This window comes from Dermacentor silvarum, chromosome 5 (assembly GCF_013339745.2).
Source record: "Dermacentor silvarum isolate Dsil-2018 chromosome 5, BIME_Dsil_1.4, whole genome shotgun sequence".
Lineage (NCBI taxonomy): Eukaryota > Metazoa > Arthropoda > Arachnida > Ixodida > Ixodidae > Dermacentor > Dermacentor silvarum.
Window position 1 is genome coordinate 132,898,558 of NC_051158.1, and position 64,280 is coordinate 132,962,837.

The following is a 64,280-nucleotide window of genomic DNA, read 5'->3' on the forward strand; positions in this document are numbered from 1 at the left end:
CTACCGACTTTATTCAATACACACACACACACACAAGCACGCGCGCCCCCGCAGAAAACTCACAAAACACGTACGCGCGCGAGCGCGCACGCACATACATAGCACTCACAAAACACGCACGCACGAACGAACGCACGCGCAAGCACATAGAGACCCACATACAAGCACGCGCGCACAAGCAAAACGCTCTCAAAGGAGCAACGCGCGCGCGCACGCACACATGCAAAGCACTCACACAACAGGCACACGCGCACATACAAAGCGCTCACAAAACACGCACGAACGCACGCACGCGCAAGCAAATAAAGACCCGCATACAAGCACGCGCGCGCGCGCGCACTCGAAAATACAAAACACTCAAAAAACATGCACGAACGCACGTACACAGCGCTCAGAAAAAACGCACGGACGCACGCACGCACACGTAAAGCGCTTACAAAACACGTACGCGCGCGCGAACACACACCACCCATACACACACACATTAACGGAGAGAGAAAGATAGCCCAAAACACACTGAAGAAGGCGTCCGGCAAGCAGCAGCAGTCCGCGGTGTTACGGTTGACGTATGACAGCCCGTTCAAAGGGATTAACGGAGGATGTCTCCCCATCGGCTTTCTTGTCGCGGGCGGGACGCAGTAGTTGCTGATCCGGTTGTGCGCAGGTGCGGAGAGGAGACCAAGTCCGCATTCTACGAAACGTTCTTCCGGAGCATCTGGAACCCAGTAGTGTCTGATCCCTTTGTGTACAGGTGCGGGGACTGGGACACCCGAGTGGCTGATCCCTTTGTGTGCATGTGCGTAGGGGGGGGCGAATAGGCCCGCCTTCCACGAATAACGTCTTCAGGAGCCTCGGGATGCCGCCAGCGGAGGCAAGCCCGGGAAACGTCGCCTAGGCGAGAGGGGGCAGCCCATCTTCCGCGAATGACGTTAATCGGGAGGCTCGGGTTGCCACCAGCGGAGACAAGCCCGGGAAACGTCACCTAGGCGAGAGGGAGCTGCTGCCGCATCCCCCCTGACTGGACTTGCCTGTCACGTGACTTGAGCGAAATCCCGCCTCATTGTTAGAGGGCCTATTTAAGCGGCCCCGCCATGTATTTTTTCTCATTCATTCATTCTCTTCTTTGCAATCCTTCAACATGAAATAAACCGTGCAAGTTTCGCACTTAAAATCGTCTCGCCCTGCCTGGTCGCCATGATCTACCGGACGCCTACAGCCTGCCGGCAGCGCTACGCTACCTAGAAGGGATGCCGGTCGAGGTTGTAGTAACCGGCGCCCCAACAACTAGCGGATCGCGGTAGGATGGAACCGGACATCAACGCGAGCCTCAACAACTGATTGGCAGCGATGGGATGCGCTACCCCGGAGGCCCCAACTTTGGATAATATCTAAGAGAGCGTCTCTTCTTGGTCCTGGTGACAACTTCGGAAGGAAGGTGTCAGGATTCATGACTGCATATGGTGAGTGCGCGGCTTTTCTTCACTGAGATATCACTAGGCTTCACGTATTTTTGGGAAAGTACAGAGCAGTGATTTTTCTTTAACCGTTGACGGAAGTTTGGAGTACGTCGAGGTTGTTATAGAGTGAAGAGTTAGCAGCACTAAGGACAGCCATGAACCTGAAGGCACTAAAAAAGCCGGAATTGTTAAACTTGGCCAGAGAGTTGGGCCTCCAAATTGCCGAATCGAAGAGAAAGCCGGAGATCATTGAGGCGATCGAAGCAGTCGGGGCAGACGACGATGAACTTGAGGAATGTTTGGAAAGCATTAAGCATAAGGAGGAAGAACGCAAGCGACTAGAGGCTAAAGAGCGAAAACGGGAAGAACACGAGAGCAAACAGGAACGAAAACGGGAAGATCACAGAATTCGGATAGAAGAAATTCGACAGAAAATCCAGTCTCTTAGAGGGCAACAGGTACGATCTAGGCTGGGCGTATTCAAAGTCGGCGAAAACTTAAAAGGTTTTCTTGCCCTTTTCGAGAAGGCATGCGCGGAGGTGCAGCTTGACCGTGAAAATTGGTCCTTCGAACTGCAGAACGTGTTTCCCTTTAACGTGTCCTGCGTCTTGTCTCGCCTTTCTGACGACGAGTACCGGAATTACGATACAGCTAAGAGAGCTTTATTCCGGCAGCTCGGCATTCCTGTTGAGAGCAATCGGAAAGATCAAGGGGACGAACAAAGCGTTCCTACTCTTGAGGTAACTGAGCGACAACCCACGGTTAAGGTCGCGTCAGGGAATGGAGAGCACGCGGAGTGCGACGTGGCAGAACCCTCAGAGGTAAAGCACGTAAAGAGCGAGGCCGTCGCCTGTCTACAAACAGGGGCGATTCCGGAAATCGTTCCTTGCGAGGACGAGGCTCGTTCCAGCTGCCATGAGAAGATTAACGAGGCACTGGAGACCTGCATCGTGCCCCTGTATATGGGCGAAAGGCCGGAGTCGTCAAAGGTAGACCTAGATAGCGGGGCGGCCGAGCAAAGTACGGAAGCGGCGATTCGAGATCCCACCGGTACAGTTGGGGAGGGCCTGGCTAAGGAAATAGTTTTCAATGATAGCGCAGGTAAATTGGCCCGACAGTACAGGGAACCGGATATTGCTATGGACTCAAGCTTCGGAGAGAGCGCATTTGAGGCTTCCACCAAAACTGAGTCAGCGGCCATCCCGGAGAGCGCTCCTTGCGGGGACGAGGCTTGTTCCAGCAACCCCAATGGGGTCAATGTGGAGCTGGATACGGACCTCGTGCCTCGGAACTTGAGCGGCTCTCGGGTACGGCCGAATGCAAAGCGCGAAGATGTCGCAGAACCAGAGCCAGTGCCGAGTCCAAAGAGCGTTTCTTGCGGAGACGTTCCGGAATCGTCAAACGTAGAGCAGAATGCCATGGCGGCCGAGCAGAACGGGAACCCAACGCTCGGGTGTTTCAAGTGCATAACAGAAGACCGCATGGCAGAACAAGAAAACGTTATCAGACAGGGCCGTCAGAAAAAGAGAGCCAAGTATTCGGCGCATCGAAAACTTGAAAAAGTCGCCACACCGCAGCCCGTAAGACAATGCACCAGGCCATCGCGCCGAACGGGAAAGGATTTTTTGGGGCGGCTTAGGAAACGGAAGCGTCACCAAAGGCTAATTGCGACAGCAAAGGGTGCGTTTCCGCGAGTAAAGGTGCGGCTGAAATGTTCAGGTTTCAAACTGGTTAAGTATGCGTGTACGAACCCAGCCAGTCAAACAGGCACCGAGGAGGAATGCGTCACGAAGCGAGAACAAAGGGAGAAGGGCTATTCTTCCCGCGTTTATGGCCTCCCCTTCGGGGACGAGAGGGCAAGCTGCGAGGACACAGAGTGGCAGGTGTCACAGAGGGCTGTGTATGTCTGGCGCCCTTTGTCGTCCTCGGCGAAGCGCTAGGGCTTTCGGACTGCGACCCCATCGAGGGCGCATTAGGAACTAGTCAATTTGCCACACCGATCAGTAACTTGTTAGTATGTAAACGTAAAGCAAATTTTTTCTTTTATTTGTTTAAGAAGTCTTGCTTTTAAAGTTATAAGTTAAGTGTTAGGCTCCGATTTCCTGTGTCGAACAAGCCAGCTAACACGAAGGAAAGCGTGAATCAGGTTGCAAAGGTGGTGGCTCTTGACCGCGCTGATTTTGAATTTAAGCATTGAGATTTGGGGCTTGCGAAGGCAAACCTTAGTTTTGTAATTTAATGCTTACAGTATAGGGCTGGTAGCAATCTGGCTGGTAGCAATGACCGAAAGAGCAACTTTGTCCCTTTGACCTTTTTCGATCGCAGTCACGGGTTCCGTGGTTTTCGAAAGTGCGCCTGTGTTTTCTTGTCCATTGAAGACTTGTGAATCACGTGCCACGAAGGCGAATTCACAGTTTGTAAAGGCGGAGTTAGAAGACGCGGAACACGTTACCGGGAGATGGTCCCGATTCTTTCTATTCATACCGGGTGACATGATTGACAGCGGTCGTAGAGAGTAATTTCGAGAGGGAGGCGTAATTTCGGGAGAGAGCCTGTGTGTGAGGTGGTCGAAAGCTAGCGGCACGCGAAGATGCTTATGACATATGAAAGAACTTATGAAGTGCTAAAGTGGGCTACTCATAAGCTTCGCCGCTATTTGGCTGATACGCATTTTAACTGACTGCCATTGTGACAGCTGCGAAGTCTATCTTAGGTGGTCGCTTACTGCGACGGTGTCGCTCAGTCAAGCATAATTTCAGTTCTCCCATTCAACGGGGTAGAGGAATGAACACGCGGATGTCATCAGCTGAGGCTTTTTGAGTTTATTGGCAGAGCTTGGCCTCGATATTCGCTATAAGAAGGGCAAACTTAAAGGCGGTGCCGAAGGTCTGAGTCGTTGCCCCTAGAGTAGCGAAAACCTCATGCTCACTCTGGTTTCAGCGTGATTTCGACGTTAGTATTTTGTTTTTCTTGTACGTTTTTTTTCCCGCGTAGTTGTAGTTGATCGTTAGCGGATTTAGTAATCACGTCATAACGCTTTCGGGAAATGGCTGTTTTTAGTGTTCAAGGGGGAGGACGCTCGAAGGAATGGGAAAGCAGTAGCAGTTTTCTTTTTTTGTAAAGCCTGGTGTGTCTTGGGGGAGAGTGGCCTTGTGCTCGTTTGTTTGTGGTTGTGGGTCCGGCACTGTTCTGGAGTGATTGCGAGCCCAAACAGGAGACGAAAAGTTGCGAGACCTGTTTGCAAGCCCTGTTTCACCGGTCCGGACCAGGGAGAGAAGGCCTACAAGAGCGCCCCGAGAACTGATGAACGACTCCAGGTAATCTGCAAGCTACGAACCAAGGGTTCGTCACCACGGAGGGAAATTCTGCTGCTGAAACGCCGATCCCTCGCCCAGTGGCTGCTGGCCCCTACGCGTCGGGATCTTCTTCCCCCGCCGGAGATGCTGTTACGGTTGACGTATGACAGCCCGTTCAAAGGGATTAACGGAGGATGTCTCCCCATCGGCTTTCTTGTCGCGGGCGGGACGCAGTAGTTGCTGATCCCGTTGTGTGCAGGTGCGGAGAGGAGACCAAGCCCGCATTCTACGAAACGTTCTTGCGGAGCATCTGGAACCCAGTAGTGTCTGATCCCTTTGTGTACAGGTGCGGGGACTGGGACACCCGAGTGGCTGATCCCTTTGTGTGCATGTGCGTAGGGGGGGCGAATAGGCCCGCCTTCCACGAATAACGTCTTCAGGAGCCTCGGGTTGCCGCCAGCGGAGGCAAGCCCGGGAAACGTCGCCTAGGGGAGAGGGGGCAGCCCATCTTCCGCGAATGACGTTCTTCGGGAGGCTCGGGTTGCCACCAGCGGAGACAAGCCTGGGAAACGTCACCTAGGCGAGAGGGAGCTGCTCCCGCACCCCCCCTGACTGGACTTGCCTGTCACGTGACTTGAGCGAAATCCCGCCTCATTGTTAGAGGGCCTATTTAACCGGCCCCGCCATGTATTTTTTCTCATTCATACATTCTCTTCTTTGCAATCCTTCAACATGAAATAAACCGTGCAAGTTTCGCACTTAAAATCGTCTCGCCCTGCCTGGTCGCCATGATCTACCGGACGCCTACAGCCTGCCGGCAGCGCTACGCTACCTAGAAGAGATGCCGGTCGAGGTTGTAGTAACCGGCGCACCAACAACTGGCGGATCGCGGTAGGATGGAACCGGACATCAACGCGAGCCCCAACAGCGGGCGCGCGAGGGAGAGCCAATATTGCGCCGGTACTTTCGAAAGGCGAAGCCAGTCGTAACATCTTTTTCTACTCGACACAAAACGAACGACCATGTTATAAGCCGCGCTGAACTCGCAAGAACACCACATTTCCGATAGTTCAAGCGCTCAGAAACAAAACGGCGATTATGCAGGCGCACCACGCCCGACGTGGCCACAGAAACGTTAGTCACACGGGGGCAATCGAGGTAGCCATCTTGCCGTAGTACTGCGTGCAACTGCTTTTGCGCTTACATTAGTGAAATATGCTATCGGATCACAGTTAGATACTTCTACAGCCAACAATAACACGTAATAAAAAAAAGAAACACCAAATGAACGGACACTTGCCTGAAACTTTCCATACTGACAGTAGTATACCGACCGCCGACAGCGGGCACGTTGCAACTGCTCGTATCCGCCTCCGTGGATCCATCTTCCAGCGCGTGCCAAGGCTTTGAGTTGAGGTGGGGCACGATTAATACACAACGCACGGACCACGTCTCTGATTAGACCGCACATAAAACCAATCACACGTTTAAAATTATTCTCCAGAGCGCGAGACGCGGACACAGACAAAAAAGAGACAACGCATCTTTTGTAGCAAGAGTCAATGAGGTGACGTAGCAGCTTCCGCCTTCCCACCCTGCCGCGCGCCGGGTTGTCTAGGCAACGGTAAAGCGTCGTAGCGTCACTTCCGGTCGCTTTTCAGTCGGGAGGGCGTAGCCGCGTAAATCGCGCTGCGCCGAACTCAGTCGAACTATAAAAATTATCTGCCGTTGCCCCTTTATTCTCACAGCTTTGCTTGTTGGCGTGGCCGCGTGCTTGCTGCCACTTCGTTGTGGTCTCCTGCTGTACCGGTGAGCTGTCGAGCGTTGCGTTTCGTGTTACGTTTCGTGTCGAGCGTTGCGTTTTTTTTTTTTGTTTTTGTTTACGATGTCTGGGCTGCATGACTTTGAGTGCATCGCAGAAATCTTGACCGTGAGTGAGCCGATCAGCGCGCTTCTACAGGTACGATCAAAATACCAGCTGCGTCCGATCAAGGAGACCATGCCAGGTCACAGCATAAAGTTTCAGCGAGATCGTGGCTCGATAAGAGCGCTACATTGTTGGTCGTGCCACGTGTGAGGCGCAAGCATTCACATCACTCGTGGCGTCTGCCAAAGGAGCGACAGTTGTGCTCTTCCGCAGTACATGTTTCGGTTTTCCATATTTCCATAGTCTGGAATTCATTACACTGAAGCAATTAGCGGCATCAGTTCTTGGCATTCAAAGAACCATTTATGAACTATATCAATGACGATCCTGGATCCAGGTGTTAAAATGTTTAATGTGCAGCCTAACTTCGTAGTCCCCTTTAGCACACCTATAATGTAAAGTGTAAAATTGCTGTTACAGTTGAGCCTTATCTGAGGTGAGTATATGGTTATGAAAACAGACACCAGAACCATGAGAATTTTCCTGTGTGCATTGGCATGGGAGATAATGACGATATGGTTAGAGTGAATGCAATAGCCACTTGGGCTTGCATTTCTTAGGTCTAGTTACAATCACTATCACAAAGTGTATGTTAATTGCAAACACCTACTGCACTTCCGTCAAGCAACTGGTAGCAGGATTCTCACACATAACTTCTACACTGCAAACAGTTTAGAATGTATACATAAGTAGGAACAGCTGATGGTTCGGTGTGGTAATTAACATGATGAAACAGCACTGAAGACAAACACAAAAGAAGAAACAGATAATGCAGTGACTATAAACTAAAGTTTATGTGAAATGTGTGTGCCATTTCATCAGGTTACCACACGAACTTTCCAGTTGTCATTAGTTTTGCAGATCTTAAGCTGTTTGCAGTGCTAAAGATGAAACCACACAAACAAACAACAATAAAAGGGCATTTAGAAGCCTAGTTGTTGCATATGAAACTTGATTTAAGAACCTCCCCCCCCAAAAAAAAAAGCAGACATGGCACGAAAGAAAGGGTAGACAAGGGACAAGCGTTATGAGGGTTCAGAGTTGTGATTACATATGTGTCAGATGGTGCAACATTCAGGAAAAAGGCCTTCTGATATATAATTGCCATAGAAGTTTACATTGCCTTTCTGTATGGATAACACCGAAAATACTACTCGATCCTACCAGCAGTGGCCACAATTGTAACGGGAAGCCGACCAATCGGAGACGCCGGCACCACCCTCTTCATCCGGTAATCTATTTTCCCTGCACTCAAGCGAAGAAAGGTGACCACCTATAAACGAGGAAAGCGTTTGATTTGGCTATTCAATCAACGCTACGGATCACACCGCCCGATGCTTGCGTCGGCGGTTACGCAAATTTGATGTCAGGAGATTGCAATAAAAACACATTGGCATAGTGCTACGCTATAGGGCGCCAGTAGAGCATAAACTGATTATTTTACAAAAATTCGATGGTGGTATTGAGCTGCACAGACTGAAAAAGAAAGGAAATCTGGTAGAATTAATGTTGACGTGACAGCGATTAGCATTTCAGCAATGTATAGACACTGCGTAACGCAACCGCTGAAACACGTCACGCATTAGGCGAGTATGAAGAAGAAATGCTCCTTCACGCTTGCCAATGGGCACGGTGCGCCATCTAGCGCCACCGCAGCAAACTACCCACGTGGTGTCTATCTAAATTCAGACAAATTTTTTGAATATCTATGACGCCAGTTGAACTGCCCTTGTGAAAATGAACAGTGAGTTTCTGATTACGACGTTATTCATTCCTAATATGTCATCAGACCGGCATCAGAAATGCATCGTCTGATGTTGTTTAGCAGCACAAGTACATCAGAGACTCAAATGGCAATGCATCTTAAAATTTCTGATGAGAGGAGTGCACAGCTTTTTTTTGGTATTGCTAATGTCGTACACATGACATAAAAATGTGTATGACGCCAACTCGTAATTTTTTTCTTTTTCTTCTTTTTTTATGTTTTACAGTGAAGCTGCCCATGGTTAGGATCTAGAAAAAAAAAATGTCTCCGAGATGTTGACAAAAGCAAGTGGGCCGATCCTGGTGATTGTGCAGAAAGGGTCCAAGCGCAATGGCACATGCGCATGTCATGTGGGCAGATCCTGGCGACAGTGCAGAAAGGGTCCAAGCTCAATGGCGCATACCCCTGTGGGCTCGGGGAGCTGAAACGTGCCCTTGAACTACCCTTGTCACACGTGGGACCCAGAGAGACAACACAATGCGCCGGAACGATGAATGCTGTTGCCCAAACGCTAGTCTATGACGATGCGTGTCGAAACGTCAGTGATAAAACGCAATAGTCTTACCAACCAGTAGCTGTGTCTCATTCTCTCGTGACATAGCCATTTCCTTAACGACGTTATCAGATGCCCCTTGGGCTCGGTATGGTTAAGGACCGTGTTGCTCACTCCGAAGAGGAAGAGCGCGCCTTCGACGAGCGACGGCGCACTAAACAGCGCGAATGGATGCGAAAGCGACAAGAAGCCGATACGCGCAGCGGCCCATCGTGCTGTGGCCATTGATACAAGGTGATGTGAATCTAGTCACCTAAACACGCTTTCAGTCGCACATACGGAATACCGTGCGCGGCTATGTAACGAAGTTATGTGTTGTGTTTTGCCAAACATTTAACATAACCACCAAATTAGATCAATTTTAAATATAATGAAACAAAACCAATAGCTTCGCTGGTCTTCCATCTTCACATAGTGGAAGGGCTCTGAATTTTGTTTTTTTGCCTGGCGGGGGGGGGGGGTGCGTGGAGGGGCTACTTGAACAGATAAGCCCTGATTTCTATCCTTTCTATCAGCCCTCATTTCTATCATTCTGTCATTTCGAGCACACTTTACAGGCAAATCGCAGTCGTATATAGTTTGCAAACATGTGGATTCAAAACCAATTCAGGGGTTTATGCGACAACCATAATCGAGGCACACTGCAGAGATCGTCTCGACAATTTCTGAGCCTAGAGTTCATGTTAACAACAGCAGGAAGTTATCTAAAACGAAGTGATGGCGCAGGTAGTCAAAATCATTCAAATCACGCCACGACGAAGGTTTTGAAAGAATAACATCACCTGATCACGAAGTCCACGCTTTTTCTGACTGCAGACGGCAGAAGCGATTCAAAATTGAAAATAAGTCATAGAATGTTTTTTCTACGATAAACTAGAGCGTAAAATATACAAATGTTCGGTGGTTTGTTTCCTCTCCCGACGACTATACGTAGTTGGGCGCAACACGGCGAAAAACATGAGTTTACTGGTTGATATTGTAGTCATCGCGGAGGCCGTAATAACCTTAGAAGTATGCAGGTGGCGCTGTTGTTTTTCCTCCGTCTTCAACGTGCTTTGTACAGCTGCTACGATGCGTTTGCTGGCTCGTGTGTTTTTGTGTTTGCTGTAATGAAATGGGACGTAGTTAGCAAGCACAAAAGTGCCAGAAGATACCTTGTGTCTCGCTGCAAACTCGCCGTATGCGTGGCGCGCCAGGCAAATGTGGACCAACGAATTTCATGCCGTAGCCTTTGTCTCTGGTTGTTGTGGAAAGTTGGGTGGACGTCGAAAAGACATAATGCGTATTGTTAGCGTGCCTCACCTCGTCCACTACGCAGCGGCATGTATGCTGGGGGTAACGTCGTCGGCGCAGCGTCAGCAAGTTGTAGAGCATCGTACCATTGAAAAGTTAAGCGGTCGTGCTTGCCAACTATACGCGTGTTGTGCGTGCTCCTCGTGTGTGCATAGCGTGCCTTGCGAACGTATGAAATAGAACTTCTACGACTACAGCGAAACCTTTGTTTGTGCATGCTGCGCGTTGTTTGTCAGAATTTAGTTACGCAAGTTTATTGCGTTGATGCGAAATTGAATATCCTGATAAGCGTTTTCTTCCAATGAGAAAGCTTATGTTCGGAAACGTACGTGTTCACGTGTGTGTGAGCTCCCGCTTTTCTGCTGAAGTTGCAGAATAACCACTCATCTGGCTGTTCACCGATTCTTACTGCAATTATGTTTCTTCGCTTATAAACTCTTCGACGTTGTAAAAAATCTCTGCTTACCAGGTTTTCGGTTTCCGAGCAGTTTGAGGAGAAAACGAAAATGTAAGCAGTCACAGCTTGCTACTAGTACACCTTTCTTTTCAACACGAGGGATGTTGCCATAACTTTGACGTAACTAAACATGACAGGGGAAAGTTGTTTAAACTAAGTTATGAAAGCAAACTCTTGTATGTAAACAAACATTTCTTGTATGTGACGCTGCTACTGCTGTGTGCGTGTTCAAACTTTTACTTTGATGAAGGGGTCCCTATTATCATGACGTCGTTCAATAACTCGACCATGTGCTCTGTTGCCACCCTGCACTAGTGAAGACATGTTTTCGTGACTGTTTTTTTTGCGCGCCTTGCATGTGTTGACAATATGACAGTTTTATTGTGCCAATCAATGCTATAATTTAACACAGAACTCATTTTGCTGTGGTGAGACCATGACCCACAGCACCGTCCACATAATGGCAGGGAAATGCAGGGATCCCGGGGCCATGGCTACAGCAGCAAGGCGTGTAATCTGGATGTCATATCAGGTATGTATGAAGTGTACGTGTACCGGCAAGTACGATCTCGGTATGATTAGTGTATAAGCTTATCGACATATTACTCAATTCAGCTTACTAAATAGCCTAAATATTTATGCAACTTTATTCAACTTGCTGCTTATTTGTATTCATAACATTATGCACACATTATCGAGTTCTATATAAAACTAAACCTAACATGTCCTGAAGTTTACCATTTCTTTCTCGCTTCAATCGCTTGGCTGCAAGTTCAATTTTATTTTTGCATTGCACACAGTATATTACACTTCTTATTTTGGTTTTATTGTTTTGAAACTGTCCCTTATGCTTTTATTTCTGTATTTTTTTCTCTGCTTATGCTACACTGCAGTTTTTGTGCATGTTAGAATTCGAACTGCAGTGTGCCAAATGTGTCACAGGTCTACGCGTGCAACCTGCTTACCTTGGTTTAACATTGCTATTTACAATAATTTTCGTCTTGTTCTCAGAATAACCGCCACTGGCAAATACACATATGATGAGCTTGAATTTCTTGAAATGAAATGTGAAGGTGTAGCCTTATGACAGCTGAATTATGGCAGCAATGTCGAAGCTAGCTTGCACCAAATATTGTTTCAGTATGCCAAAGGATATCGATCACTGTACTTGTGCATTTTCTGAGAACCAGCCATGCCAACTAGGTGAAATTTGTATCGTCCTTTTGAGCTTGCCGATCTGTTCATGCAACATTTCAGGACAAAATTTACACCGGGAGAAAAGGGATACCATTACTAATGAGGCGGGCTCACACATGTCTTGTTATTTATGCGGTATGCCTCACTGATTTCACGTGTCAATTTTCCACCGTAGGTGAAAAAGAGGTGACAATCGTAATCTGGCCAGAAGTCCTATTGCTGCAATGCACGGCCAAGACGGATGAGCATAGTGGTCTTTTGAGTGAAATATTGTTGATATCCTAAGCACATATTTAGGCATCGGCAAGTCTGCACAATGTGCATTTGACCACATGTGAAAGGAGTACAATACACTGCCTCTGACACACACTGGAGAAATTTAGTAGTATCTTTAACCAAGCAAGCCTCGCTTGCCTGTTTGCTTTCACAATTCACTTACAGACTGTCGTGTATATCCTGTCTGCTTTATTTTTTTCTGGTTATACAAGTGCATAGCAGTCCACAAGCCAATTGAGAAAGACACCCAGGCAACGGAGGCTTGCTCAGTTCAAGATATCACCAAATTTGTCTTGTATCGGTTAGAGGTTGTGTGGTCTATTCCTTTGATCATGTGCATATTTGGTCAATTCTATACTGACTTGTACAGTTCCCAAAACAGCCAAGCTACTTTCACTCGAAATACTTTCACTCGAAATACCGGATACAGAATCTCCTTCTATAAGTAGCGATGAAGTTAGAAGGGCCTCGAAATACATGACCAGGGGAAAAGCGGCTGGAGAAGATGGAATAACAGTAGATTTAATCAAAGATGGAGGACATATCATGCTTGAAAAGCTTGCGGCCCTTTATACGCAATGCCTCACAACTACAAGTGTACCAGAGAGCTGGAAGAACGCCAACATTATACTTATCCATAAGAAGGAAGACGTTAAAGAATTGAAGAATTACAGACCTATTAGCTTGCTTTCAGTAGTATATAAAATATTCACCAAGATAATTTCCAATAGAATCAGGACAACACTTGACTTCAGCCAACCAAGAGAACAGGCTGGCTTCAGGAAGGGATATTCTACGATGGATCATAGCCATGTCATCAATCAGGTAATCGAGAAATCTGCGGAGTACAATCAACCTCTCTATATGGCTTTCATAGATTATAAAAATGCATTCGATTCAGTAGAGATACCAGCAGTCATAGAGGCATTGCATAATTAAGGAGTACAGGAGGCATACGTCAATATCTTGGCAAACATCTACAAGGATTCCACAGCTACCTTGGTTCTCCACAAGAAAAGTATAAAGTTACCTATCAAGAAAGTGTTCCGGCAAGGAGACACAATCTCTCCAATGCTATTCACTGCATGCTTAGAAGAAGTATTCAAACTCTTAGACTGGGAAGGCTTCGGAGTTAGGATCGACGGCGAATATCTCAGCAACCTTCGGTTTGCAGATGACATTGTCCTATTCAGCAACAATGGAGACGAATTACAACAGATGATTGAAGACCTTAATCGAGAAAGTGTAAGAATTGGGTTGAAGATAAATATGCAGAAGACAAAGGTAATGTTCAATAGCCTGGCAAGGGAACAAGAAATCAGGATCGCCAGTCAGCCTCTAGAGTCTGTAAAGGAGTAAGTTTATCTAGGTCAATTACTCACAGGGGACCCTAATCATGAGAAAGAAATTTACAGAAGAATAAAATTGGGTTGCAGTGCATGCGGCCGGCATTGTCAAATCCTGACTGGGAGCTTACCACTGTCGTTGAAAAGGAAAGTGCACAATCATTGCATTCTACCGGTGATAACATATGGGGCAGAAACTTGGAGGTTAACAAAGAAGCTCTAGAACAAGTTAAGGACCGCACAAAGAGCGATGGAACGAAACATCTTTGGAGTAACGTTAAGAGACAGGAAGAGAGCGGCGTGGATCAGAGAACAAACGGGGATAGCCGGTATTCTAGTTGACATTAGGCGGAAGAAATGGAGCTGGGCAGGCCATGTGATGCGTAGGATGGATAAACGGTGGACCATTAGGGTTACAGAATGGATACCAAGAGAAGGGAAGCGCCGTCGAGGGCGGCAGAAAACCAGGTGAGATGATGAAATTAGGAAATTCGCAGGCGCAAGTTGGAATACTCTAGCGGAAGACAGGGGTAATTGGAGATCGCAGGGAGAGGCCTTCGTTATGCAGTGGACATAGAGATAGGCTGATGATGATGATATTTGGTCTGATGTGTATGGGGAAGGCTAGCCGGTGCCTCAACGTGTGCCTGGCAGAGCACCATAACTCACTCAAGGGACCAGTATGTTCGTCCCACTTGACCATGGATTGACACGACTGGAGCTGCGCGCCGGATTTAGATTGTTCATCTGTTTTGTTCACCTAAGGCAACCAACAAAATGACTGAGGAATAGCGCATAAAAGAATGCGATGTGTCAGCCAGCTCTCATTATGATTGCATGACAAAGAGGAATACTCTCTAAATGACATGGAATAGCAATCACTCCGTGTTTATTTATTCCATTTTTTTGCGCAAGTATTGTTTATCTTGCTTTTATGCATTTGCATTGCAGCTTGTGCCCTCCCTCTGAAAGAATTTTTGTACAATACAAGTGCACATACAGTGTAAATATTTTCTGTAATACTTCCATCAAGATAAAGTTGATAGCTTTTGTGTTCAGTGGTCGGCCTTCTGTGGTTTGATGTCTTGCACTCAGGAGTTAATCATGGACATGCACCAGCTTTCTCAGTCCATTGTAAGTCAATGTTCATAAACTCGAAATATTTTCAGCCGGAACATTGTTACCATTTATGTCACTTCCGGTCATCATCGTAATACTCCTCTGGCTTCTCGTAAAGCATGCTAGTGTATTTCAGCTTTTGAATTCATAGTTTATGTAATGATAGCCTCGTGGCATCGGGCTGAGATGGCATTTAGCCAGAAAGAAAAAGCTATGCAGTTCAAACTCAGCATTTTCCCTTCACAAATTACTTGGCTGCTTGGGCAGTAGTGTGTATGCAAGGAAATTTGGTGCACTTAAGTTATGTTACGTTCATATTTTCATATCAAAATCAATATTCATTTAAAATCCCAAAATAAACAAATATTTGCACTGCTCTTTTGCCTCCCATATTGCACAGCAACTTGCCATTTACAAACAAACAAACTAATGGGCTACCATATGAAACATGTATACTGTAGCATAACACTGGGGCAATGTGATACACGCATTCTTAATATATAGATTTTGATGCATGCTAGGATTTTGCAAACACACGAGTAGGCAACAGCATGGTCCCAAGAAAACATCATGCCAGAATACAGACAGCGCCAGGTGAGCACACCAAACACACGTGAACACACCAAGGATACCACAGCAGGTGCACTAAAGACACCAGACTGGGCTCTCTGTAAACACCAAGTCGGGTACACCAAGCACATCAAACACGGCCTGGTGGACTTTTTGGCTGGGATATATGCCATAATGCAGAAGGCCAACATAGGCAGGACATAGTGGACTTGAAATGCACCAGAACTATGCCGGTAGCCCATGCAAATATTCTATAACGGCTTGCACTTAAATGTCTCGGGGTTGCATTGGGTAGTCCGTACACCAGCGCTCCTATGCTTGTTTCCACGCCAAGTGATCAGATAGTGAGAAGATTTTGCAATTCCCGCTAGCAATCCACAGACACTGCTGCTCTTTGCCGAGTGGAAACCAATACAGCCCAAATAGTTCACAACACGTACACATCAAAGCTGATCCATGTTGCATATTTGTACAGCCAAGAGAAATTTGCGCATACTGTAGCTACTGCTACACCCAATGGCTACAGAGTGGTTCCTCAACGACTAAATGGGAACCGACATCGCATAAACGTTTCGCACAACTAGCTATGTCCAAATCATTCTGTAGCAAGTGATATTGTGCATTCCTGTGGTTCATTGCCATGTTTTGTGAATGTTCTGTCCTTTAACCACGCAGATACACGTGCACTCACTTCAAGACGACGACCCTCTACCTGAAAAACAGCCTCTCCTCAATGACAAGCAGGGAGGTTAAATGGAAGGAAAATACCACATTCGTAACCAGACAGATACTATGTGTTCCTTTCATTTAACCTCCTTCTCTCTTTACAGAAGAGTGGTATATGCTCAATAAACGTTTTTATCAACTTTTTTTTTTCGTTGAGAAATGTCTAATGTGCAGCATATGTGCGGGCCCACTAACATGCTGGATGTTGAATAAAGTGCTGCACCTTCGCTTTATATATGTATATCAAGCACCAAATACATATCAGAACATCGAAACACATCAGAAAACTCACCACACGTGGTGGCTCATTTTCTTTTAGGAATTTTATGAATCCCAGCAATCTAATGTGTAAACTGTTGTGTTATCACCGCCGCTAGAGCGATAGCGGCGGCGCGACTATCGCGATCGCTTGTTATATCAACCCAGTCATGTGGCCACCGGGCTGCATTCCGCGACGAGACTTCATGGAATAAACCACGTTTGGTTGTGCTTACGCCTTTTCCTTCGTCTGCGGTTCCCCCCCCCCCCCCCGAAGAAAACACGACATTGGCGACGAAGATGGGATTCTGACCAATTCTGCGGCAAGCTGACATGACAATGGAAGATCCGGCAGCGACGGGTGCAGTGACGCAAATCGTGGGTCGACTGGGACACATCGAGCCATTTGACGAGTCCGCAAGCGACTGGCCGTCGTACGAGGAACGCTTGTCCTCGTTTCTTCAGGTCAACCGTATCCCCGAGGATGACAAGGTACATGCTTTTTTGAGTCTCATAGGCCCAAAGACGTACAGTCTTCTCAAGTCGTTGACCGCGCCGGAATTGCCGTCAGCTAAAGGCTTCGAGTTTTTAAAGAAACTTCTTGGTGACCATTTGTCACCGAAGCCGTCGGTAATTAGAGAACGCGCAAAATTTCACAGAAGAGTGCAACTTGAGACTGAATCAATCTCGGAATATGTTGCGCAGTTGCGGAAATTGGCACAGACATGCGAATTTGAATCCGCCCTCGATCAGTCACTGCGGGACCGTTTTGTCTGCGGTCTGTGCCGAGAAGATATACAGCATGTGTTATTCACGGAGGACAACAAGCTAACCTTCCAGAAAGCCGTAGAACGAGCGCTAGCCATGGAAGCGGCGAAAAAGAGCGTGGCAGAAGTGCACGCTTCGGAATCAAGCGTATCAGACGTTCACAAAGTCTGAGCAGTTGGGGAAACTGATATGACTCAAGGAAATTGCTACCGCGGCGGGTCTGCGAAGCATGCAAGTAACATGTGCCCGCACATTGCGGCCATCTGTTTCAAATGTAATAAGAAGGGGCACATTCAATGAGTGTGCCAAGCTAACAAGCAGAAAACGACGAAGGGAGCGCGTCGAAACGCGATGAAGGTGTTAAGTCTCGTTGAAGTTTCTGTTAGCTTGAAGGGAATTGTTTCGCCTGGTCTGGAGCCGATTAAAATTTCAATGCACGTACAAGACGTACCCTTGGAAATGGAGCTGGATACTGGGGCTACTGTGTCCGTAATGTCTTTGGATCAGTTTCGTCAAATGTTTCCCTCAATGAAGTTCATGCCCACGACGCTGAAGCTGCGGACGTTCGATGGAGCCATCATCCAGCCTGTCGGAGTTGCTCACGTTGCCATGCAATACGGAGAGCAGAGGGCCCAGCTGCCTTTTTACATCACGAGAGAAAAAGGTCCCCCTCTTCTAGGTCGACAATGGTTGCAAGCCATCCGACTCGACTGGAGCCGTATGTTCCAGCTCAATGCTATTCCCAGGTGGGACGATTCCACATGTTCCAGGCTGCGCACTCTTCTAGACAGGCACCAGAGTTTGTTTCAAGACGAACTGGGGACAATTACAGAAGAAAGAGCGGAATTGTCCCTGAAAGAAGGCAGCGTGCCAAAATTTATGAAAGCAAGAAGTGTGCCATTTGCATTGCAACCGGCAGTCGAGGCTGAGCTTAAGAAGTTGGAAGACATGGGAGTAATTTCACCAGTCGTGACAAGTGACTACGCCACACCGGTTGTGCCAGTAGTAAAGAAGGACGGTGGCATACGACTATGCGGCGATTATAAGACCACCCTAAACCCTTGTCTTGAAACTGACCGGTATCCACTTCCGAGAATCGACGAGTTGTTAACAGCGCTCGCAGGGGGCCAAGAATTTTCTAAGATTGACCAAAATCGAGCCTATCAGCAGGTTGTAATGTCGGAGTCGTCAAGAAAGTACTTGACGCTAAATACTCATAAAGGCCTTTTTTTTTCCGTAAACAGGCTGCCGTTCGGGGTTTGTTCGGCACCTTCCATTTTCCAAAGAATTATGGACACAATGTTGAAAGACCTGAAAGGCGTCACCTGTTATTTGGATGACGTTTCCCGCAGGGGCGTCTGCGTCAGCAGGCGTTTGGTGTGTTGCGACACCACGGACCCGAGCACACGAGGGTTGGCCCCTCCCGCGTCTAACCGTGCGCGGCTTAGCCGTGTCCGGGGAAAAGGGGATCCTGGGGGTTGAGCCAATTCCGGGTGTTTGGACCTTTACGGCCCCCCGGCGGAGGCAACACACCCCTTTGGCCTCGGCTTCACGTAGACGGCACCCCCGGACTGGCCCACCCGGGGGAAATCGGTAGTTGCCTTTTCCTATCCTTCTCTTCAATCTTCGTCTTTCTCTCTCACTTTCAATCTTTCCTGTCTTCTCCTCTCTTCTATTTACTTCCGACTTTCCAGGCAGCGAGGGTTAACCTTGTGTGGTGCAACCAACCTTGGCTGTACATATTTGGTTATAGTAGTGGCGTACAGCTGGCGTTTTGTAGGACCTGTCTTTTCCAGGTCCTGCAGCGTCCCCTCGTTGGGCTCCATGGTGGGTGGCTGGCGTCGCTGCCGAAAAATTCTATACCTATGGCTGAACAATTCCCGCCACTCCCTGATCGCCGTCTGAAAAGAGGGCGCACCGAAGATGTGTTCCAGTTTTTTGGACGCCAAACACCGAATTTCCCCCGATTTCATGTAATTCACTCTGAAAAGTCAGACACATCAGTACGTACAATTTCACCTTTCCTTGTCTCAAAGTCTTTGACTGATATTTTTGGAACAGGCTACAAAGCATCCAGGATGGCAAGCGGGGATCTCCTCTTGGAACTCCGTGATCTAAAACAATACGAGAAACTGCCCAATCTAGTGTCATTTGGAGATGCCCAATTAACAGTAACCCCACACCGTACTATGAATACCACCCGTGGCGTTGTCTCAGATGATGACCTGTTGCAGCTGAGTGAGGCTGAACTCCTTGAGGGTTTCAGTGATCAGAATGTCATCAATGTTAAACGGATTAAAATGAGGCGAGATGGCAAAGAACTCCTGACCAAACACCTGATACTTACTTTCAACTCAAGTGTCCTGCCCGAGTCCATCGAGGCCGGGTACATCAAGCTTCGTGTTAGGCCATACGTGCCAAATCCCCTTCGATGTTTCAAATGCCAGCGGTTCGGCCATAGTTCGCAGAACTGCCGAGGCCGCCAAACCTGTGCGAAATGCAGTGCTCACGAACACTCCTCCGAGTCTTGTGAAGGTTCTCTACATTGTGTTAACTGTGATGGGGAGCACGCCGCATACTCGCGGTCGTGCCCATCTTGGAAAAAAGAAAAGGAAATAGTGACAATTAAGGTAAAAGAAAACATAACTTTCAAAGAGGCACGAAGGCGGGTTACCTACCTGTCTAAAACCAGCTTTGCCGATGTGACGCGTCAGGGGGCAGCGTCGCAGCGGCTTCCGGCTGCTGTCCGGCCCATGCGTAGTGAGCCGGCGGTGAAGCCATCTGCCCCCTCGGCGACTGCAGCTAGCGCTGCTCCGCCACCCCAGCAGAAGGGGCCATCCACCTCTGGGCTGGTGGCCTCCAAGGTCTTGTCTCTCGAGACGAGGCCTTCACTGCGAACAAACCGCTCTCAAGAGCGGGTGTCCAGCGCTCCGCAAGAGCCGATGGACACATTTTCCAGCCAGACGGCGCAGCCAGCGCCAAAGGAGCGGCGAGAATCTCTCGACCGCTCCAAAAAAGAAAAAGCCCGCATCACAGGGCCCGACAAGGGCTCTGTAAGTTAAGTTAGTGTTTTTACACGAGACACACAGCACAAACTTCGTTTGCAACATGGCCACACAGATACTACAGTGGAACGTCAGAGGACTACTTCGTAACCTCGACGACATCACAGAACTCATACATAAATTTAATCCGAAGGTGCTGTGTGTCCAAGAAACACACTTAAAACCTACGCAGTCCAACTTTCTCAAGCAATATGCCATTTTCCGTAAAGATCGTGACAACGCTTCTGCCTTGTCCGGAGGTGTAGCCATAGTTGTAAATAAGTCTGTTGCTTGCCAACAGTTTGCCCTTCACACGCCTCTCGAGGCTGTATCTGTGCGAGCAATTTTATTCAACAAGCTTATAACGATCTGCTCCATTTACATACCACCCAACCATCACCTCACTAAAACGGAATTTTACAGCCTCATCGACCAGCTCCCAGAACCATACATTATCACTGGTGATTTTAATGCTCATCATACCCTTTGGGGAGATTCGCGATGCGACGCGAGAGGTCGACTCATTGAAAACTTCCTTGTTAACTCCGGTGCGTGCCTCTTCAATAAGAAGGAACCAACATATTACAATATCCATCATAGTTCATATTCATCAATAGACCTGTCAATTGGCTCTGCCTCACTTTTCCCTGACTTAGAATGGCATGTAATTAAAAACCCATTCGGAAGTGATCATTTCCCAGTAACCCTAAACTTAGTAACTGAACATGACTCTCTTCCCCATGTCCCTCGCTGGAAACTGGCCTCAGCTGACTGGGAATGCTTTAGGGAATCCACGTACTTATCACGAGATTTTATAAATAATTTTACTATAGATCATGCCGTATCATATTTTACTGCTTTTATCATTGACGCCGCTGAGAAGTTCATCCCTCAAACATGTGGCACTTCATTTAAAAGACGGGTCCCCTGGTGGAATAACGATTGTAGACAGGCACGAAGGAGACAAAATCAAGCTTGGGGCAAACTACGTGAATGTCCTACAGCTGAAAACCTCATAGAATTTAAACATGTTAAATCCCAGGGAAGAAGGACGCGAAGACAGGCTAAGAGGGCAAGCTGGGAAAGGTTTCTCTCGGGTATCAACTCGTATACTCAAGAGGCAAAAGTATGGGACAGGCTAATGAGGCTAAAGGGAAAAGAAATCCATCCGTTGCCGCTAGTGAACGACGAAGCGAACAGCTTGGAAGACCAAGCTGACGCTCTTGGCGAACACTTCGAGCGCGTGTCTAGTTCAAATAATTATTCCGAGGCATTCCTTAAGCACAAACAAATCGCAGAACGCAAGGCTATTGACCGCAAATGCAGACAGAACGAACCCTATAACATGCCTTTTAACATCGCCGAATTGAGAGCCTCCTTGTCTGCATGTCGGAGCTCTGCACCTGGACCCGACAGGATCATGTACGACATGATCAAACACATTCACAGTGATACCCAAATAACGTTACTCGCACTTTTCAATGCTATATGGGCTGCCGGGTACCTACCTACTGCATGGAAAGAATCCCTTGTCGTTCCGATTCTGAAACAAGGTAAAGACCCCAAATTAGTAACAAGTTACCGCCCAATAGCCCTCACAAGTTGTATCTGCAAACTCTTTGAAAAAATGATCAATCGTCGCCTTTTACACTTCCTTGAGTCAAACAAAATACTTGATCCATATCAGTGCGGCTTCAGAGAAGGACGGTCTACAACGGACCATCTCGTGCGCATCGAAGCAAACATTCGTGATGCCTTCATACATAAACAATACTTCCTATCCGTGTTTCTCGATATGGAAAAGGCGTACGATACGACCTGGCGTTACGGAATCCTACGCGATCTGTCGGCAATGGGCATCCGCGGTAATATGTTAATTATTATTGAAAGCTACCTACACAACCGCACATTCCGGGTTAAAATAGGCAATGCACTGTCGCGTCCATTTATACAGGAAACTGGTGTACCCCAAGGAGGTGTGCTCAGCTGCACACTGTTTATCGTGAAGATGAACACGCTTCGCGCCTCACTACCGCCAGCTATTTTTTATTCTGTCTACGTAGACGACATACAAATAGGTTTCAAATCCTGCAACCTCACAGTCTGTGAGAGACAAGTACAACAGGGCTTGAACAAAGTGTCCAAGTGGGCAGACGAAAACGGATTCAAGGTGAACCCCGACAAAAGCTCTTGTGTTCTTTTCACCAGGAAGAAAGGGCTTGTTGCAGATCCCACTATCGAAATGTATGGACAACGAATACCTGTCAACAAAGAGCACAAGTTCCTAGGCATCATACTTGATTGTAAACTTACTTTCATTCCACATATAAAATATCTCAAGGTGAAATGTCTAAAAACAATGAACTTACTAAAAGTTTTATCTCACACATCCTGGGGTAGTGACAGGAAGTGTTTAATGAATCTTTACAAGAGTCTCATTTCATCACGACTGGACTACGGTAGCGCGGTATATCACTCTGCCGCCCCTAGTGCGCTGAAGATGCTGGATCCCGTCCACCATCAAGGTATCCGCCTGGCCACTGGCGCTTTCAGAACAAGTCCCATTGAAAGTTTATACGTCGAATCAAATGAGTGGTCACTCCATCTGCAGAGAACATACACCAGCCTCACATATTTCCTTAAAGTCCGCTCTAATCATCAGCATCCATGTTTTAATACCGTTAACGATATGACGTGTGCTACACTTTTTGGTAATCGTCCGTCTATAAGACAGCCTTTCTCACTGCGTGTCAGGGAGCTTAGCGAAGAAATGGATATCCCACTCCACGAACATCGCTTAATGCCTTCAGCCAAGCTGTTACCACCTTGGGAGTGGCAGGTGGTAGCATGTGATATGTCCTTTGTAGAGGTTACAAAGCACGCTTCAGAGGTTGAAATCCGAATGCATTTCCTAGAATTACAGTCCAAGTACCCGTGCACAGAATTTTACACAGACGCTTCTAAATCACATGCCGGAGTATCCTATGCAGCCGTCGGCCCGTCCTTCTCGGAATCCGGCGTGCTTCACCAAGAAACAAGTATCTTTACGGCTGAGGCCTACGCAATATTGTCAGCTGTAAAGCATATAAAGAAATCAAAACTTCAAAAAACTATTATATTTACAGACTCTCAAAGCGTCGTAAAAGCCTTGAAGTCACCCTGTAAACAGAAAAACCCTATTCTCATTGAGCTCTATTCTGTTCTTTGTAGAGCATACGCAACTAACCAACATGTCATTATATGCTGGGTGCCTGGGCATCGAGGCATCGAGGGCAATGTTCTTGCCGACCAAATGGCCACATCAGTCACAACACCCGCTATTAACCCTACAGCTGCTGTTCCTGCAACAGATTTGAAACCTTTCTTGCGAAAGAAACTGCGAAGCCACTGGCAACGCTTGTGGGACGCCGAAACAAGTAATAAGCTTCATTTGATTAAGCCACAGTTAGGTTACTGGCCCTCCGTAACAAAAACACGACGAACTGATGTCCTATTCTGTCGTCTCAGAATAGGACACACCTACGGCACCCACAATTTTCTATTGAATGGTGATGATCCTCCAACCTGTGGTAGATGTGGCGACAGGCTCACCGTCCTCCACGTCCTCCTGGAGTGTCGGGAAGCCGAAAGAGAAAGAAAGAAACACTTTCCTCTAGCATATCGCTCTTGTGTTCCTCTGCATCCCGCCATGTTTCTTGGTAAAGAACCGCTCTTTAACACCAAAGCAGTCCTCGCATACTTGAAAGATGTTGTGCTACATGTTATTAGCCCAGTAAGTTCGTAGCACATCCTCTCTCAAGAGGATGTTGCTGTGATTGTTTTTTTTATAGCACATGCCTACAAGCTCTTGTATCTCAAGGGCTCTGTTTAGGTACTTGTGCTTCTGGCCAATTCCTGCATCTGTAATATGTTTGTAAGTCATATCATTCTTTTGCAATGTATATTCATGTCTATAGTACACATCATTAGTCATTGCCATAATCTTATTACGTGTAGATTTTACGCTCTTTACAGCGACTGTTTTTAGGCCCCTTTACAGCCATGCCACATCGAATGTTCATGTAATTGACTATTCATACACCAGAAACAAGTCATTACCATCGTCTTGGCGCTCTTTGGCCACATCTGGCCCTTGCGCCAATAAACCACAATCATCATCATTGGATGACGTTCTCATCACCGGCAAGACGTCAGACGAGCATTTTGCGAACCTCGAAGCGGTTCTGAAGCGGTTGACGGAGCGCGGGGTTCGAGTAAAGAAAGAAAAGTGTTCGTTTTTCCAAACGGAATTACAGTATCTGGGTCATGTTATCAGTGCAGCAGGTGTCAGCACAACGCCAGACAAGATAGAAGCACTGATGAAAGCGTCCGCACTAGAGCACTGCACGGGCCGATTTTTGCGGCCCGGGCCCGGCCCGGGCCCGTTTTCACATTGGGCGGCCCGCCCGAGCCCGATCAAAACTTTTATGGCGAGACCCTGGCCCGGCCCGGGCCCGGAAATAATCTACGTTACCCGCCCGGCCCGGCCCACCACCCCTTTACCTTAAGCCCGAGCCCGGCCCGAGCCCGACTCGAAACCGGCCCGAACCCGGCCCGAGACCGAAAAATACATGTTTTTCAGAGTTGAGAAGCCCGAGAATAACTCGCAGAAAGCCCGGGCCCGCGTCAAAAAACCCGAGCCCGGCCGGTGCCCGGGTCAAAAAGCACACGCCGTGCCCGAGCCCGACCCGAGCCCGTGAAAAAACTCCTCTACCCGGCCTGCCCGGCCAACGGGCCGGGCCGGGCCCGGGCTTTCGGGTAAGCCCGAGCCCGTACAGTGCTCTAGTCCGCACCCACAGGCAAGCAGCAACTACAATCGTTTCTGGGTATCGTAAATTACTACGGGAAGTTTGTTCCTCGATTGTCTACTCTGGCGAGCCCACTTCACAAACTGCTGCGTCGCGACCAGCCATGGCTCTGGGATGAATCGTGTCAAGGGGCGTTCGAGGAAATCAAGAATGCGTTGGCGTCATCCTCGATCCTGACGCACTACGACCCAGATAAACCTTTGCAAGTGGCATGTGACGCTTCCCAGTACGGTGTGGGCGCAGTACTGTCTCATGTAACTGAGGATGGAAGCTCTCGGCCTGTGTTTTATGCGTCGCGCCATTAACTGACGCCGAAAAAAAGTACAGTCAGCTAGAAAAAGAAGCGCTGGCCATTATCTTTGCCGTAAAAAAGTTTCATTTCTACATCTGTGGAAGATGTTTCACGTTGATTACGGATCACAAGCCATTACAAACAATTCTGGGGCAAAAAACAGGCATTCCACCAATTGCAGCAGCACGCTTACAGCGATGGGCGGTCACGTTGTCCGCTTACAAGTACTCGCTTGTGTACAAAAAGTCCAGTGACAATGCAGAAGCAGATTTTTTTTCAAGGTTCCCGATCCAGGATCCTGAAGACGGCACGTCCGAAGGCGAGGAATCGTTTTATGCCTTGCGTCTGGACTCTATGCCTGTGTCCGCCAAACAGATTGCGCTCGCTACAGCACGTGATCCGGTGCTCAGTAAAGTGGTCCAGCTTACAACCATAGGCAGGCCATTGTACTTGCGAGATGCGAGCTTAAAACCATTTTTCGACAGACGTTTGCAGATAAGCGTGCATCAAGGGTGCCTCATGTATGGCCTGAGGGTTGTTATTCCGTCCCCTCTTAGGGAATCCATGCTCGACGAACTGCACCTAGGTCATCCCGGCATTGTCCGGAGCAAGGAGCTGGCTCGCAGCTATGTTTGGTGGCCGTCAATTGATGCAGACTTAGAGACAAAGGTACGAAGCTGTCAAGCCTGCCAGGAACAACGGAATGATCCATTTAAGGCACCACTGCATCCCTGGGCATGGCCGACCGCACCATGGAGGCGAATTCACTTGGACTTCGCGGGACCTTTCCGAGGAACTATATTTTTAGTGGTTGTTGATGCGCACTCGAAGTGGCCGGAAGTGTTCGTTATGCGAAGCACAACGTCCGAGCTTACTGTTGCCTGCTTGCGTGAACTTTTCTGCAGATTCGGAGTGCCGGAGACAGTGGTGTCCGACAATGGACCACAACTGGTGTCCGAAGAGTTCAAGGCGTTTATGCGGGACGTCGGGGCCAGACATGTCGTGAGCGCCCCTTATCACCCAAGCACAAATGGTCTGGCAGAGCGTTTCGTGCAAACGTTGAAGTCTGCTCTACGCAAGTCGCCTCCCGCTGAGTCTGTCGAAGAAACACTTCACAACTTCTTATTGGCGTACCGAAATACGCCTCACCCTACGACTGGAGAAGCTCCAGCTAACCTGTTGATGGGTAGAAGATTGCGCACCAGGCTAGATGCAATGAAGCCTACAGTGGAGGGGAAGGTGTTGCACAGTCAGTTCACCCAAATGCAGCAGCGGAGGAGCAACAGAGACTGTTTTTGTGTTAATGACAGTGTTCTAGTTCACAATTACAGAGGCCCGACGAAGTGGGTTCGTGGAACCGTTCTGAGGAGGACTGGACCAGTCTCTTACAAAGTCATGGTAACCACCCCGCGAGGCAAGTTCATCTGGCGTCGACATCTCGACCAGCTGCTGGCTGGCGCAGGCCCTACGGTGACACCAAGGGCATCCGACTCAGACTTCACGGAGGGGTTCCTGGCCTTCCCTCAAAGCCACACTGGTGACCAGCCAACGTTAGAAGAGCCGGTGCCCGTGGAGTCTGTCCCTCCAGCGCCCGCTTCTCCATCAGAGACATCAGCTCCGCAAAGGCGCTACCCGTCAAGACAACGCCGTCCACCCGAGCGATACGAAGCCCGTTCTTTAACTATTGTATAAGGATACAAGTGCACCCTCTAAAACAAAAGGGGAGGAGTGTTGTGTTATCATCGCCGCTAGAGTGATAGCGGCGGCGCGACTATCGCGATCGCTTGTTATATCAACCCAGTCATGCGACCACCGGGCTTCATTCCGCGACGAGACGTCATGGAATAAACCACGTTTGGTTGTGCTTACGCCTTTTCCTTCGTCTGCGGTTTTCCCCCCAACGAAAACACGACATAAACTCAGTAGAGGCTCATTAGGAAGACATGACACGGTCACATAAAAACTGCTTTGGAGCGCGCATTAGGAAGACATTTCATGCTCACAAGAAAAACACTCGTCACGTATGCATCAGAACGACGGTGGCCAATACGTTTTAGAATGACAATACGAATACATCAGAATAAACACAGCAGAGACTCATTTGGCTGTAATGTCATAAGTCATGAGACCTTCATGTGAAACTGTTCTCATATTTTCTTAAGGGTGCGCCCATCAACGGATAAATTTAAATAATTTTCTGTTATTTAAAAGTCGCAGATATGCAGTTGCACATATCCAGAGGGCCCATTTCATGTCTCGACGTCGGAGACTCGAGGGACAAAGGAAACGCACTTGTCAGCAGAGGCAGTAGCAAGAACGGATGGGTATTTAATACCGTGCGCTCGTCACTGCTAATTCTTCTTGCTCTCTATATTTTTCTTTACTGCCGATATGTCTTGCTACGTCGTCGTCTTTGCCGCACTACAGACGCAGCATTTGCCTCCCTCCCAAGGCAAGCATCGTCCCGATGCGCAACGTAAGCGTAGGGGTGTACGAGACACTAAAACGTGATGAGTCACTTGGAAAAGTACGGCTTCATGCGCACCACATGCACCACTTCGGGTGTGTGCTTGTGGCACCGCGAACAAGTTTCACCATCGGGCACGACTTCGTAATTCACGTCGTTCAGTCGTCGGATAACTGTGCACGGGCCGAAATATCGCCTCAGTAGTTTTTCAGAAAATCACCCTACGCCTAATGGGTATCCAAACCCACCCTCTCTCGCCGGGTGTGTAGGCGACGAATTTCTTCTGACAATTGTACCGCACTGCGCCCTGGCCTTGCTGATGGCGAATGCATACACGTGCAAGCTGTCTGGCTTTTGGGCACGTTGAGCAAATTCTTTAGCATCTGCATGGATGAAGTGTGTCTGGGTATTTGACGCGAGCAAGATGTCGGCCTGGCGGTTTGGTTCCTGTGTAAATATATTGTAAATAGCCTCTTTCGCGTGTGTCTTTCCACACGTAACAATATAAAACGAAGAAAGCCCTACGTTCAAATCATTGACGGCACAGCCGTGTGCCCACTATACGATCCACATGTATACAGAGAATCACTGCGTTTCAAGACACAAAGAGGTGACCTTGTCCTCTTCTCTTACCCAAAGAGTGGCACCCACTGGGTTGTTTATATCATGCAGCTTATTTTAAAGAAGGGTGGGCCAATCGATACACACAAAGAATTCACAGACAATGTACGCTTTATGTCATTTGTCGAGCTGAGTAACTGACAGCCTAACCTGCCACTGCGGCTCTTGGTGACTCATCATCCACCACGAGCACAAACATTTATCAAGGATGCCAAGTACATATACGTGGCTCGCAATCCATGGGATGTGTGCGTATCGTCATTCCACATGATCAGAAGCATAAAACACTACAACTTTGAGGATGGAAAGTTCGAGGACTTCAAGAATTGCTTTCTCGCCGGTGATCTTGGTCATGGTAGCTACTTCGACCATTTGATTGCTCGATATGGCGTCAGGAACGAGCCAACCGTATTGTTTATCACCTACGAAGAACTGTCGGCGGAGACACGGGCAACCGTGTTGAAAATCGCTCGCTTCTCGGGTGATAGCTACGCCGATGAGCTCAAGAGTGACGAACGGCTTCTACAGCTACTTCTAGACAGGAGCAACGCCAAATACACGCGGGAGGTGCTTCTTGTCGACTTTTCGAAATCGCTAGACACCAACTGGATGCGTGCGATTCGAATAATCCAAGGCTTCAGTGATGGAATCTCGGGTGGGAAAAAGACGCTTGGACTTGTAAGAAAGGGGAAAGTGGGCAGCTGGAAGGAGTATTTGACGCCGGAGCTTCTGCAGACTATAGAGACGACCATAAGTGATGTGGAGAAAAAGTTGTTAAAACGATCGAGACCGGTGACTGCTTCGAACATGAACGGTTTATTGAAGAAGTGAAGTGGCGCTCGCTCGCGCCAAGGAGCCCTTCTCTTGCTCTTCGTTTTCGAGTATCTTGATGATCATATTTTACAAGCTCCCGCCCGCCCAACTGGCACAGAGATAGCCTTTGGCGGGCTATATGAAACACTCTTCAAGAGGGTAGATGTTTACGGATCTTCTGAGAAACTCTTTGTTGCCTGTCCGAAGTAAGCAAGCTCTTGGTACTCCGTCGCATCCAGGGTAACTTTTTTCAATTGGGCCCATTTTCCAAAATGTCCTTGGACCCCGGTCTCCAATGAAAACCACATCGCCTTCAGACAATGGCTTCGCTTGTCGTGTATTGGCTTTGACAATAGCTCCTATATCCGTGAGATATTCGTGATGCCATCTCCTCCACCAACCTTTCACTAGTTTCCATCTACTTCGCCATGCTTCTTCAATGTCTCCGTTGTATAGTCTTGTTTGTCCGTCTTGAAGCTGCTGGCGACCGCCTATGATGTCTGCAGGAGTTATTGGCATGGGCTCATTAGGTTCACCATACACGTAAGTTAACGGTCGTTTTTTGAGCGCTCCTTCAACTTCTGTCACAATTGTGCGTAGCTCCTCCACTGAAGTTGTTTTTCTTGAGATTATTTTTCGCATCGATGTCTTTAGGCTTCGTAAGACGCGTTCGTGGAATCCTCACCACCACGGGGTGCACTCCGCTATTGTTTTCTATTGTATTTGGCGTATACTGCAGTAATCCTTCACCCGTTCGTGCCCAACAGCGTCAAGCATTCTGTTGATTTCCTTCTCGGCCTTTTTAAAGGTCCTGGCGTTGTCCGAGTATATTTAACAGGTATACCACGTCGTGCGGTGAATCGCCGGAAACCTTGTAAAAAACTGGATGTCGACATGTCGTTGGTCATCTCCAAGTGTACTTCTCTCGTTACCGCGCAGGTGAAAATTACTACGTATTGTTTCACAATCTCGTCTTTGCTTTTCGCGTAAAGTGTTCCGGTGAAGTCAACTCCTGTGGCTTGAAATGGCCCCGATTCGTTGACTCTGTCCGCAGGGAAGGGTGGCATAGTTTGAGTGGCTGGTCTTGTGTTATGCGTCTTGCATACTATGCATTTGTTTAAAACTCTTTTGACAGCTTGGCGACCTTGCAATATCCAAAACTTAGCCCGTAGTTGCGCTAGTGTGGCTTGAACTACACCGTGCAATATTATTTTATGAACGTGACGTCTCAGTAGTTCCGTGAAATACTCGTCCTTTGGAAGTACGATGAGGTGCTGGTCTTATGAGTCCTTTGTCGTCACAGTATACTTCTTGTCCACTTATATTAAAGGGTTTAGTGCTTGACTAAACTTGACAAGTGGCATCGCCACTTGTCTTCCTGAGTAGTACTTGTGTTTGTCGTATCCAATAGGTCTCTGCAGTTATATTCCCTTTTCCTGTTAACGGCCCCTCGTGGTGTTCTTTTCTTGCGTTGTTTATGAATCTGAATATCCATGCTGTTACTCTTAGAAGTCGCCCGTATGATGAATAACTTTTGATTTACAATATTGGTTCAGTCTATGTTTATGCTGTGCAGCTTTCACTTTGATCTTCGTGTTGATCGTCCATCTGTATATTCATGCGCATCACGCTTGCTCTTTCCCGCTCCATGGAGGTAACCCATTCGGGTCCATGCCACCACATTTTCGAGTTCAATTAACGTCTTTTCGCTGATACCCCGTGTGAGTAGACGTGCCGGATTTTCTTCACCTTGGATGAACGACCAGCTCGTTTGCAGTGTCTTCTCTCCTATTTATGCGACTGTGTTTGTAACAAATGGATCCCTTTTGCTTGTTCCTTTGATCCAATGAAGCACAATCATTGAGTGGGTCCAGCAGGCAGCTTCTTGAATTCTTTCGGTGAAGTGACTTTTGATGTAGTCGCTTAGTCTTGATGCTATAACCGCTGCCATTAGCTCAAGTCTTGCTAAACTTAGCTCTTTGATTGGAGCTACACGGCTTTTCGCTATCAGTAGCCTTGACTCTTTTGTTCCATCGTTGTACACTAGTACCAAGTATGCTGCAGCTCCGTATGCTGTTGGACTCGCGTCTGCAAACACATGCAGCTTGTATGCTTGTACTGCTTGATTCTTGCTTGCGTAACATCGCTGAATTCTAGAACTCGCAGCTTCTCCGCTTCGGACGTCAGGTCCCTCCACTTGTCGCATTCTTCTTTAGGGAGTGGTTCATCCCAAGTCACGTCCGTTTTCCACAGTCGTTGAAAGCCTATTTTTGCGCGCATCGTAAAAGATGACAGCAGACCAAGCGGATCAAATATTCTTGGTGCTTCTTGCAATACTGTCCTCTTGGTTAAGCACGTTGTTGCTGGTAAGGACGCCCATTTGTCCACAGGGAAGGATATCACGTCTTCTGAGTGCTTCCACATCATGCCAAGAAGCATTGTGTATCCTTTCGATCGAATCTCCATGTGAGAGTCGTTCTTTTAGTTTTGATCTATTATTTTGTGTAAAATCTCTTCATTCAATGTCCATTTTCTCAAGTTCATCGCCGCCTCTTTGAACACTTGTTTTGCCTCTTTGTACAGCTTGACAGCTCCATCAAACGTTGCTGGTCCTGTGATTACATCATCCACGCAAACCGCTTTCTGTAGTTTTTCTGTTGTATCTGGAAATCGCTCAGCCACTTCTTTCAAATGACGCTTGATTGTAGCTGCCAGAAGAAACGTGCTCGGTGTTGTACCAAAAGTAACTCTAGTCATGCACCAGGCTTGTACTTCATTCAGCAGCCTTCCGTCAGCGTCGTGCTACCACCACAGAAATCGCATGGCATCTCTGTCCTCTCTATGGATTGAAATTTGTAGGAATGCCTTCTCAACGTCTCCTACTAGGGCCACCTTTTTATTTCGAGAGTTGATTAGCTGCGACAACATGTCTTCGTTTAAATTAGGTTCTGCCTCCAGATTGTCGTTTAACGACATGCCTTGCTGCGTGTGTGAAGAGGCGTCGAATACTACACGAACTTTAGTCGTCGCTCAGTCCTCTCAAATACCCGCATGATGTGGCATATAGTAACACAACGTAGTCAGTGCTTATTCGGATTCCTGAACCTCTTCCGCGATTCCCAAGGTCATATATTCTGAGACAGCTTGATCGTAGCGACGCAGCATTTCTTCGTTTTTCTTTCACCTTTTGTTCAGTTGGAGGAGTATTTTCATTGCATTGTCTTTGTTGATTTCCAATTTGACGTTTTCTGTCCAGGGCAAGCTGACTTGATAACAACCGTTCAGTTGTACTGTCTTATTCTCGAATTCTTCTACGATTTCAGCTTCTGTAGTAGTGCAACTATGTTGTTTGATTCCCATTGATTCCAAACTCCAAAAACTCTGTAGCTCTTGCTGTAGTTTTGTTTCTGCAGCTTCAACCTTCAGAACCATGACTGCTTGATGTTGGGCTTGAGTTAGTTGTGTTTTAGATTGCTCCGAAGGGCCTTACAGTACCCAACCCAGTATTGTCTCGACAGCCATCAATCTGCTTTCGATTTTTTGTGTTCTACCAGCGACGAACTCCCAGTAATAATCCGAGCCGATGATCAGCCCTATAGCATCTGTTGCAGTGGTCTCAGTTCTGTCATCCGCCACTTGTAGCTTTAGTTGATTCATTTTCTCGTTAAGTTTGTGATTTGGGGCAGGTAGACAACTGTGTGATATGACGTCGACTTGTAGAGCTTCGATCACCGTGGCTGACTTGTTTTCTCGCGTCGCTATAGTTATTTGCACCAAGTTCATTTGTTTGAATTTTTCGTCTCCTCCGAACGAACCAATTGTCAGCCTTTCCTTTCGTATTCTCTTCGCACCTATTTCTTTTGCTAATCCAGCTTCAATAAATATCCGCTGGCTTCCGTTGTGCAATAACAAACGGCAATGTAGGCCACCTTTTTCGCCATTTATCCAAGCTACAGCTGTCTGCAAAAGCACAAAGTTTTGCTTTAGATTCTCAGTTGCATGTAGAGTAGACGTCGTCGCTTCCACTTGCTTTGTTGTGACCTGATCTGCCTTTTCTTGCCTCACCGTTCTACACACTGATGTAGCTTGTTGTCCTTTGCATTGCTTACATATCACTCTTGCTCTACAAATACGTGCGGTGTGTTTTGGCTGGGTGCATCTGAAACATGCTCTATTCTCGATTAGAATGGCCTTTTTTTTCGGCATGGGAATTTTCCTACGACAGTCCTCAGTTGCGTGGTTGTTTTGCTTGCAGAACAGACAGCTTCTGTTTTCTGAGCTATAAAAGCTGGAAGTTGTTCTAAGCTGTCTGCTGTTATCCCTTGGCTTCTTGGTTATCTGCTCATGTTCACGCTGTGTTTCTTCCCGAAACAATATTTGCTCTCTCAGAAATGACATAAGCCTGTTCAGCTTTTCATCACATTCTTTTCCTGTTGTGTTGCTTTGTGTGCAAGCTTCCATGTTTTAGCTGTTTCTCATTGCTTCTATTGACTTGAACTGCAGGGATAACTCCGCTGGAATTGTCTTTTCAACGCTCTCAATAACATTGGTGCGAAACTCTCGGTCTCCACCTTCAATGATTTGAGTGCCAATGCGTTGACCTGCACTCTGTTCACTAGCCTGCGTAGTTCATCAGTTTCTTGTGCCGATTTTACTTTCTCTAGGCTCAATAGGTCGGCCATGTGCAGCTCCACTGATTGTTCACGATTTTCGAACGTTGTTTGCAGAATTTTTATCGCTTCATCATAATTTTCTTCTGCAGAGTACTCAAGCCCTTCTACCGCAGACGCTGCCTTTCCGGTTAGAGATCATAATAAATAATTGAACTTTTGTCCCTTGCTCATGTTAGGTTTGTGGTGAACTGATGGCACGTATTGAGCCCCCAAGTGGTTCCACTCCAAAGCTCTTCCGCCAAACTTTGTAATTTCTAGCTTAGGTAGTTTTACTAGTTCCTTTCCGTCTTGTTCTGTACGTGATGCGGCCTGCGTTGTTCCGTTATTTAAATCCACCTGTGCAGGCTCTCTCATTCTGAACTCTATGGTAGACAAAATCTTCGTTATTTTCATGTAATACTCTATCATTCTCTCGAATTCAGCTTCGGCAGTATCTTCAGTTAAAAATTTCTCCATTTGTTCGTTGGCGTTGTTGAGGCTTTCGCTTATTCCCTTAATCTGCGCATGCGTTGAGATAAACTCTTCTCTGTAAGCTCCTTCATTAATTTGCTGTTCTGCTGAGTTGATCACCTGCGTTTTCTGGGAGCGAAGCGCATTCCTCTTCTTCGTTATTACTTCTTTGCTCATTGCTAGGCGGTAAAATGACCTCTTACTTGTCAGTCAGCCGTTCCGATGCTTTTGGTTTTCACTTCGGTCTCGTCGCTCCATTCAGGTCGATTCGCTGCTCCACCGCCGTTTTCTTCTCTGCTGCTTCTTTGCAGGTTCACCTTCTTGTGGGCGGAGAGGTAGTAATCCTGATCACAGCACCATTGTTAAAACGATCGAGACCGGTGACTGCTTCGAACATGAACGGTTTTTGAAGAAGTGAAGTGGCGCGCGCTCGCGCCAAGGAGCCGTTCTCTTGCTCTTCGTCTTAGAGCTCACGTGCTTAGAGCTCACGACACACACATGGCGCACACGCAGACCAAGAAAGAAATGCAAAATGGCGACAAAAACAAACGCAAACGTGGCAAAAAAGCAAAAAAAGTGATATACCAATGATGCTTGTTACCTTTTTTAGATTTCGCTATGTTTGGTAAAAATTTCGAACATAATTTTTTTTCGGAAAACTTCAGTATTTTTTGTATGTTGTTAGCTATACACAGAGTGTAGTATAATAAAATACATCCTTGTGCAAATGACTATTGGCTGCGTTAAAGCAATGCTTTAGTGTTGAGGACGACACTTAGGCACAGCCTCGAGATCACCTCAGCGCACAAAATCTCGAAGGCCACAATTCGATCAAGTTGGTCACAAAGCAACCGGTCGCAAATGATCGCGCATCACCACTGTACTGGCTCATTTGCTAAGTGCTTGTATATTCCCAGTCGCGCGAACGCAGTGGCAAAGCTGGTTAACCAATGTGCTGAATATTATTTTACGCGGCGATGACGGCGCGAGCAGACGCGAACGGCATCATTCGCGAAATGTTTTGTTGAAGCGATGGGCAGGTCGCGCTTGCTGCTGTGATCATGAGTCTCCATGAGTCGAGTCGCCATTTACAGATGTTGTAAATCCCGAATAAATCAAGCAGGCTAGGTGACATTTGTCTCCGCCCTCTTTCAAAGCTTTTTGGTACCGATAAATATAATCATCATCATCATTGCGGCTAGTCGCACGACCTCTGCCAATCGGCGGTGTGAATCGCACTGCATTTTGTTGCATATCTTGCCGTAAAGTAATATTGCAAATTTACTCGAGGTAGCCTTTCCGCTGGCCCTGTATCCGCTTGATAGCTTGCGATGCCACGCAATAGAGATCAGTGGGATCCATACATCGACGTATGATAGATTCGAAACACAAGTTCAAAAACCGGTCATCTGTTAATATTCTGTCTGCTTCTGCATGCATTGAGCAAGGCATGAAGCTAGGCATGCTGTTGCCAGCAATAGTAATTAACTGATGAGGGGTATTAGCGCAACAAAAGAGGCGCTCAGTGGTTAGTTCGTTGACAGCAGAAGACGTAAGTTTGGGCAAGTTGGTGCGTCATCCTGAAGTATGTGCTTACAGCGCGAGGCTACACGTGGGCGGGGAGAAGTAAACACGGACAACGTTTTCACTGTTTTGTCGCAGGGTCTCTTATCTGGATCCGCCAATTGGTAAGACGGCGGGAGGGGGGGGGTGAATTGGGGGAGGTGGAAAACTGACCTCAAAAATTCAAGAATGGCTATCTTCGGCCTACGATGGCAGCGCATATCCGAACGTAACGAAGACAGTTAGCCAAGATGCCTGGCTTCCTTCATTGGATAGCGCGCCTTAAGTGAGAAAATGCAACGAGAAATCCATGAAACTTCGTCCACAGAAACCTTATTTAGTAATGCACAACGGAAGTTTTAATGAAATCTTATTGTGCTCGCTGATTGAGTGTTGGAGTTTCATAGAATTTCCATAGAATCAATGATACTTAAACAAATCGACAACGGAAATTCAATACTCATTTTGGTAAGGGAGGGTTCCCACTGGAACATTAAATAAACAAGCATTTATCATATGCCGCTCTACCATTGCCGCTACCGTATCCGCCAGCTGCCTGTTGGTTTGCTTGCATTGCCGAAAGCACGCCATGCGTACAGCTGGCGCAGCTTAGCGAGCATGCGCCAACCAGACTTGTGCCTGAGACCGTCGCGGAAACGGTATAAAGCGATATATAGCGCTATGCTAAACATTCGTAACAAAACTAAAATTTCAATTTCCCTTCATTTCCAGATAAGTGCGTTGGAGGAAATCGCTACATAAGAGTAACATTTCACCAGCGATGCCATAAAGCGCTGATAAAATAATGGGTAAACAAGAAACAAAGCAGCAATTCACAACAGCGTGACCTGCCGCGGTGGCTCAGTCGGCCAAGGACTTGCGCTGCTGAGCACGAGATAGCGGGATCGAATCCCGGCCCCGGCGGCCGCATTTCGATGAAGGCGAAATGCTTAAACGCCCGTGTGCTTGCGTTGTAGTGCACGTTAAAGAACCCCAGGTGATTAAAATTAATCCGGAGCCCTCCACTACGGCCTGCCTCGTAATCAGAAGTGGTTTTGGCCCGTAAAACCCCCGAAAGAAGAACACAACAGCGCGGAAACGCGTAGATGGCCTGGCGATATTTCTTTAACGAGAGAAACCAACAAGGACACAAGATGTGGCGCGTGCTGTAGGTGCGCAAATGCCGTCTGCGGCGGCCGCATCATAATGGGTGCGAAATGCAAAAATGCCCGTGTACTGTGCATTGGGTGCACGTTGGAGAGCCACAGGTGGTCAAAATTCATCCGAAGTCCCCTACTAAGCCGTACCTCGTAATCATATGGCGCTTCTGGCACGTAAAACCCCAAATTTTCATTAATTTTAATAACAAGTTAACCTAAAGTTTCGTTTTCAGCCCGCGAAATTTAGCATATTTCGATTGCATGACTTGCGGTAGGAACGTCGATGCCAAATAACTTAAGCCATCCTCAATTTCTGGGTCAAATGGATAGCGCGAAAGAAAATTATGCCAACCAGCAATCAATAGATTCGAAGCGTGAGTGACTGTAGCTCGACCGAATGTGCTATACACAGTTACATCATCGTCACTAAACGCAAACGAAAAGAATAAAACAGGTGGGTCACACGCAGCCAGTACAATACGAGTTGAAACGTAACAACTTGCAAGCAAGCGTAGTAACACATAACGTCAAGCGCGCAATTTTCCGCGAGAACGATGGGGATCAAGATTCGAGGCGGGAACATTCTTGAACGGCGCTACCGCGCCACCCAGGATTTCAATAACAATAAGCATGCCAAACAAATTATGTCGGCTTCGCAAGTTTGCCTGACCGCGTTCGTGATCGCCAACAATGCGGGAATGGTGGGCCACTGAAAGAGCAAGCAGCGTAGTTCTATATCGCCGAACGAGCGACACTAGTTGAGGCCCTGAAGTTTCGGCATGCGTACAGCAGCAGCTGTGATAAGCATGCCATGAGTAATTAACTCTCCTTAACGTTTAAAAATTAAATTAAGGGGTTTTACGCGCCAAAACCACGATCTGATTATGAGGCACGCGAAGGGGGGGGGGGGGGGGAATTCGGGAATAATTTGGACCACCTGGGATTACTCAGCTTGCACCTAAATCGAAGTACACGGGTGTTTTAGCATTTCGCCCCCACAGAGACACTAACTGTCCCGAACGCATTCCACGGACTATGGATGACTACAATATAATTAGGAATTAAAATTGTCAGTGTAGCAAATATCTCGCACGTTGTCAGGATCATCGAGAAAAACACGAAAACGCGTCATGAAATAGTTATTCACCATGTAAAAAAAGAAAGCGTTATTTTATCTGTGAAAAACATCTATCAACGTTTAATTTAACACCTCGGCAAGCTCACAGTATACCTTTCGAGCGCGTCGCGCGAACGTGACATGCCCATAGAAAGGGCATTTTGCAGTACCAATTATCAGAAATAAGGCACTCTAGTGCGGTACTCACTATTTTTGTCGGTATCGATGAGGCAGGATCCACTTTCCGAGTCAAAGAAGCGACGCCGCGTACTCCGAGGGTCAATCCTTCGTTTACGCTTGAGTGTACTAGAATATGGTCGAGTGGGACGAGCGGCTGGGGCGGCGCATGCTTTGCAGTGAGGCGCCCGACGTGGAAAAATACTGGGGCGGCGCTGCGGTTGAAGTGGATTGGGCCACATCAAGGTCGCGCCGTTGGAAACTGCTGGCGATACTGCTCAGCAGGGTCATTCGTACTACTTCGCGCGCTGGTATTTCCGTTCAGACCGATCAAATGGGGTTCATAATTGCATATGACATGTATTTATGCCTTAAGAATAAATTCCTTTCCTTTCTCTTCTTTATTTAATTTTTATTATTTTCTTATGCCGCTCGGTGATTGCGCGTGCATTGCGGCCGCAGTGTCAGCTTTCATTCTACTATGTTCTTGTACGGTTCCCTTTGGAGAAAAAATATTTGTCTCGTTCTTAAAGCAGCATGTATCTCTCGTGTGTATTGTTGCGCATATAGTTTTCTATCAGTAAGTCTTGCGAAACGCAGACGAAGCAACATCTGTAACTTTCCTGCTTGCCGCTTCAAACAATTGTAAAGCATATCTGCCCCATCCGGCGCCTTGTACTTTGATTTACGGGAAGCACTGGTATAGATTTAAAAAAACGAGTAAACTGCAGTGCAACATTCCATTCAAGTTTCCGCCTTTCTCGCGTAACAGAATGCGGAGTAATTGGTACTGGGTCATTTATTGCAGTCGGACCTCGAGCGCCGAAAACGGTTTTAGTTAGCCATACGTGGATTTTTTTTTTCCAGTCGATACTTCAAAAATGAAAAAAAAAGAAAGAAAGGCTGCGCGGTAGCCTAATTAGCGCCTATATCGTGGATATGGCGTTGCGCTGCTAAACTGGAGCTCGCGGGTTCAATCCCGGTCGCGGAATTCGATGGGAGCGAAATGGAAAGACTCGTGTACTTCTATTTAGGTGCGCGTTAAAGAACCCCAGGTGGCAAAAACTAAACCGAGTGCCTCATAACCATATCGTGGTTTTGCCACATAAAACTCAAGAATTTGCTTATATTAAAAAAGGAAAAAGCAGGTGGCTGCATCCTTCGGCTTATTTCTGGGGATGTAAACATCAAATATTCTCGAGCTTGTATATTATAAACGGCTGCGTTCAGTTATCCGGTGCACTATCATAACGACCATAATGAAACAATTGAAGGAACGGCATGTCCCACATACACGTAGAGATATGCGCAGATCTGTTGCGTTCGTTGAAGAAGATAAGTGTGGTACCACATGGGGCACTCAGTTTTAATGGGTTGCAATCATGGTGAGACTGTCAAAAATTCTTGTCTGAATCAAGTTAGCAGATTTACAGGCTGCCACAAAACGGGGCGTTTATATTGAATGAGAGCTAGGAACTTGTTGAGCAGGACTTATTAACACCCGTCCGTTAATTCTCTCAGGAACTGCGCCTCTGCGCAACAGCCACGACTCTCCGGCAGCAAAAATCATTCGGAATAACAGTCCTCACTTGCATGCAGTTACTCACCTTTGAGATTTCAATAGTGCTATTATGCGTTACATTCGAACAGAAATGACTATTCGGCGTCGTACAGTATATCAATAACAATTGCACGCACGCACGCACGCGCGCGCACACACACACATCTTTAAAAAAAATTAAATTGTGGGGTTTTACGTGCCAAAACCAGTTCTGATTATGAGGCACGCCGTAGTGGGGGACTCCGGAAATTTGGACCACCTGGGGTTCTTTAAACGTGCACCTAAATCTAAGTACACGGGTGTTTTCGCATTTCGCCCCCATCGAAGTGCGGCCGCCGTGGCCGGGATTCGATCCCGCGACCTCGTGCTCAGCAGCCCAACACCATAGCCACTGAGCAACCACGGCGGGTTACACACATCTTTCTTCTTCCTGGGGTTTTACGTGCCAAAACCAGTTCTGATTATGAGGCACGCCGTAGTGGAGAGCTCCGGAGTAATTTTGACCAGCTGAGATTCTTTAACGTGCACTACAACGCAAGCAGACAGGCGTTTTTGCCTTTCGCCTCCATCGAAATGCGACCGCCGAGGCCGGGATTCGATCCCGCGACATCGTGCTCAGCAGCGCAACGCCTTAGCTGACTGAGCCACCCCGGTGGGTCCACGCACACACATACACATTATATATACAGGGTGTTTCTGCGAACACTTTCAAAATTTATTTAAGGTTGCCTGTGGCAGATAGCCCGATTCTGGCTAATGCGCTGGTCAACTCGAAGAGGCGGACATTACTTGCACAAAAAATTGAAATGCGTATTCGAGTAATTAACAGAAATTCACTAATTCAGTTTTTAACTAATTACCTTATGACCCATATTGCAATTTACAAATTTTAGCCGTGGAGTTCACAAGGTGGATTCACTTAGAACGAATTCTCGGGATGACGCCAGTTTCGAGATATTAATTCCCGAACTTTGCGGAGAAATGCATTGGCGTTCCAGTTAATTTTGTTCTTCAATGCATAAAGCGACGTTTTTTTAAGAACTTAACTGGAACGCCAATGCATTTCTCCGCAAAGTTCGGGAATTAATATCTCGTAACTGGTGTCATCCCGAGAAACCTTTCCAAGTGGATCCGCCTTGCGAACTCCACGGCTACAATTTGCAAATTGCAATATGGGTCATCAGGTAATTAGTTAAAACTTAATTAGTGAATTTCTCTTAATTATTCGATTATGCATTTCAATTTCTTGTGCAAGTAATGTCCGCCTCTTCGAGTAGACCAGCTCATTAACTAGAATTGTGCTATCTGCCACACGAAACCTTTAAGAATTTTTGAAAGTGTTCGCTGAAACACCCTGTATAGTGTATATATATATATATATATATATATATATATATATATATATATATATATGGTTTTGCCTGCTATGAATATTATTTCTGCGAATGAGAGTTTTATTTCCAGTATTCACTAATAAGTGTGTTTGTTACTGCAAGCACGTGCGCTTATTCCGGTCGGGAGTTCTCACTTTTTCAATTATTGCATTTAGAATACCGGTTATTTTGCATTTGCAAATATATATCGCAAATATATATGTCTATGTACCCTTTAATTCCATTACCTAGAAATACATTGGTCATTCTTCGCGCCACGCAGTTAATAAACCTGGTTTATTTCACTCTAAGATTGTTTTCTTCGATCATTGTCCCTGATCAATATCCACCAACAAGAAGCGCGTGCAAAATGACACGATATCAATAATAAAATTTTCTTGCGTAGCCTTCATGGTGCGGAGATACCAGTTACCTTTAGAGGAAAGTGGTAAAAACAGCAGTTCACCTGGCTAAAACTACATTTGGCACCGGCCGTAAAGAGTCATGGGCGCACCGAAGTAACTGAACCATTAAAAAAATGTACTGCACAGGGGTTCTGCGAGAAAAACTGGGCGTCCGCCAGCGTCCGCGTAGCGAACGTGCGCTCGCTAGCACACGACGCGCTTGACAACGACAGCAAAATTGAAGACGTCGCGTTGTAAAATCTATGCCTCAAATATATATGTTTGGCAAAATGGTGCAAACATAAAGTTGCAGTTGAAATAAAGCGCTACTTTAAGAGCGTACTATGCGCAATCGGCCTCGGCGCCTGCAGCGAAAGTACGTTGAATATGCCGCGGAGCGCGTCTCCGCCCCAATCCAGTTCGCTCGCAACGCCCTCGCACTATTTTTCCACACGCGGCGCCTCAGCGGCAGAGCGCCGTTCGGCCCACTCGACCATTGTCTAGTACACTCTAGTTTACGTATCGAAAAGACAAAATGGAGAGCACTCTATGCGAGTGTTCTAAATCGAAAACAAAGGCATGAACCCACTTGCCCACGCAACCGGCGCCGCTTGCGGCAGTGAAAGACGTGAAAGGGGGAAAGATTGGAAGGGCAGGTCGGGAGAGCAAACGGCAGAGGGAGGTTGAGCTCACGCAACCAACACGACGCCCTCTCTCATGGCTTTCGGTCACGTGATAGTTGGAGGCGTCAAGAGAGAGTGCTGTGAAGAGGAAGCGGCGCTATGCAGCCAGGGCCGCCGGGCATAAGGGAAGGTAGAACATCCTCCTTACATGGCTGCTGTACAGAAAGGCCAGCAACAAACCAACCCACAGGTAAGCTGGGCGCAAGTTGCGTCATCCACTGCCAAAGCCATAACTGAAAGTCCCGAATACCAACGCATTCTTGCCGAAAACAAACTCCTTAAAGCTAGCTTAGCCGAAATCAAACAAGAGCTGGCCGCACTCCGCTCCACCCAAACTCAAACCATACCCAAAAATACGGAACCGGTGATAGCTAAGGAATCTGCGAAGCCAAAACCCATCAATCAGGACACGCTGTCCAATCAGATCGCAATTTTAGCGCAGCAAATGCAGAATTTCCAACAACAAATGTGCAGCGAGCTACAAAAATTAAAAACCTATGTAGATGAATCCGTCAACAGCGTCCGCGGCACCATGCGCAAGCGAGCAAATGTTAGCCCGGGAGCCCCAACGCGGCGCCTGAAGGCTATAGAGACGACGGACAGCGAAGGTACTAATCATGGCTAATCGACGTCCAAATTCAAACAACACCCTGGAAATTTGGCAATGGAATTGTCGCACTCTCCACAATAAGATAGCCGCATTATCCCACTTCATGCAAACGGCGCCAATCCAGCCAGACATAATATGTATTCAGGAACTAGGAAATAAAATACACACCCTACTGGGCTATGTTTACCAAACCCACCCCGACCACCCAAAAATCGCAACGCTGGTTCGAAAAGACATCGCAGTGAGTGTAAGCTACATGTCCCAAACAAATATTCAGCACCAAATTCTAACTATCTGGCTCTGTAAACGCAGCAAATCCAAAACCATCATAATCAACATCTATAGCCCCCCAAGGGAACGATCCGCCAATTTCAAAGATCTGTTTTGGCATGCAAAATCCCTAGCGCGAAATCAGGATAAAATATTAATACTTGGGGACTTCAACTCGCCACACAAAGACTGGGGGTATCCGAGGGACTCTCCTAAAGGTCGAAACCTCGTGGAGGCGATGGAGGACCACAATATGAGGCTAGTCACCATCCTGGACTCTCCTACGCGAACAGGAAATAGCGTCACGAGAGATACTTTTCCAGACCTCACGTTTGCAAATACTTTAGACCGAATCAGCTGGACTAACCTCGAGGAAAACCTAGGTAGCGACCACAGCATCATAAGCATTTCGGTAAACTCGCCCAAGATTAGACGACCACGAGGCCAAGCAACGATCACTGACTGGAAAGCGTATCGGCAGAATCAACCAAACACTCAGCTAAACAATGCGGCGACCTGGGCAGAACAAATACGGATGGCCTATAGACGGACCACCAAGAAGGTGGCGCTAACAGACGACGTCCCGGCAGTAGACTCACATCTACTGCATCTCTGGGAAGCCAAGCGTAGCCTCATAAAACGATGGAAACGACAGAGGCATAATCGAAAACTAAAACTTAGAATAGCGAAACTGTCCCAAGAGGCGAATGAATACGCCCAACATTTGGATGATGACAATTGGACACAATTGTGTGCGTCCATGCAGGGCACCCTGCACACAAAAAAAACGTGGGCCATACTCCGCAGTATGATGGACCCATCAGGCACTAAAACAGCCACCTCCAGAACGCTAAGGCAAATAGCTAGCGAATTCGAAGGTACGGATGAGGAACTTTTGCGGAAACTTAGAGAAACCTATATAAGAAACCCTCCCCAAAAGCAGCACTACCCTGCCTACGACGGCGCAGCTAACGATGAGCTCGATGCCCCAATAACAGTAGCGGAGGTACATGCAGCAGCGCAATCCCTAAAGAAAAACACAGCCCCAGGCAGTGATCAAATCACTAATGCTATGATAAGAAATCTTAGTCACGAAACCCTTCATCAAATCACAGACTTCTTTAACACAGAGGTTTGGGACACCGGCTTGGTGCCGAGAGAGTGGAAAGGGCTAAAATAATTCTCATACCCAAACGCGCGAAGGCCAAAAACTTTCAAAACCTACGACCAATCTCCCTCACATCCTGCCTAGGGAAACTATTTGAGAAAGTCGTGCTAACGCGCTTAACCGCTCACATAGAAAGCAACCAACTCTTCCCAACTTCAATGTTTGGATTTCGGCCCCATCTATCCGCCCAAGACATTTTCCTCATGCTAAAAGACGAAGTCCTAAACCCTTCAGCCGGCAGCTCCGATAGAATAGTGGTAGCGCTAGACCTTAAGAAAGCGTTCGATACCATATCGCACCAGCTCATACTGGAAGAGCTGAAAGAATTAGCTTGTGGCTCGAAAACATACGCCTACATACGCTCTTTTCTGCAAGATCGCACGGCCACCATAGGTGTCGACTCACTCCGATCGGAAGAAATACAGGTACCAGGCAGAGGCACACCGCAGGGTTCCATCTTGTCACCACTGCTATTTAACATCGGAATGCGCAGACTCGCTCTGTCCCTGGAGACAATACCAGATCTAGGTAACGCACTGTACGCGGACGATATTACCTTATGGGCCTCGACAGGCTCAAGTGGGCATAAGGAAAACACCCTACAGGAGGCAATAAACAAAGTAGAATCCTTCACAGACATGGCGGACATGTGCTGCGCGCCGGAGAAATCGGAATTTATTCGAATTAAAGCAAAATACACGCGCACAGAACCAGAGATCCGGCTAACACTCCAAGGCCAACCAATACGGCAAGTGCAAAAACTGCGAATTCTGGGCCTCTGGTTACAAAGTAACAGCAGAGTAGATCACACCCTACTCTTGCTTAAATCTACAGTACAACAGGTGGCCCGAATGATACACAGGGTAACTTTCCACAGGAAGGGCTTTAAAGAAGACGAAACAATCAGATTGATACAAGCTTTCATAATCAGCAGGGTGACGTACAGCCTACCTTACCAGCACCCTACAAACACTGAAATACGAGCCATCAACATTCTGATACGCACGGCGTACAAAACCGCCCTGGGGCTACCTAAAAATACCGCCACAGATAGACTGGAGGCCCTAGGTTTCCACAGCACGTACGAAGAGCACGCATCCGCGGTAATAATATCTCAAAGGGAAAGGCTCAATATCACCGCAACAGGCAGGGCCCTGCTCGAGCGCTTAGGTTATCCCCTACGACCCCAGTACCTAAACGAGGAAACCACCCCAATGCCCCGAGAAATACGGAATCGAATAACAGTTTCTCCAATACCAAAAAACATGAATCCTAAATATCATCAACCTAGAAGGCAGGCAAGGGCTAAGAATCTACAAAAGCGCTTCGGCTCGCACCCCGGAACGATCTACACGGACGTAGCTAAAATACAAAATAACAGATACTGCCTAGCGGCTGTAAGCCAACGATCGACCGTAGCAGCCTCTACCAAAGCAAACTCAGCCAGTACGGCAGAGGCGGTAGCAATCGCCCTAGCCATCAAGGATAAAGACCGGAGAGGAGAGTCAGCCTCGGTACTCACAGACTCCCAAGTAGCCTGCCGCCTCTATTTAACTGGAAACATCCCCAAGGCGGCCTTAAACATTTTGGGACATGGCTTACAAGAATAGCATACCATTGTGTGGTGCCCAGCACACACGGGACTGGAGGGAAACGAAAGGGCGGATCGGCTAGCTCGCGTATTTCACATCCGAGCGCCGACGAGTCCTATCGACGAACCTCTAACAAGCTCACGTGACATCTTGGAAAACCAGCGACGTGACCGCCAAAAATTTAGTAATCCGCACCCGTACCTTACCGGGGAACAGGCTCGTGACTGGCGCCGACTACAAACGAACACGTACACAAATCTATACCGACAACACCATATAAGTCCCACACAATACGCGGACATCTGTCCATGGTGCGGAGAGCGGCCCACTCTTGCCCACATTACATGGGAGTGCAATTCACGGCCCCTAAATATCAATTCCCCCAAATTAGGGCAAATACCCAGAAACAGGCAGTGGGAGACCTGGCTTGCTAGCACGGAACGGGAGAGCCAACTGGCTCTCCTCGACCAAGCCCAGCGAGCCGCTAAGGCCAGTGGAGCCCTGGACTGAGGGCCCCACCCACTCAACCTTCAATCCCCTTCATGGAATAAACGTTTACTACTCCTTACATGTCTGCCAGTCGCGGCGCCATTAGCCTTTCGTTAGCACGAAGAAACTCCCGGAAACGCCCTCGAGTAGAGCGCTCGCACTGAAATGCGCAATGCTTGCAGCGTTAGCTCCGGATACATAGGAATAGTGAAATCGACATTCTCGGCAATCGCTACACCGATTTCGATTACGTTCCTTGCATTCAAAATAAAATGTAACATCAAGTATGTGCGCTGGAAGCAGATGTTGATTTCATGTCGGCGCTGTCTTTCGAAAGAGTCTCGAAAATTACAAGTATCAAGTTTACAACTCTGCGACATCGCAATACTAAACGATATCGCAATTTTGTAAACTGCGCTTGATAACACATCCGAAGCAGACAAAATGGATTCAGTATGCGCGGCTGTGAAAGATACCGCTAATGATCGAATGTGTCTTTTTTTTTGCAATGCCCCTGCAAACATTGTGACAAGTGCACGTGGACTGCTAATGTATTTCTAAAGCAAATTTTCCCGCATTAAGCACTCCAATCTAGGTAGACGCTTGCATAATACCCCCCCCCCCCCCCCCCCCCCCCGCTGTGCATCGGCTGTATGTGGCTGTACTGAGCTGGTGGCTGTACTGAGCTGGTGGCCAAACGCGCACATTCCTGGTAACTGCAACAGCGGTCTTCGTGGAGTGTTACGAGTTTGTTAAGTTCGCGCTTTTATTGTCAAAAGTATTCCAATAAATATACAAATCAAGGTCATTCAAACCATTTGAAAAAGGTCGCAAGTAAACGTTGCAGTATTAAAATTTCTGGAAACGCTTACTATAATATGTCTGGAAGTCAAAGATGTTGCTTACTATAATATGGCCATTGAAGTCAAAGATGTCGCGGTAGGACTTCAATATGCGCCGCATATCGGCTGTCTGTGCAGGAAGGAGATCAGACGCAATCATCTTGTCAATATCACCGTCGTCGAGATTGTGCGAGAAAGAGGAAGGGGCAGAGGATAAAGAAGCGTCGGTGACGAATGTAGAAATGGCACACTCATCGATGGAAGCAATGTGGCCTAGAGTGATGCCGCTTGGAATGAGTTGTGTGCACCAGCTAAAGTTCAGTATGGGTAGAGACGTGTGATTATCTGCAACTCTAATAAGGGTGTGAGGAAGAGCGACGTTTTTGGCGAATAAGACGTCAACGATCGGGGTCAAAATGTAATCGCCATCGTTAATGGGCCAACAAGACCGCAAGTTCACATACATAATGGCTTGAGGAGGTAGCCGAACGTAATCCACTGAGCACAAGCGCGGTTGGCCTATAGTAGGAGCGTCATGGTAGCACGGTAGGTCTAGCTGAAGCAAGCCGGTTCCACAGTCAATAAGGACAGAATGGGCAGACAGAAAATCCATACCGAGAATGAGGTCATGGAAGAATTTCTCGAGCACAGCAAGGAGTACGCTAGTGGATCGGTCAGCAACACTTATTCGCGCGGAGCACATCCCCAGCACGGGAAACGTTCCACCATCGGCGACACGAATGAGCGGTACTGTGGGTGGTGTTAGGACCTTCTTAAGGCGGCGACGAAGCTCCGAATTCATCACTGATATCTGAGCCCCAGTGTCCAATAGAGCGACAACATGTGCTTCATCCAGTTTAACGTCTATCAGGTTTCGTCTGGTCTGCAGTGTGGTCAGAGGATTTGGCAGGTAGGTCGTCGATGCAGCATCACCTCTGGGAGCTGGATCGTCTAGTTTTCCCGAGGGAGTCGTTCAATCGGCGACGTAGGGCGGCGGAATTGGGGCGAGCGAGATGATTGGCGACGCGACAACGGCGAACGGGACTGGCGACCACGTGGGGATGGCGAACGACGATACGGCATGGGGGGAGCGTCTTCAGCGGTGGTTTGGGGATGGTCGTGGTAGGGCTGGAATCGGCCATGATCCATGTCGGGGCGACGGTTGTTTCCATAGGGAGCCTGATACCAATACCACCGGCTGTTACGATGGCGGGCCACGTGTCCAATACGACGGCAGTTAAAGCAAATCGCACGGTCATCAGCAGTCGTCCACTCGGCTGGGTTGCGAGTACGGAAAGGCGGCCTTTGACCTTGGGCGTGCGAAAGTGAGGGACGGCGGTCGATCGGCTGTGAAGGAACTGCGGCGCACACAGAGTCCAGGCCAGCATTGGAGAGCTCCTGATGAACGATAGCTTGGACTAGTGGCACCATCTGGAAGCTATGATCACAAGTACGGCCGCACGTAGAAGCAGGAGACGCAGCGTCAAGTTCACGTCGGATGATATTTTTCACGTGTTCCACGGTGAGCGGCGCCGATGGCTCAGGTACGTCTTCGCAGGAGCACGTTGCTGCCGTGTTCGGAAGTCGAGCGAAGTTATTGGCAATGCGTCGACTTTTGGCGGCCTCAAAGCGCTTGCACTCTTTGATGATGGCATCGATGGTGTCGCAGTCTTTGCAGATTAGCAGGTTGAAGGCATCATCTGCTATGCCATTTAACACGCGGCCTACTTTCTCAGACTCCGTCATGCTGTCGTCGGCTTTGCGGCAAAGGGCAAGCACGTCCTGTATATAAGTCAGGTATGACTCTGCCACTGTCGGCGCACGAGATGCCAGCTCCTTCTTGCCGAACAGGGAACGCATCTTTTCCTTGCATGCATCCCAGCTCCCAATTTTCTCTTCATTATTCTGAAACCACACCTTCGCGGTTCCCTTGAGATAAAATAATATGTTTGCCAACATGATCGTCTCATCCTAGTGATAATTCTTACTTGCACGATCGTACAGGGGTAGCCAGTCCTCGATGTCGACGTTCTCAGTCCCGCAGAATGTGCCTGGGTCCTTTATCTGAGCCAGGAAGACCGTTGCCGTTGCAGCCGCCTCGGTGGGCGCAGACACCTCTTCCGCCATCGTGGATAAAGCCAAGCGTCGGCCGTTGCGGAGCTCCGTTGTACCGTGTGGGCACCCCGCACCTCCCACCAAAATGCCACGGGGATGAGAGTAGCAAAAGGGATAGGAAAATTGTATTTACACGATATATGCACAGAGACGGCTGCAGGCAAGATGGCAGGACAACAACACGAGCGCTGCCCAGATCGTCGTCTTCGCCGTCTTTTTGGCGCAATCTTCCATGCTCGGCATAGCGCGTAACAATATCATTGAACTCACCTATTCATCTATCTGAAACTAACGCTCACACTAAATTTGCGCAGCTGCTCAGCGTTGGCGCACGTTTTCCTGTTACCCGCCACGGTAACTAAGTGGCTATAGCATCGCGCTGCTGAGCTCGAGATCGCGGGTACGATAGGAAGGATACGCAACAACGATCGTGTACTAAGATTGATGTGTATCTTGAAGATCCCAGGTGGTTAAAATTAATCCAGAGTCTCCACCTACGGTCTGCTTCATAGTTTAGGCACGTACAACCCTTGGATTTAGTTTTGACATTTTCTGTTTTCTCAATAACCGTGGTTAAATGCCTTAGGTCTTGTATGTATCCTGATTTCAATCTAGCACAATTTTTTTACGTTTGTTTCATGTTTATTTCTTCGTGAAATAGGTATAGATGCTACGACTGGACATACAGCGCAACGACACATGTGCAGCTAATGAAAATGTAAACCTTACAGGATGGTAAAATGACAGACCAAAGGAAAGGCAGTGCATGCACATGTTTCTTAAGTACAGGCTGTGTGGCCAGTGTGGGCGCTAGACATCTAACAACGGTATAAAACAAAGGAAAGAATCAAACTGCATATTTTATACATATATCTGGACAAGGATCCGCATAGATATCTTCGAGACGTTTTAACAAAACGTCTTCTAGCCGTCTTAGCAAGATGATAGCTTAAAACAGATTAACAAGACCCCTTCTAGGCATCTTCCGCGAGACGTCCTCAAGACGTACATAAAAAGACGTTTTGTAGCCATCTTGAATACTTGTAGACGTTCTAGTTCATTTTGGCTCGTCCAAGACGGCTACAAAACGTCTTGTGTTCAGTGGGTTTAGTGTTTCATTCACTTAGTACCCACGTCAGAAGCCATTTCACTGGCTTTTGATTGTTAATACTTTTTTCGCTGAGTCATTGACGTTTTTGCTGAGTCATGCTCATGACTATTACTTCTGCCACCGTCCTTTAGTGTTTCCTTCGCTTACTACCCAAGTCCGAACCCAATTCAGTGGGTTTTGAGTGTTAATGTTTTGTTGCTGAGTCATGGTCATTTTTGCTGAGTCATGGTCATGACTATGGCTTCTACCGTCATCCTTTCGTGTTTCCTTTCCTTAGTGCCCACGTCCAAACCCATTCCAGTAGCTTTTGAGTGTTAACCTTTTTTCGCCGAGTCATTGTCATGACCTACATGACACGCATATCGTGACATTTATGTCATGTAGATAGATAGCTACTGCCAAAGTAGCAAATGTTCACCAAGAAATGCTTCGCATTTAAAAACACGATATAGCGTATTAGTGGATACCAGGCCATTGCGGTATCTACGGAAAAGACCGTGCAGATGACGCCGCCCAATCTGGTCATGATTGTCTCCACTGTGCTGTTATACCCCTATCCAGAACAGACGCAGCTACAAGGTTTCGTTCGCTCGCACGTGAACTTACACTTGAACAGTGAAACTCGGCAGAATTTACTAACGCTCGTCTCCACAAGTCTGACCCGAATCTATAGCTCCGTCTTTCATCAGGAATATCTAGATTTACACGCATCAGTTATCATTCCATCGCGCTTTTTGTCATGCTTGTGTCCTATTCAGGTTTGCGTATCGTAGGCTACTACTGATAGAATGAAATCATCAGACGCCTATTCTTTTAACTGTAAGATACCGGTCATAGTTTGCAAGCTCCTCCGGCATGGACTAAAGCATATTTCAGTTCTTCTAGATATTACTTTCATCATCCGGGCCAAGGTGTGTGATTTCGTGCAGATTTATATCCACAATCTTAAATGACCATAAATAAACATTGTGTTTAAATTTAAATAATCATTGTATAAAACGCAAACTGTTCGTTAGCTGCATTTGTCTGTAAATTCAAGCTTCGAGTTAACTGGCTTCGAGTGAACCCCCACTGGCAGTACTTTGTGCACTATGAAGAAAGTCATTTTCTCTAAACGTCGTGCACACTGGGGGTGTATTCTGTAAGAGTCCACCTAGTGGACTGTCCACTTCGCCTGTAGTGATTGACTCCGGCCGCACGCGCCTGTGGCTGGAGCCAATGGCGACAGCCGAAGTGGACAGTACACTAGCTGGACTCTTACAGAATACCCCGCAGGTCGATTCTTTTATAGCTATAGCAATTATATGTGCACTACAAAGCAGATTTCTGCCTTTGGTGTGGCCGTCGTCGTCGCCGTCGCCGTGAGGTTCCGTATGACCTCAATGAAGATGAAATAGTCGCCGCGCGCCGAACGCTGTATGTGCGAGGGAAAGGGCGCAAGGGACGCGCGCTTTCACGGGGAGCGAGCGCGCGGCGGAGAACAAACGCGCGTTCGGCGCCGTGCTCCCTTAAGGGCTGCGGAAGTAGGCGTCTCTTTCCTCCTTTACAATCACCATATATGCAGAACAAACACCCCTTCTTCCGACGGGCGAAAGGTCGTGAGGGGGGGGGGCGTAGGGTAGGGACGTGACGTTTAGCTGCGGCACCAAGTGCCTATTTATACATAAACGTTGTGAGGCGAGAAGGTGGTAAAGACTTCCGACGCTGCTCGACGAGTGCCCTGTTCTGATCTTGTCGAAAACCTCCGAGCCGCCCCCAGAGGCTCCGGCAACAGTCACCAATGCCTCACGGGCTTTGTGCGAACGCGGGCAAAACGCCAACGGCGTCGACAACAGTTCTGCGTGTTGCCGGTGCTGCTGCATGACCAAGATTATACAGCTGCTAAAGCTACTATCATTACTCCTTATAGCTCTCTACACATTTGCTATCGCAATTGATGCTTCGCCTTTCGGGTGAAACTGCGACGGGTTTTTTTTTAACGCCATAGCGTTAGGAGCCCCGTGTCGCAGGAAATGCGGGGTCGGCGTCCAAGGAGGTTGGAAAAAAAATTTGCCGCGTATCTGCGTGCTTCGCTGCAAATGTCGTCGAAAGACGATAGTCTTCTGCCGGCCGTACTACATGAGTGCTGGTCTGATCCGCGGCCACCCGCGATGCTGTTCTCGTACCATTTCCCTCCTGGCATGATGGTTTGTTTGAACAGATTTCATTTTACTGCATTATTTCATCAAGCGGCCATTTATGTTTGCCCTGCCTAGACAGTGTTTCCTTTATGTTGAATCGGCCGCATCTGGCTGGCATTGATAAAATTGAGGAGGCGCTGCGTGAGACATGGACGCCATCTGGCAATACATCGGGAAACATGAGCTTGTGCAGAGGGTTTCCTTCCTCCATGGCGGAGGGCGCTCGTCGGCGTGCAGTCGGGGAACGTCGTTCGTCGGCGCGCATAGCATGGCATTTTCAGCGCAGCTTAAGAAACTAGGGTCTTTAGAGTTACGTATCTATGTATTTTCTATTAAAGGAACACACCTCCTAATACTTACCTAGTGATGTCGCGCCTCAGATATGCGTAATATTTACTTTGTGATCGATAACGTTCACAAGCATGAACAGCCGTACCAGTTTAAGTAGTGTGGGCGGTAAGCAAGTGGTCTAACTTTGGCCGGGTGGCTGAATCGGGTGACAGAAAGACAGACAGACCAAATTTTCAGCGTTTAAGTTCCCCAAGAAAGACTATCGTCTTTAAAACTGCTTGAGTGGCAATGCTGCTTCGAAAGGGAAGCCAGGCAGCCGTCATCTTACTCAAGGCACCAAGAAACATCAGGGTATAGTGCAACATAGGAAACGCCTCCTTTTTCCCTCCTTCATGTTTAAGATGGGTCATTTCGCTGTAAAGATCCTACTGAATGTACGCGTTTGTTTCACAGGTTGTAGGGGGAAACATTAATGCCGCGGTACATTTTTTTAGAGTTCATGATGTCTACACTCAGCCAAATGAAATATTGTAGCAAAAAACAACGACGTTTTATTTTACAATTAGCCTAGCATTTGCATTCGCGCAACAAAAACACTTAACGTGTGCGCGGACTCCAGCGTTCACGGCACTCTTTCAGAGGCGAAGTCAGGGCAAGCGGTGGCTTCACCCCTGCTGTCAAACAATAACGGGCGCCGCCTCTGCAGAAGTTTTTAGAGGACTATGTCGCTCCCTCCATCCGCCGTGCGGCGTCCACACCTGCACTGCGCATGCGCATCCTCCTCCCCCTCCTCTCCTTGTATGTATATGTATAGTATATGTACGCCAAGCTCCGGCTTCCGGAAGCCGGAACCGGAAGCCGGCTTCTGCTTCCGGATACACTTCCGTTTCCACTTCTGGTTCCGCTTCCGCTTCCACTTCTGGTTCCGCTTCCGGAAGCCAGCTTCCTGCTTCCGGAGAACCCTTCCGGCGTTTTGCCCGAATGATCACCCGGTGCTTAGCCCACTCATCATCATTCACTTCGTCCCCTCATTCTCCTACCGCAACGCCGCGATGAGTGCCACGGACAGCGTCAACGTCAACACCAGTGTCAGCGCCGTGGACAGCGCCGCGGGGAAGAGGGCTCGAGCCGCTGCCCCGAAACAGCAGCGGCGACAGGCCGATCCGAAAACTAATGGGAACTTGAGTCGAATCAATGGCTGCTTCGCATACTACTCAGGGTTCCCCTACGGGAAGATGTGCATTTTTTTTTCTTTCAACCTCCTTGTCGGCGTCGTAACCGGTGTTTGCTTTCCGTTCACGAGCGAAAATCGCATTACATAGTGTTACGGAGCGATCTATACATGGATCACCGAGATGCTTGGCAGAGCGACAAAGAGGACGATGAAGACGCTGGCACTTTGGCCGGATTGGAAATCTCTTTCCCTAGCCTCCTTTGTATATATTTTGCAAATATATCCTTCGCCTCCATCTCGCTTCCGTCAGAATATTCATTACGGCACTAAAGTTGTTCTTCTATCCCTGAAGTTGCTCAGACCTTGTCCGAATTTCTTTAGAAAGTTATTCCTCGGAATTTTTAGAATGACAACTCCCAAACAAATGTAAACAAAACAACGACAACGCATGCCTTTTATGTTGAGTCTTCTTAGAGTGACATAATAAAAGTGCGAAGCAATAACAGAAGATTCGCACACGCAAGAGACGGCGCTTCTACAAGAGAGCTCGCCTTCGTGCATAGCGTTCGCCGCCAGCGTTTCACGTTAAACGTTACGGTTACATAAGGTGCAGCTGCCGGGAAGCGTGAGAAGCCGTCCGGGACCTTAGAATGCTATCGCGTTCTACTCTTAAATGCGAAGCTTAAGCGTCCTCGAAATTTTCTTGTATTTGAAACAACCAAGCCGCTGATTCCCAAAAGCGATCGAGAAGAGAAGCTGTGAAATGTCAAAATATTAATTAACGACAAATGCGCGTTTGCTGTGATGATTAAGGCGTACTCGTAAACAAGGGAGGGTTATACGTGTTTTATTTTTATTCCAGACGAAGGTTTTTCACTGGCAGAAGTAATGCATTTTCGCATACAACGGCGTTATTCAGCGTTGCGTGCTCCTGCGTCGTCCACGAACATCCGAGCTGTGACTTCAGCAGCATTTTGGATGGTCCTGCCGCCTATATCATCGTCTGCCTCTGTAGAGAAAATTTGCAGGGCAACTGGAAAGTGCAAAATATAGGGAAAAGAAACAAAGTTTAGCGCCACAAATACTGATAATATACGACAATCAAGAAACCACCCGGAGGATTCATTAGCAGAGGCAGGCGCCCCTTCTGGAAAATGCCAAGTCAATGTAAGTAGAAAAACCTCCAAATGGAAGCACTTTTTTGTAACAGACTGCTATGTACGGTCAGAGTTTACCATATTTACTAGAAGTGTTTAAGAGTGAAAGTTCTAAATTAATCCGAGAATTTATGTTAGACACAGACAACTTGAAAATATCCAACATGCAATACTTCCACATTTTTTTTTGTGGAGCTATTTAAGATTTCCGTTTCCCCTCGTAGCATTCGCCAAAACTCGCCTAGCGAAGACGTCAGTGCGCTTTACCTAGCAACCACCTCGTGAGGCGGCGTGTGCTTTGCCTCCTCTACGTGCCGTGCACATTTGCCTTGACATGGGACGTTAAGGAGAGCGAAGGAGAGCATGCGCGTGGCGTGCGCTATGCCTTGGAGAGAGAAAGAAAATGGGAGAGAGAGAGAGCTAGACAAAGAAATTTAGCAGTACCAACGAAGCTACGCGCAGAGCTGCTGCCGACGCGTCCGCGTTTCCCCGCGATCGCGCCGAACGCGCGCGGTATCCGTGACTGCAGCAGGCGCCTCTTGCGGCGGCTCGGCAGGTTTTGACCAGCCACGCCCCGGCAAGTGTGGAGGCGCAGCTTCGCCGTGACGTCACCGGGGAGATAAAGCTCGGAGCCGCCACAACGGCGGGAGAACTCTCGTTGACTCTATGGCGAGTACACGTAGCCTTGACATCGGACGGCCAAAGAAGATCCAGACAGCCGAATAAGGAGCCGCTCATCTTGAAGCGCATCGCGTGGCGAAGCCGGCGGCCAGCCCATTGGGAATACCGTGCCTAGCAGCACTTATAATTTCCTAGCAAAACTTAGCCAAGCCTAGTAAATCCAGGAAGAAGCTAGGTCGATCACTAACTCGCTGTTTACTCCAGCCTTGCACCACTAGTGCAAGCTGCCCACATTTTTTTCTAGCGAAAGTGAAGTGTAAAAATATCGAGTGGTGCTTTAGCTAGAAAATGTTTATGAGTATCATTAGATAAACGCGTGTAATGCTGTTCGCGGCTACTTACCCGGTGAGCGGAGGTTTTCGGGAATGAGAAACAACTGCTTTTAGTTATCTGCTACTCAATGACAATACCAGTAATGAAAGAAGCTAACAACAGCACGTTACCAGTTGTACGAGTGAGGTTGGTTATTTTTGCTCAAGGATGGTGTAATACTAACGCACCACACTTTCTTTTAAAGGAATGCAGCCTGGTGAGACTCATAACTGACAAATAGCAAATTGCATTGTATGATTCGGCACAACAAATTGCTATTAGGCTGCCTAGGAACAAGCGACTCCTTTCGAATGTTTCGAAATTATAACCCAGCGCTTATATGAGCCATGCCTTCTCTTAAGAACTGCTGCTCTGACGCAAGAACCGAGGTGATGCTGGAGCTACAACCTTTTAAAAACGTTTATTTCAAAAGTCTGTCTCTCTTGAAGCTCATTACGTGTTGCCATTTTTTATATTCGCTAAAAAACGAATGTTTATCAATTTCGTATACTGAAATATAAGATACTTTGCTTTTCGTGTTCAAAATTTTGTAATGTTTGAAACCAAACATTTCACATCTAGGAATCACGAGGTGGAACTTGAAAGCGCAGATGCACGTGAACCGCCTAAATAAAATGGTCTAAGTGGATTTCTGGGCACATACATCTCCTGTTGTCCTCCAAGGCATGTTTCCAGCACTGGCATTTTTCCTTTGCATGATCCATATCTAGGCTGAACACGGCTATGATATTTTACACTTGATATAGTTCATCCTATGGAACGTGCCCATGAAAAACTTAGAGAGCATTAGCTTTGCATATTCTTTACCTATTGGCCAGCAATAACTACACGGACGTCTAATCACCGCTTTCTCATTTGCTGCTTGTCGAACCTGGAAACATTCGTTCTCTACGAGCTTTGTATTTTACCAGCTTCACAAAGTAGGAATATAAAAACATTACAGTCGAGCTTATTGGTAGATATTTTGTCATTTGCTCTACGAAACTATTGAGAATATCCTTAAGCATTAGCCGCAATCATATCAAGCCGCGCCAAGAGCTCCACTTCTACCATGGTCAGTGCAGTCTTCTTTGAGGTACTCACCATTAGGAACAGCTTACGAGATGATTGTGTGGCATGAATGGATGATTCCTAAATTTTGAGAACTAATAACTCTTTCGAGACCCCAGCATAGCAACAAGTTTGCACTGTTGCAATCACCCGCATTTTGATTTAATAGACATGCATCGTAAAAGCAGACTGGAATGGGCACTGGCATATGCATAGACATACTGAAAATCCGTTAAATTCGGGCATCTCTGCAGTTGTAATGTTTGAAACAAGCTTTCAGTTAACATAGCTTTACAAGAAAGGGCGAAATTACCTCAACCAGCTGCTACATAGTGGAAACTGCACCGCCGCTATTGCGCTAACGGTAATAGAGTAAAATTACACGAGGGTAATTATACTACCCAGCTGCACAAGAGTAAAACTGCGCAGCTGCCTTTAATATATTTGCAGTGAAAGAATACTCTAGTGCTACTAACCCTCCCGAGGAGGAAGAGTGTTTACCCTGCTTTTGATGGCAGTACGACTACTCTAATAAAATAGCTGCGTAGATACAGTCACATTTAAAACTTGAATACACCGTTTATATATATAGTGTTCAGACTTACGCAGCAGGATAGCCGCCAGAACTTGTGCTGTAGTCTTCCACATTTCGTTGTTGTCCTAAAGAAGATTAGTAACATTATAGATGGGTTGCACGGACGTCATTGCGGACGTCATATTTGGGTACTAGCAGGTGGAGAAGCGGCGTAAGCAAGAAACATGACAGCATCACAGAAACGGCAGGCACGTCTTGCGAAGTACGTCAGAGCGATAATAGTGATAAACAGGTAAAAAACAATCGCCGTCAAAAAGCCAAAGATTGGTGTGCATGGTCATACGCTGCACTGATGGCATCGTAGTCGCCCGCTTTGGGTAACATCGCGGTGAGAGATGGCTCCCTGACGTCACATGAAAACTATCTATAGGACAGTTATAACCAAGTAATATTTTAAGTATAGAAGCACAAACATTGTACGAATAATCAGCGCCTCCTGCAATTGATCGCTCCGTAATGGGAACAGTTGGTCCACCTTAGTTCTGTGAGTTACCGCAATGTGACGCTACCCAGAGGGTACTACTTCCTGCGTCACGCGAGCGCCTGAGCGCGCGCCGCCGTCGTTCTGGAGGAGATGGGATAGACGCTTCACTCGTCTCAGGATTACTTCCTCCGACTTCCGTCGTCGGGCGCTACCCAGAGGGTAGCGCCCACGACCGTAAGATAGGCGCGAGAGCTATCCGACGGGGGAGAGACTGAGATTAGAAAAGGGCGATCGGAGAGGGTGGTGAACCGTTGGATCGGCGGCATCTGGCTGGCATTGAAAAAACGGAGGAGGCGCTGGAATAACCATAAGAGGGTCAGTATTGTTATACACACGCAAACGCAAGTGTTCACAGCGAACGTTTGAAATGGAAGTTTCATTCGGAAATGAATCCGTTCAAGTCCCTCCCACCTACATCGACCGCCTTTTAGGCATGTATTGTATGACGTCAGGTACTGTGGGGTACCGCTTTGTCAACGGCTTTGAAACAGTCTGAAACTACATAGGACGTTCTGCTCCGCAGTTTGTGCTACCCGATGGCGCAGCAGCGTCGGCACAGTTGAATTGCCCCACAAATTGGTTCACTTGTATAGTAAAACCAGCACAAACCAGAGAACGCCTGTGGAAACTGTATAGGCCTGACCACCGAAACACCCATGCGAAAGGAAAATGTTGTATGGGGACCATAACTAAATTTCCGCTCCTACAATCTTTTCTTGTGCTTGCTATACACAAATCCATGCCCTTCTAGATTGGCTTTCGTTTCCCTGAAGTGAGGACGTGAGTCATTTCGTCTATGGCACTCTGGCACCACTAACCAAAGTTACTTTTGCCAGACTGCTATATGGTTTAACTTCCATAATAAACATTTCATATTTCTCCCCCAACAAAGGCGCAAACGATTTTCCAGCTTACTGTTGGACGGTTACTATTTAACATGCCATGCGAAATTCAAAGCTCGAAGATTAGGTGTCCTGAACCCTTAAGTTTACAGCCTGATAACCATCGTTATCATCAGCCCAGTTTATATTCTGTGCTGGACTAAACCTTCTCCCAGTGAAATACTATTTTAATTGAAATAAAGTATTTATTAAAGTGTACACCTGTTTTGTGTAAGCTAAGTTTCTTCTGTGCCTGATAATTTTATATATTCATCACATCACCCAATCATCTTGCTTATTGACGGGGTTTCCCACCCGAGTATGAAAATCATTTTTATACACCACCAAATCTCCAGTTATCTCCCAAACACATTTACGTGGCCAGCAAAATGCTACCTTCCTCCTAATCTCCACTGCACTAGAGGCTACAACCGCTTTTTCTATAGTACGTGCCACTTTATTCAGCTCTGTTCACGTTACGCCCATCAGCCATCATTCCATCGCCCTTTTTGTCATGTTTCTGTGTCATTCAGCTTTCTGTAACGTAGGCTACTACTGATGGAATGCAATCATTAGACGCCTATTCTTTTAACTGTAAGATACCGGTCATCGTTGGCAAGCTCCTAGCTTGGCCATAGACTAAAGCATATTTCAGTTCTTCTAGATATTACTTTCATCATCCGGGCCACGGTGTGTGATTTCTTGCTGATTTATATCCATTATTTTAAATGACCATAAATAAACATTGTATTTTAATTTAAATAATCATTCTATAAAACGCCAACTGTTCGTTAGCTGCATTTGTCTGTACATTCAAGCTTCTAGTTAATTGGCTTCGAGTGAACCCCCACTGGAAGTACTTTATGCACTACGAAGAAAAGCATTTTCTCTAAACGTCATGCACACAAGGGGTATATTCTGTAAGAGTCCACTTAGTGGACTGTCCACTTCGCCTGTCGTGATTGGCTCCGGCCGCACGCGCGAGAGGGAGGCTGGCTGGCTCGCTCACGCGCGTGCGGCTGGAGCCAATGGCGACAGCCGAAGTGGACGGTCCACTAGGTGGACTCTTAAAGAATACCCCTCAGGTCGATTCTTCTTCACGCCATAGCGTTAAGGGGCCCCGTGTCGCAGAAAACCGGGCTCACCGTCCAACGAGGTTGAAAAAAAAACTGCTGGAGTGGTAATGCTGCTTCGAAAGTGAAGCCAGGCCGCCGTCATCTTACTCAAGGCACGAAGAAACATCAGTGGATAGTGAAGTATAGGAAACGCCTGCTTTTCGCCTCCTTCATGTTTAGGATGGCTAATTTCGCTGTAAAGATCCTATTGAATGTACGCCTTTGTTTCACAGGTTGTAGGGGGAAACCTGAATGCGGCGGTACATTTTTTTAGAGTTCTTGATGTCAACACTCAGAGAAATAGAATATTTTAGCAAAAAACAACGACGTTTTATTTTACAATTAGCCTAGCATTTACATTCGCGCAACAAAAACGCTTAACGTGTGCGCGGACTGCAGCCTTCGCGGCAGTCTTTCAGAGATGAAGTCCGAGCAAGCGGTGGCTTCAGCCCTACTGGTAAACAACAACGGGCGCCGCCTCTCCAGAAGGTTTTTAAAGACGATAGTCTTTCTTGGGGAACTTAAACGCTGAAAATTTGGTCTGTCTGTCTGTCTGTTTGTCTGTCTGTCACCCGATTCAGCCACCCGGCCAAAATTGGACCACTTGCTTACCGCCCACACTACTTAAACTGGTACGGCTGTTCATACTTCTGAACGTAATCGATCACAAAGTAAATATTACGCATATCTGAGGCGCAACATCACTAGGTAAGTATTAGGAGGTGTGTTCCTTTAATAGAAAATACATAGATACGTAACTCTAAAGACCCTAGTTTCTTAAGCTGCGCTGAAAATGCCATGCTATGCGCGTTTTATTTGCAGCCCGTCGCTGCAGCCTCACGTGCAAGCTCGCGCGAGCAAACGCCGCTGGCGCGCAGCGAAGCATAGACCGCTGCATAGACGGAACGCGTGGAGTAATACATTTTAATGGCCGTACTTCTTGCGGAGCTTTTACAGCGTTGCACCTGGCTGATGTATGAAACGGAGTATAGGATGGCTAATTTAGCAGTACAGAGTTTTGAGGCACATAACCGTAATCCGTAGCGTTCATTTAATTAGGAATACATATTGTACTGGTTTTTGCGTTAGTAAATGAAAAATCAATGCGTTAGAAATGGCGTCGAATGCGTTAGAAATGGTGTAGGAAACGCTACGCGTTAAAAGAAGCCGACTGAAGCCGCGGCTCTGCAGCCGGCTTTAAGTCAACGGTAATAAAAGGTCCCAACAGATGGCGCGAGAGCAGGGCGAACGCGGTAAATTTGAATTGAATTCAGCAAAATCTCCATTGCATCCATCATGGGAGGAGTGAGAGGGGAGGGGAAGAGCGTGAGGGGAGGGAGGGTGGACAAGAGAGGGTGTTACTTATCAGGGGTGGCAGAAGACTATCGTCTTTCGATGTCATTTGCAGCGAAGCAAGCAGATATGTGGCCAACTTTTTTAAAGACGATAGTCTTTCTTGGGGAACTTAAACGCTGAAAATTTGGTCTGTCTGTCTGTCTGTTTGTCTGTCTGTCACCCGATTCAGCCACCCAGCCAAAGTTGGACCACTTGCTTACCGCCCACACTACTTAAACTGGTACGGCTGTTCATACTTGTGAACGTTATCGATCACAAAGTAAATATTACGCATATCTGAGGCGCAACATCACTAGGTAAGTATTAGGAGGTGTGTTCCTTTAATAGAAAATACATAGATACGTAACTCTAAAGACCCTAGTTTCTTAAGCTGCGCTGAAAATGCCATGCTATGCGCGCCGACGAACGACGTTCCCCGACTGCGCGCCGACGAGCGCCCTCTGCCATGGAGGAAGGAAACCCTCTGCACAAGCTCATGTTTCCAGATGTATCGCCAGATGGCGTCCATGTCTCACGCAGCGCCTCCTCAATTTCATCAATGCCAGCCAGATGCGGCCGATTCAACATAAAGGAAGCGCTGTCTGAGGCCGGGCAAAACATAAATGGCCGCTTGATGAAATAATGCGGTAAAATGAAATCTGTTCAAACAAACCTTCATGCCAGGACGGAAATGGTACGAGAACAGCATCACGGGTGGCCGCGGATAAGACCAGCACTCATGTAGTACGGCCGGCAGAAACGACATTTGCAGCGAAGCACGCAGATACGCGGCAATTTTTTTTTTCAACCTCCTTGTCGGCATCATAACCGGTCTTTGCTTTCCGTTCACGAGCGAAAATTGCCGTATAGATTCATTACGGCAATAAAGCTTTTCTTCTATCACTGCAGTTGCTCATACCTTGTCCGAATTTCTTCAGAATGTTATTCCTCGGAATTTTCAGAATGACAACTGCCAAACAAATATAACAAAACAACGACAACGCATGCCTTTTATGTTAGTCTTTTTAGAGTGAAATAATGAAAGTGCGAAGCAATCGCAGAATATTGGCACACGCAAGAGACCCCGCTTCTACCAGAAAGCTCGCCTTCGTGCATAGCGTTCGCCGCCAGCCTTTCACGTTAACCGTTACGGTTACATAAGGTGCAGCTGCCGGGAAGTGTGAGAAGCTGCCCGGGACCATAGAATGCTATCGCGTTCGACTCTTAAATGCGAAACCTAAGCGTCCTCGAAATATTCTTGTATTTGAAACAACCAAGCCGCAAATTCCCAAACGCGATCGAGAAGAGGAACTGTTTCTGTTAGGTCTCGGCCACATGAAGCCAAAAGTGCCATTTTGTGGTTGAATTCTTCGCGTTTTTGATCCAATGCTGACTTTTTCACGATACTCCTCGTTCATGAGACATTCTGTGAATGCGCGGTTTTCCATCGCTAGTATTTTAAACTTATGCGTCGCTTTATACAAACGCTTGATCTTATATCGTGCACCACTGCAATAGTAGGTGCACGTCACGCGTGAAGACGCAGATGAGTTACTAAGTGAGTATATTTGCACATTTCCAAATCCAATAACTGGAACTTATAACACTATGCAGGAAAGCAAATTATCTTGCAAGTGGCACCCCTTACAATTAGTTTATTTTATTACTCACGTTCCCTTACTCCTTGGTGCTGCAAGCAATTTGAAGTCCAAGCCCAAAATCTGAAATATAGCAGTTCTCTACCCTCAATTTATACTTCTGATGGAGCGTCTGCGTTTTACATGGGTATCGGCCGCATAGAAGTAACAGCTGCTACAGTTGTTATTTCTTCCGCACCGAACATCTACTCGAAGGCTATCGGGAAACGTCTGTGCTTATCAAAGCTCCAATAATGATGTGTTTTTCAGGATAGTGTACACCAAATCGGATGCGTGTCTAAGTTGCGAAAAACAAGGTCATTTCACGGATGTTTTTAAGCATTCCTGCCTATTTTTGTTGCCACGCAATATAAAATAATGGGTTCGTCGCGCGTGTATGATGATATTTGCGAATATCTGGCCTGTATTTAAACATACTTGCTAATATACACCAAACCGGATGAGTGCGTCTGAGTCGCGGAAAAGAAGGTCATTTCTGATTTTTATTTCAAGCATTCCGGTCATTTGGTCGACAACTGCCAGGCAATATGAAATAAGGCTTTCGTTGCGCATCTATGGTAATATTCGCGAGTACATTGCAGGCATTGCAATATTCTCGAAATGCATATATTGAAAGTGCTGATTCTTGGCGGAAGAACCAAGCTTGAACCAATACATTGTTACTGTTTTCCTCAGCACGTTTGGGTCAACATTGCTGCTTATTTGAAAGGGTTATACATGCTGGAATGAGTTTATGTCCGTTCGCATCACCAACGAATATTTACAGGCGTACAGCATAAACTGATCATTTTACAAAAAGTCGATGGCGCTTTTGAGCTGCACAGAATGAAAAAAAAAAACGAAATCTGGTAGAATCCATCTCACGATGAATGTTTACGTGACAGCGATTAGCATTT

The 64,280-nt window shown here is 47.2% G+C and overlaps 1 protein-coding gene across 1 annotated transcript; it reads left to right on the top strand.

Moving 5' to 3' along the window:
• The first annotated feature begins 16,535 nt into the window (after positions 1 to 16,535).
• Positions 16,536 to 27,093, top strand: LOC119452592 (uncharacterized protein K02A2.6-like). The gene is made up of 2 exons (XM_037714639.2): positions 16,536 to 16,732; positions 26,097 to 27,093. The coding sequence occupies exons 1-2, from the start codon at positions 16,725 to 16,727 to the stop codon at positions 26,881 to 26,883; spliced, it is 795 nt and encodes a 264-aa protein (XP_037570567.2). The 5' UTR covers positions 16,536 to 16,724; the 3' UTR covers positions 26,884 to 27,093.
• Positions 27,094 to 64,280: the final 37,187 nt, after the last annotated feature.